Here is a 50,864-nt window from a genome sequence, read left to right on the forward strand (position 1 = left end):
CCGTTTTTATTTCAGGGGGGGATGCCATCCCCCCTCATCCCCCCTCAACTCGAGTACTGTCTGTGTGTATGTGTATGCATGCATGCATGCATGCATGCATGCATACATACACATATACGTATACACACACAGAGCTGGGTAGAGTAGCCAAAAAATTGTACTCAAGTAAAGTACTAAAAGTACTGTTACTTCAGAATAATATGACTCAAGTAGAAGTAAAAAGTTAGTCATCCAAATAATTACTTGAGTAAAAGTAAAAAACTACTCAAGTACTGAGTAACTGTTGAGTAACGTCTGATTTATTTTTTTAACACAACCATTCAAACAGACAAAAGTACAAAATAATCATCTTCAGGCAAATTAAATCAATAAAATGATAAAATAAATTAAAATGAATAAAAATTGCTTAAATTAAAATAATCTTAAAGTAAATTCAAGTACTTTAATAAATAAAATAATAACAGAATAAAAAAATAAATGAAGCACAAGTAGCACAAAATCAAGCCTTTGTACTTTTCTTTTTTAACCAGGCTCCGCAGGCAGAACTAGAACAAGCCCATGAACTCATAGAAACTCTGTGTGTGGGTTTGAGTCTGTGTAAATGTGACAAAACATGCAAAAACAAACATTTTTCCCAAAGAATCACCCAGTGATGTCATGAGATTGACGCGTACGCGGATAAAAGGGATAAAAGAAAAGTAACAGCTCAACGTAGCCTAATGTAGCGGAGTAAGAGGAACAGTTTCTTCTTCACAAATCTACTCAAGTAAAAGTAAAAAGTATCGTGATTCAAAACTACTCCTAAAAGTACAAAATTTCCCAAAATTCACTCAAGTAAATGTAACGGAGTAAATGTAACTCGTTACTACCCACCTCTGTATACACATATATATACACATACATACATATATATATTTATGCATTTCCCCTTAATTTTTTTAATTATTTGTCATAATACAACTGCTTTTACCCTCATACAATCTCCTGTTGGCATAAAATTATATATATATATATATATATATATATATATATATATATATATATATATATAAACACTTCACGAGAAGCTAAGAAAACAAAACAACAAAACAAAGAATTTAATCCTTTAACACTTGATATCTCAATTTACATGAGCAAAAAAGGAGTAGGTGTAAACTTATTTAATCCTATACCCCCATTCACTAATATTTAAACCTGTATTTATAAATACCCACACACTGTACTCACACTGCTAAATAACATTATTATTATTATTATTATACACTGTAATTATACTCACACACATACCTATACATACATGCACATAGTTGAATATTTCTATATATTTGTACACACGTGCCCATATAAATATTTATATATTTACACTATACTGTCTCTATTAACTGCATCTGCTCTATATCTATTTATCTACTTACACACATAATCACACACATACTGTGTATATATATATATATATATATATATATATATATATATACATATATATACCCATCCATACATATGCATGCACCCATACATACCTACATATATATATATATATATATATATATATATATATATATATATATACATATACACATACATACACATTCATACATACATATATAATTAGCTGCCCATTTCTGTACATAAATATAAACAAATTCACCCAATAGTGTTATTTCAGGCCCTAAAAGCCGCTAAACCACTTCCTCTTTGTACCTCGTGGAAATCATGTTTTTATATTTGTTTTTAAACTGGTTAATGTTTGGACATTGTTTTAATTCTGAATCCATTCTGTTCTATAGTTTAACTCGCCTGACTGATATAGAAAATCTTTTCATTGTTGTTCGTGTTCTGCAAGTCTTAAAATTTAGAGTACCCCTTAAATTACACCTCCCCTCTCTGTCATAAAACATTTCCTGTAAGTGAGATGTTAATAAGTTGTTGATGTTTGTATTCCTGGAATACAAATAAAGAAATTAGAGAGATATTAAATTGTGTCATTTCACGATCATTGGGGAAAAAATGGCTTCTCTCATTTTTTAATGTGTAACAAAGGGAAAGAAACGTCTCCTAAAATGATCCCCACCCAACCAAAAATTACTTAAAGAAATTCAACTTGGATATTGACACAAAGTGTTTACAAGTTTCCTCTATCTCCTGAAACCAAAGTATTATTATGGTTTTTGCTCCTGTTCTAACAGTAGAACAGTAGCAAACTCTGGGAACTTTTTTTTTCATTACATCTACTCCTAAGAAGAGATACATGGATTCAAAGGTTGTTGTTGTTTTTTTTTTAACATCCTTTTGGACACATTTACATAAATAAAAACACAGTTCCTCTGTGTTTATGATCAAACTTAAACACCATATAATTTCTGTACTGTGTTCTTCATATCAAAAAGCAAAAATACCTTGCTGACCTGTACTTGATTTAAAACTCCCTGATTCTTTGTGACAAATTTCAAAATTGAATACATATATCTATACATCTTTGGCTACTCCTTGTGGTAAAATTATTTTTTTTCTGTATTTGGCCATTAAAGTGTTTCATATTTTGTGAAAAGATATGCAGAATTGTATTATTTGTTCCAAAAAAAAAAAAAAAGAAAAAAAAAAAACAGTGTAAGGAGCGATTAAAATAATAAAACAAAATTATTTGAGCTAATTATGAATAAATCATCTACATACAATATAAATACAATTAAAGCTCAATCATTTGATTAAACGAATAGATGAGTCCTGTGATGGACAGGTAACCTGCAGCCCTGCCTCTCGCCTGGAGACTCCTGCTGACCCAAAATCAGAGCAATAGGGTATAGATAACGGAAGGATTGATAACCTGTGAAAACTAAACGTCATAAGTTAAAAAACCCAAAATAAAACAAAAACAAAGACACACATGGGAAAGAAGAGTAATTTGGGCGACTGATCACATTTCAGTAAACTAATGTTCTGTAATTAAATGACAAATATTTTCTCAAAACAGCTTAAGAATACTTTATGAATCTCCAAGAGAGAATTAAATCACACGATAAAGATAAAGAAAAAAATGAAGATCTAACACCTATTTGTGATTTAAATAATTTTTTCCGTAAAACAACATTTTAAAGATGTTTTACTCAACAGCAGCAGACAACAGTGAGAGCTTGTGACCAACACAAATACACTGAAAATGTAAAAAATGTAAGAAAATGTAAGAAAATGTATAAATAGTTTTAAAAGAAGCAAAAAAAAAAAAAAAGCCATCACCATAGGGTAAAACAAGTGGGTGAGGAATTACACTTCATTAAGAATTAATGTTTCAGGAGCTTATATTAATAACTTCCCACACGCTGCAGCTCCAGTCATAAACAGAGTTTAATCCTTAACATCCGTTATGCTGTCAGTCCCTTTTTGATCTCTTCACAAATAAGCTGCTACTGTTTGAGTGTGTTCAGTGCAGATGTGCAACTACAGGGATTTTTAAGCCAAAGTGAAGTTAACGAACCACATGGAAACTCTGGAGTGCTGCAGTGTAATTGGGATTAAAAACACAGCAGTCTGTTACAAGTTTAAAACCACTCACCTAATAATGGAGTAGGTCCTCTGCATGTCTGTGCCCGGTATCTGTGTTGACAGGGAACACCAAGTATATTTAAGGGTGTCTGTCACATGGGCCATGCATCCTTTGGGACATGTGGTTTGTGGGGTGTTTATGAGTTTGGGGGTTATTTCCCATCGATCACAGTCTTTGTTTTCATACTGCAACTGTGGCGTAGCAACATTTGCGGAGTAAATCAGTCTGTCTGATGTAAGTGATTTCAAAATTCATGTTAAGAAGGAAAAAAAAAAAAAACTTCAAAATGTTTCAGAACCATAATTCTCATCTTATGTAGATGAACTACATTTAACGTAGCTACAAATCAAGCCAGAAATCTTGGTGTAATTATTGACTCCGACCTGAACTTCAACAGCCATCTAAAGTTTATCACTAAATCTGCCTATTACCACCTGAAAAACATTGCTAGAATTAAGGGGTTTCTGTCTAAACAAGACATGGAAAAACTTATTCATGCATTCATTTTCAGTAGGTTGGATTATTGCAATGGCATCTTTACAGGCCTTAACAAGAAATCTATCAGGCAGCTGCAGCTGATCCAGAACGCGGCCGCCAGAGTCCTTACAAACACCAGGAAACTGGACCACATTACGCCGGTCATGAAATCACTACACTGGCTTCCAGTGAGTCAAAGGATAGAGTTTAAAATCTTACTGCTGGTCTACAAAGACCTGAATGGTCTTGGACCAAAATACATGCTTGATGTGTTAGTTCCTATGAAGCTCCCAGACCCCTGAGGTTCATCTGGATCTGGTTTGTTGTGGTTCCAAGAACCAGAACCAAGCAAGGTGAGGCAGCGTTCAGTTATTCTGCTCCTCACCGGTGGAACAAACTTCCTGTAGACCTGAGGTCTGCTCCAACTGTAGATCCTTTAAATCAGGACTAAAAACATTAGTTTACTGAAGCTTACTCTTAAATTAAATACTTACCTGCTGTACTCTACTGCCCTTACTTTTTAACAACTTGTGCTTTATATTATTTTACCTCTTTTTCTTATCATTTTATTTGTTATTTACTGTTTAATTGTATTTTGCCGCTTTTAATGTTGATGTAAAGCACTTTGAATTACTTTGTGTTGAATTGTGCTATACAAATAAACTTGCCTAACGTGAAGTAAAACTGCCAGTGAGGATCAATGTTCTGAGAAATGAGTTTGTTATAATAAAAAGAGCACTCATTAGTTTTGATTTGTAACTGAATTATGTGCACTGAGTGCTGACCTCATGGGGAACCGTTCTTCAGGTCTCAACATGATGTTAAATATTAAGGATGGTAAAAGTAGCCAGACTGGAAGCGTCCAGCAGAGGTCACTAAGACACAGGAAACCACTCATCTTGACATTCATATGAATGTTATTCTAACTCTCACCAGATTAATCCCCCCCCCAGTATGGTAATATCAAGTCCCCTACAGCAGCCACCCCCTCTTGTCTTTCTTTTTAAGTACTGTATACCACAACGAGGAGTCGGAGGTGTTCATTCGATCACCAAACTCCCCAGATACCAACCTGATCCCACCCGTGGGAATCAATCCCATTTCATAACCGTAGAACTTATTGCTAATATTCAACCCCTTGAAATGCATTTGAGAGGAAAGTTTACTGATAAATAGGCAGAGGTGTCAAAAGTATTCACATTCATTACTCAGGTAGAAGTATAGATACTAGAGTTTAAAAATACTCCTGTAGAAGTTGAAGTATCAACTCAAGTTTTTTACTCAAGTATAAAAGTACTGGTTTCAAAACTACTTAAAGTATAAAAGTAAAAGTAATGTAAGGGGGAAAAAGCCATTAAGGACAAAAGCCATTGAAAATGAATGCATCTTAGTATAATGCAAATATATTAAAGAAGCATATATGTGTACTATTGAGCATTAACATGTGTTTCAGAGAGCAGGAGATATGATGACTAGTTGCCTATAACTATTGTAATGGTGCAAAAAGTCAAACTTCAGAGGCATGTTATCATTTATCCTAACCTTTATTGGAATGTACATCCAAGTTTAGTTGCAGGAATTTGAGGGAACGGATGTAAGAACAAAACTGGACAAGAACATCTGAAACAACCACAACCAAATTCACTCTATCCGGATGGAGCAATTTAACTGGATAGTTTTTTTTAAAGGCTGAAATGAAATAGAGTAACAAGGCTGTTTTTAAAATGTAAGGAGTAAAAAGTACAGATAATTGCGTGAAAATGTAAGGAGTAAAAAGTACAGATAATTGCGTGAAAATGTAAGGAGTAAAAGTAAAAAGTCGTCTAAAAAATAATTACTCCAGTGAAGTATAGATAACCAAAATTTCTACTTAAGTAAGGTAACGAAGTATTTGTACTTCGTTACTTGACACCTCTGCAAATAGGCAGCTTATAATAATTTCCATTTTAGAATCAACTCCACAAAACGTTGTATGATGAGAAAAGTAAGTTCAGATGCACAACTGCACAGAGGAGCCAGGCTGATTTAACAGTGAATAAGAAATTGTTTATTTTACTTGAACATAATTACAAGGAAACCAAACAGTCTGCAACATTCTAGCTTCAGTGGGAATCGCTCTAAGTGAATCACACTCAACACAGTAGGTCATCTCAAACTGCTTTTTATTACATCTTAAATAACAGTACATTTTAATATAGTATCTATCTTGCATCCAGCTTTCGGTTGTACACTGACTGACTTTAAAATTAAATACAAAAGGTGAAAAGGGCTAGAGTGGGGGGAGGGTGCAGAGCTCTACAGTTATTTGATGGAGAAAGAGAAAAGGAAAGGGAATTTAATTAATTTTTAATATTTTTATTTCGTTTTATCTTTTGCCAACTCCAGGCCTAACGCACAATTACAGCACATTTCTTTTGTACAGAATGTCGCAGAGAAAAAAAAAAAAAAAAAAAAAAAAACAGAATGGAAAAAGAAAAATTTCACTACTGCTAAAGAAAGAGCGTATTTGTTTACAAGGAGAAGGGAACAACAGAAAAATCTGCCATTCAGACGCTGCAAGATTTTTTTTTCCTTTTTTTTCTATTAAAAGGACAGAAAAAAAACCTGTTATAAAATGTTTGCTTGTAAATGGAATTTTGTCTGCTACAGAAGGAATGAAAATTTATTTGATCCATTTGGACTGCGTATGTTTACGTGAATGGATGTACGTATGCATGTGTGTACAATTTAAGCATGTACGTAACTTGTTAATTAGTGGAATCCCTCCCAAGTATGGACCGAGTAACCGTTCATGTTGCAGGGTTTGCTTCTCCAGTGCATAGCTTTTAGTTGAATCGTGTATGCACAGAGTAGCAAAAAAAAGAAGGAAAAAAAAAAAGAGAAAAAGAAAAATATAAATACCATTGTATTGATATATTCAACAGGTTATTTTCTTAAAGAAAAACATCAAAAAGGACTTAATTCCATATGCACCTTTTTAAGCAATTCTACAGCATGCGATTCTAAGAGATAACCCACCCATGGCAGACAACCAAAATCTTTTTTTTTATGTTTTTAACTTAAAAAGTTTCAATATCATTATTTTCAAACATTGATTTATACAACATGTCATTCACAGAGTAGTAACTGCATTTCCAAGCACGGAATGGGCACCTCTGTTCAAAGAGAAACGTCCGGATTGCAACCAGGCTAAGATGGAGTTAGTCCCTACCTGACCACGTCACATCACCGGTCCCAACCACGGGCAACAGAAACCAGGGAAAACAAAACCCAAGAAGAAGAAGAAGAAAAAAAAACGAATACGGGTGGTGGGGAGTGGATATGATCCGATGGGTGAATCTTCATTTAATTATTCTACACTGTTGCCAGACAAAAAGGTGTAAGAATGGTTAAAATGGTTTGTAATTTTTTTGTTTGTTTTGCGTTTTAAAAACGAGCATTCATCATCATAAACAGCATGTGCTTGGTTAGTTAACTTTTTTTTTCTTTAGACATTATTCTATATATGCAAAGTTTAATTTTTTGTGCAAACAAAGATTGGTGGACTACACTGGAAAAAAGAAACGGTAAAAGTATGACAGGGCTAAATATACAGAAGGGCCAGAAGTGGCTTGAGGACTCCCTGTTGAAGCTTAATTCTCTCTTTGTTCTCCAGTGGGATAAAGCTGGACTTAAACATGACATGATCTGGAGTTCATTTCACTGTTCAGCCCCTCTAAAATGTGTAAAGACTAGGAAATAAAACAAAGCTTTGATCCTCATTTTTCAACAATAACTGACAGTTCACTGATCTACCTCTCTTCAAAATATAATAATGAAAACGGAGAAACAAAAACAAACATGGTCAAAAAACGATTAAGAGTTCGATCACTGTCATGTAATAGCCTTCACTGGTGCATAATGAGGATGCAGGACATGTTCACCTTGTGGTGTGGTAGCACTGGTGGGGGTTTCGTATATTCATCAAAAACTATTCCAGACCACAGAGGAATGCACAACTTTCCTCTCCGATCCACTTTGAAACCACTTCATTCCTCGAGAATCGTTTTTTTTGTAGCTGAATGAGTGACAGACAATTGTGCTCTTTTAATTGAGAAATAGAGAGAAGGAGAGACATTTTGCCCTTGATAGATTTTTAAGAGGTGTTTTGAGTCAGTATCATGGTGTGTGTGTGCGTGTGTGGTTGTGGGTGTCTGTGTGTGTGTGTGTGTGTGTGTGTGTGTGTGGTGGTTGTGAGTGGGTGTTTATTTTATTTTAATTTTTTTTGTCGTTTTTTGTTTTTTTGAAACGATTGGATATGCAACGAAATTAAACATTTTGATGGAATGGTCTTGCACTCAACTTTGGAGTCCGGATGCCATCTAGAAAAAACAAGAAAAAGAAATGTGATTAAAAAAATGCAGTGAATAACTCCAATAAGATTCACACTGGAGTGTAAGGTAATTAAAATACAAATCTGTGTGTGTTGATGATGTAAAGTGAGTAATGTTTGGTTTGTCTAAACAAGTTGCAGTTAAATTATCGGCCGCCAGGTGGCAGCAAACACACAGAATCTGGTCTCCCAGGAAGCTCGTGTGACCGTTTACCTTCAGACTCTAGTTCCAGATCTTGAGGAAACTGTCCCAGGACCCTGTCGCCACGGCCATGCCGTCGTCAGTCACGCCCAAGCAGCTCACCCGGTTATCATGGCCAGCAAGGACTCCTGAAAAACACCAAAGACAGGGACGTGAGATCTCTGTGGAAACCGGAGGATTCCTAAATGGTGAAATATCGAAAACTGGCACATATAAAAACACAAGTATGCATCAAGGCCAGCTTAGATTACACACACAAGCAACAGCGCGATGAACTCAATATCATGATCTCATTCTAAAATGTTGAAACCACCAATGGATCAAATAAGAGTCCATTTAGAAAATACTGCATTCAAGCGTGCCTCCTCTGATTTTTATCCCACTCAACAGTCAATAACTTTTAATTATTCATGCCTCCACGGGGGCTTCTCATTGCTGAAGCAGCTGACATTCACTCTTTAGTTTATACATACTAAGACGTGCAGAAAAAAGCACTTATAATTAACAGATAAACACTATACACCATATATTGATCCTGGAGGTACAGAACCCCTGAATGTCTCATGATAAAACCACAGAAGAAGTTTTATGCGTAAACCTTGATGACTCATGGGTAAAAACATACATCTTACACCTTTAACAGTTCACATTTAATTTAGCTGCAAATATTTTTTACTGTTAAAACGAGACTCTTAAGCTAGTTATGAATTAAAAACTACAAAACAACTTAAACAAAAATGACTGGGCCAGATATAAGTTTATAAGTGACATTTGTTCCGAGATGAATCACTGAAAAGCAGTTTGAGTTCATGTGGAGTTGATGTTTAGTTTAATATTTAAGTTCCCAAGTACAGAACTGCACGTGTGTGGGACATTTCACTCACATTCTTCAGAAATACTGCTTTCTAATGAGGCACTGAACTCAATCGCTGGCCTTTTGAGACAAAATATTTTTAGTTTGCATAAATCTACAGAGCAGAAATGACTATTCAGGTGTAGATTTGTCATTAAAATGGGAGAAACGTCCCACTTCCACATTACCAGCCACCTCACACTGTACGTTCATACTGCAGCTCAATTCAGATGTTTTGTCCGCATGCGACTCAAATCAGATTTTTAATAACAGTCTGAACGGCACAAATCCGATTTTCTTCAAATTCGAAGCGGCCACTTTCATACGTGGTCCTAAATCCGATTCATGTCCGATCCGCGTCGAAGCGACAGCAGTCACAATTTCATCCTACTTTGACATCAACACTCCCGTTTCAGACTCCACAGCTTCACAAAAGGCCGGCGTTAACATTTGTGCTCTCCTTTTTCTAGATTTCTCCCTTTCCTTCATCAGATGGACATAATTTTGTTGGTTCTGACTGTGCAAGTACTACACGTTGCGAGAAACACGTAAAGCTCCATATTTACTTCTGTAAACACTGCACACTACGTGACGCTGGGTTTTCCTTTGCGCATGCGTGTCACTTCGGGGCCACATAACGTTCACACTTCAGTGAAATGACGATCGCATTAAAATGAAACGATGACGCAAAAAAAAAAAGGTATTTTTTGCAGTTTGAACTAGGCATTTTTATCATCTTACCAAAAAAAAACAGCATAACATGTCACTCTATAAGGCAAGATGTGTACAGTACATTTACCCACACCCTTTTAAAAAATAAATTAAATAAAACATTTACTGTATTAAGTTGTAAAACTTTTCAAAGATTTTTCAGAGTTCTTGCTCACGGCTGCTGCTGTTTTATAACTTTATAGCTACATAAAATTCAAATCTGAATGGTACTGTTCCCTGCTACTTTGAATAAAATACAAATGTTTTCATTTTCAGTTGTTGAAAACAACTCTCAGAATTTCAGGTTCAAGTTGAAACTAAGTCAAGCAGAAATTTGATCTTATTGTGATTCATAAAAACTTTGTCCTGACAATTAAAATCTTTAGTTCAAAGTTCAACATGAAACCTGCCACATCCTGAAATAAACAAGACACTCAGCCTGTACTGCACGGTAACTGATATTAGGGATCGTGTGCATGTGCAGGCTATTTTCAATTATGTATTGGTCTTAATAAAAGTTATTTGTTTTATTTTGTGTTGTGTGAATGTTTTTTTTATATAGTATTTATCTGTTAGTTTTTCTAGCACTGACCTATGGCACTTTTAATTTCGTTGTTATATAACAATGACTAATCAGAATCAGAGTTAGCTTTAAAGACAAAGTTTGAACATATCAAACAGGGATAATAAAGATCTAATCTAATCTTTCTTTTCATTTTTGACAAAGTCAAACTGCTAATTTTAAATCCTGTTTGATTATTTAAACAAGTGCTAAAACACTGATTTAGCAGAAACAAAATACGGGTCCAAAATTACACTTTTGCCCAGAATTTGAATTCAAAATCAGTAGACAAAGCTTGAAATTAAATGTTTTTGGTTCAAAATACTTTGTGCTAACAAGGATTTTTGCCTGAAAATTCACCTCAGTGTGACTAGTGTTAAAGAAAGAAAGTCTGACTTTATGAGACTGCTCGTAGTTGGTGAAATTCTGCTTTTATTATAGTTTTTGTGCCGTCTGGTGGTTTACCTGCACGGTCTGCCTTCAAAGTGTCCCAGACATTGCAGTTGAAATCATCATAGCCGGCCAGCAATAGGCGGCCGCTCTTGGAGAATGCCACAGAGGTGATTCCGCAGATGATGTTGTCATGTGAGTAAACCATCAGCTCCTGGTCGGCGCGCAGGTCGAACAGCCGGCAGGTGGCGTCGTCTGAGCCCGTGGCAAAGGCGTTGCCGTTAGGGAAGAACTGCAAAGACGGCAGGAAATTAGGTTCAAACACTCAAGTCAACATTTCAATTTCCCTTTAGCTCAATGCTAACTTACTACATTTAGTCTGTGCCGTCATTGTTCACGAAGATTTCTAAGGCTTTTTACAAAACTTTTGTTATGAGCACAAAGCCCATGGAAAACGCAACAATTATCCGATACTTCACAGCTCTCGCATGTGTTTTCAAAGAAAGTTCCACTGAAATACACTCAAATGACTTTATATCCACTATGCAAATAACAGTTTTGAAAGTTGTGAGGCTGACAAAGAGCTTTTCAAGTAAAACATTCACATGGCGTGTCACTGAAACAGTCTCCATTTGCAAGCAATTTGCATCCAGACATTTATTTATGAACCTAATCTTTACTAGGACTTGCTCTAAATAAGCAGTGAGCTGACGAGACGACCTGACAGCTTTAAAACTTGACACCCTGAAAAATGTCATATGCAACATGTCTTTTGCATCCTTACGCAAATGGCATTGATGTCTGACTCGTGGCCAGTGAAGGTCTGTCGGCACATTCCTTCTCTGATGTCCCAGAGCTTGGCTGAGGCATCGCAGGCTCCAGACACAAACAGCCTGGCGTCAGGCGCCAGAGAGAGACTCATCACATCGCCGGTGTGACCAGCGAACGTAGTCGTCTGCTGCCCAGTCTCGATGTCCCACAGAGCACTGCAAGATAGCAGAGTCATGAAATCCATCCTCACAAAAACTGCTGCACAACACAGAGAAACGTGTTCGCTGACCAATGCTCTTATGATCCGTCTGATTTAGACACAGATGAGCAGTTCTCTTGCAGAAGGGCTCAAATGTGGAAATTTTAGATATTGAAAACTATGTCTGTTGCTTTTTCAAGGCATATTACTAAATGAGCAAAGAAATAACTTGTAGCTAATGTAACTAATAGAAGTACCTTATAGTGCAATGTAAACAAATATGGTGTTAATACCATATTCTAAGCAGAATTAACGGAGGAAAGCCTTTAAAAACTTAGTTTGATGCCCTTATTTTTGGAGATGCTGCAGTGGATCATAGTAGGTGCAATACGGAAACTAACCAGGAGGTGTCTCCAGAGCTGGTGACGATCTGGGTGTCATCCAGGAAGCGACAGCAGGACAAGTATCCTAAAAGGAATGAAAAACACTGATTACCTCCTTCTTAATTGACTTCTTTCCTCTGCACATTAATGAGAGTTAAATGTTTCATGTTTAATCAGAGGAAACACTTTTTCCATATGATCACAAGCAAAAACAATCCTCTGCAAGGTGGATGTGGGAGAGACATATTTACTGATTCACAATCAGAAACAATAATAAAAAAAAAGCTGCAGTGTATGTTCTGGTTGATGACTGGCTTAAATAATTCATGAACTACTTGTCGGCAAAGTGTATATACCCCTCCCTATAGTGAGGGAACTGGAACTAAAATGCTGACACACTTCCTGCATCATGTGACACTGATCAGATGAATGCTCCTTGCCTAAGCGCCCAACACATTTATTAGTTTGTGATGGTATAACGCTTGACCACTTACTGATTTTAATGGAAAAACACACCATGTGCCTGGAATCTTTGAGGTGAAAGTAATGGGCCTCAGCTCATGGCCACACTTACGCAGAGAAAACAATGTCAGAGAGCCTCAGTCTGGATTACGTTTCACTGGTTGTTTGCAGAACAAGGTTCGGAGGAGAAAAGAAAAGTCAAAGAGACTGAAAACTACATGATTTAAACTCAGATTTTGCCAATCTTTCATATCAATTATGTTGGATACGATCTGCTCTCTGTCAAATGGAAGAAAACCTGAAACTTGAGTTTCATATGCAGACATTTAGCTTTGGAATACAATTCTGGCCTGTACATTTCAATTTTGGCTGTTTTCTCTTTCCGTTTGTCTTTCTGAGAATTGCCACTAATAGCATGGAAAACTTTTTTTTCTTTCCTCCTTCTAATTTTGTCTGGACTGAAACTTCCAGAGTGTGTTCATTATAAAACAATTACTATAAATAGCTTTTGCATTTTCTCCAAAAGTGCATCATGTTACAGGATCTTTTAAATGCTCCAGGTTTCTGAACAGAGGTATTTCTAGGGATCAATTCCTTTTTCTCTTTTATAAACATCTAAGGATACATATATCTATATAAACAAACTCTGATGGCGACGCAAACATTCCTTTCCCAGAAATGTGTAACATGAAATCAAGTCAAGCGGCGTTCCACCCCCTAACATTTACCAGAGCTTTTTTTATCATTATTATCATCATCCTCTATTTTTAGCTATTGGAAGAGAAACACTGACATAAAATCCACATTTCTTTCCTGCCATTTCATTACATAAACTGGATATGTGACTTAATTATAAAAAAACAAACTGTATATAGAACGTCATCATTTATTTTTAAAATTCCAAAGACATCTGACACTAGTTTTCCTAATTGGTCAATAATCTGAGATATTTTAGGCACTAAACATGGCTTATTTTAGACATCCTGCAGTGCATGATGGGTCGGCTGGAGAAAATGTGAGGCCCTAAAGCATAAAGAACTGTTGAGATTGAGAACCATAACCAAAACTATAATAATATAATGTGAGCGGCCGTACAGCTGATGGATTACGTCCTGTGACGCAGAGCACATCCTGCACGCTTCACCTGCATCCAGGCTCCAAAATGGGCCCTACGACCCGATACTTCAGGTCTACGTTCAGCAGAGAAAGGAAAAGACCAAAACAGTGTGGCTTCATGAAATGATGCCAAGACCTGAGTAGTTAGGAAACTCTGTCACAAGTGCAGTCAACTTCTTAGGATAAATCTTATTCATATTTGTGCAAATATGGTGTGTAAATTAATGAGTTTGATCCCGAAAATAGTCAAAGACACCAGCAAGGAACCCATCGGCTCAAAAGACTCCTAGTCAGTGTGTCTGGGGTCAATCGTTTCTCTAAGATTCATTTTCACGCTAATATGATGTTAAATTAATGTTTAGAAAGTGGTATAACCTCGATTGATTTCAGAGACACCATTCCATCACCATATGCTGGCTTGGAAAAAAAGTAATCGGAACTAGCTAAAATTAATAAAGCATGAAATTTACCTTTAATGAATTGTTTTATGAAAGAAAAAATTTGGAAAGATTAAAAAACAAAAAACACAGTTTTTTCAGAGTCTTAATAATCATAAATTGTATTTATAGAGCGCATTTTCACCTGAAGAACAAGTCTCAAAGCGCTTACAATAAAGATTAGAAAAAAATAAATAAAATAAAAATAAAATAGAAATAAAAAAAATAAAATAAAAAAAGCTAAATTAGCAAAAAAGCACAAGGACATTCTAAAAGACCAGGACATCAGGGATAGGCTTTCTTAAAAAGTAACGTTTTTAAGTTTCTTTTAAGTCTTACGGCTCTTCAACATTCAACACCTTGGACAACAGACGGGTTTTAATTGGTTGGCTGTAATTTTTTACCCAAAAGGCTCTGGATGTGATCCTAACAGCTATTTACCTTCCACTGAAATTATTATTAACTATTTCTACAGCTATCTTGTTGTCGTTTTAACTCTTGGCGTGAAAAGGCCATGTTTTATTAATTAGTTCATTTATCGAGGTCTCACACACAAACAGATCCAGGGCGCGTGCTTGATGCTTTGATGCAGAGGTATGTGCTCTTACATGGACATAGCTTATATTATAATAAATGACTTCAAGGGCTTCAAAGTACACAGGTGGACGTGAAGGATTTCACTTAATTGGTTCGACATTTAAGAAAAATCCATGATCCGAATACGAGGTAATAGAAGAGCCGGGTCTACCTGTGTGTCCAGCCAGCTCACGGCTGACGCGCACGTTTCCTTCACGGGTCTTCAGGTTGTAGATGGAGCAGATGTTGTCCAGACCTCCACAGGCAACATAGTTCCCAGAAGGGGCATAAGCGCACGTCATCACCCAGGAGGAGCGCAGCGGGATGGCATGGACCTGGAAGAGGGGAGGAAGATTTAATATTAGATAGCATGCAGGAACAGATGGAAGATGGAAGAGGGAGAGAGAGAGAGGGAGTCGGGGGGCATGTGACAGACCTTTCAAGGTTACAATACACTCTATAAATAGCTATTACTTGGCATCCACAAACACATAATGAACTCAGCAGTTTGTCGGAGTGAAACCAGCTGGAGGTGCCGACGACTGCCACCAGGTAAAGACAATGGTTCAACTGGGAACCATTTACCACACCCTGGAAGTCTGGCAACGCTTAGCAAGTCTTTTTCTTTTCATTTTAATAAACATGTTACTGTGTTTAACAATTTAAGCTCATTATTATGACATAATTGAGGTCTAGCAGCTTAAAAAGCACCACATTGTTTTATATTCAGCCAGACTCGATTTAAGACTTTAGAAAAAGAGTATAAACATAGCACTCCCGGTGGGAGGTGGATGTTAACCTGCAACTATGACGCTGGCTTTAAGATTTACGTTTGTGTGTTTTATCTTCCGTCACTACTTTGAGCATTTTAATCTGCTGAAGCTTCATGAGCGAGTTTCATTGTTGTTGATGTGTGATGCAACACTGTACGTGATGAAAGCTCTTCCCTCTAAAAATTAAACTAACCACCATTCTGACTGTTACAGTTCTTTGAATGTTTTTCCGTTACCTTGTTTGTGGTGTAGCTGTCCCAGATAATGAGTTTGCCATCCTGGGAGGCGCTGACCAGGAGCCTGATGGGAAGAAAGAAGGTTGTTTGAGCTGAGAACACAGTCATGTGACCAGGCCTTTTAAACCAGGTTGATTCAGCACTCAAATGCAGTTGAGGCAATAATAATGTGCAAGTTATTTCCTCTTTGAAGATGTGCATTTGAAAGTAAACATATTATATTTTTCAATCAATTTCAGTTGTAGGTATATTGTCATAAGTTATGCAATATTTTAAACTGTTTTTTGTGTAAATTCTCATCACAAAAAACAAGCGGGTATCAGTTTCTTTCGCCTGAACATCATTGATAATTCAATCATTTTAGCTACCGGTAAATAAATGGATAGCCTTATGAGCAAATGAATTAAGTTCGACTGCAGAAATGTTTGACCAGTGATTAAATTCCTTTTATTTGCATGAGTTTTCATCCAAACCGGGGTTTACCCTGAAGACAAGCCAGACACGCTTGCTGCTGTAGCAATAAAGCAATAACCTTAAAGTCAGTTCATGATAAAAACCCATCAAGGTACCGTGAACAAACTATCCGACACGCCAAAACTCTGGCGAACATTTCTCCTTCTCAGTATTGTTCTCAGTATTGTTCTCAGTATTGTGTTGTCATGTACTTTACTTTCTTGAATATGGATTTGTAACTAGAATGGGAACCAAACAAGCGAGATCAGCAATCCAATTTGCTTGATTTAATTTGATGTCCTCATAAATAGGAGATATGGGGGGAGGGGGCTTATAGAAGAACTTTCAAGGAAGCAGTGCTGCAATGTTTAAAGACGTTTGTGGTGTGCATACATAAATCCAACCTTGACCTATACTGATAATAAAAACAAAGTCACAACGGTGACGTTAAAAGAAATGTATGATCAAATAATAACTGAACAAAAGAAAACAACAAACTGCGCAGTTAAACCATTTAAAGCTTTAATTCTCTTTATTACAGATAATAGCGTTACTGTATTATCTTAACACTGCAGCTATGTCAGCATTATGGTGCTTCCCGGAATAGACTCTGCAGATCCTAAATAAGGAACGATCCAGCAGGCCAATTATTTTATTCCACAAGGTACTCGGAACAATGCGGCGACTTAAAACATACAATGTGGATCCTTTTTCATTTTCTCTTCTCTTTTTTCTAAGTTCAGGGACAGCTCCCATGCACCTCTGCGTCTGTGCTCTTTATCTGGGTGAATCTGACAAGAGTAACCACAGTGATGTTCCCAATACACATGGGTACAAGAGGAGGAGTGAACAGGCCGAGGGCTGCAGGGACTGTGTCAGTCTTAACTACCATAATGTTGGAGACGTAATCACAGGCACACAATCCAGCAGATAAGGATGAGAGAAAATTACCGGTACTGGATATATTCTTGTATCAGAGTAACTGAATCAGTCATCTTAGAGACCTCACAGCAAACACAGTTCAAAGAAGACAAAAATAAATAAAAGATACTAAACATAATTGTAAAGTCACAGACTTGGGTGACGCCAACATCAGCAAAATGTGCTAATTTAAGATCAGGCTCCACATTAAGACTTGGTAAAAATGTTTGTCCGCTGGAATAAAATGCTTCAATGTTTTGAAATGCTCACTTTTGTCGAGTTTAGCAGGCTTATGAGGAAAAGCTCAAGCCAAATTCTTAAGAGTTAGGGCTTTTATCTCATCATTTTCAACTTATAATGAACAAAAACCTTATTTCGAGTCTACTATTACAGGGTTTATACAGCAATACTTATGTTAAATTTAATACCAATTTAATACCTTTTTCACTACCTTCAGATTTAAAAAAAAAAACTGTCACAAAATTAAGTGTTAATCACGGACCTTTTAACATTAACAGATTTTGACCTATAGAACACTATACAGAACAGATTTATAATCATTGATATTGACCAGATGTTTCACATTTATTTCACTCTGTGAATGACAATAAAATAGACTGCTTAAAATGTAAAAGGCAAAAAATAATACCAATTTAAAAAAAAATAATACCTCTGACAGTGAATTTAACACTTTTAATGGCCTTAAATTTGGCAATTTTGATTTATCACTTTTTAAAACCCTGCGGAAACCCTGTATTAATGGCCATGTCTGTTACAGAAACTATGAGGTTGTTAGTTATGGATGTACTGTGATGCTCTCAGGTAGCCAGGCCTCTCTGCCTTCAAGGGCCAAATGTGGGAAGTATCCGGCTGTAAAGAGCTCCGACTGAGGTTTTGGTGTAAATTGGATTTTATTTTTAGGCTTTGTAAAAAAGAAATAATGCTATTTTTTGCACGTTACAACAGTTATATTTATATCAACACCTAAGAACTCAATTCTTTAAAAGAATGTATTTTACTGAAAATAAAACTTGCCCTAATTATAACACTAATAAAAATGTAGGGCAACTAAAAAAGCATCAGCGGTAGATGTCGGGTCCGCTAGTGCTTATGAAGAAATATTTTCAAACAGGCCTTGAGCTACAACTCACTAATTTCATGAGCACAGATTATTATGTATATATTTAGGTCCTTGTTTACCTTCCCAGGCTTAATCCAATAAAGAGCATCACTGCACTAAAGGTCAACTAATAAGCATCTCAACTCCTATGGAATAAAGTATATCAGCAACATTTCAATTATTAACCTGCGTATTTTCAGAGGATTATATGAGAAGATGGATGATCAGGTCTCTTTTTAGACGAATGCACACCAGCAAAAGGAGTGATTAACTTATTGGTTGCTGAAGAGAGTTGTGTATAACTGAGGAAACAGCTTTATGGGAAGTGAAGTTTACAGTTTTCTGCCTCAGCTACAGCCTAAACACTTTTTCTTTAAACAAAGGCTGACTCCAGTTTTTCCTAACCCACATGACCCTCCCCCCAAAAGCACACAAACATAGTACACATTTACACAACAGTAGGCAGACTCAGTCAAAGACGGTGGCTGATGCATATCCTAATGAGCACAAATGCTTTGACCATTTTGAATGTGTAAAAATAACTGAACGATGGTTTAAAAACGTACTGCACGTCAATATGATGGATTATTTTACACATTCAAAGGAAAAGCCATTTTAGGATGCGGAGTGAAGTGAGCTATTGTGGAATATAATATGAGATATAATTAAGTACAAAACCAAGTAAAGGGCAAGATTTTACTACCATTTCCTGCATTTAGACAACTAGAACTGGGTTAATGGGGGAATATCTAGTTAATAGGTAGGACAGAGGTTAATGAGATTACCTTGAGTCAGTGCCCCAGTGCATGGCATAGATTTTAGCCAAATGCCCCCTCAGTGTCCGTCTAGTGCGCATTTGAATTCGGCCAACAGGGTCAATGTTAGCTGTGATCTAAAGAGGATCAAAAAAAAAAGAAAAAAAAGGAGGGAGAAAAGTCATTTAAGAGCACTTTAACACTTTTCTTATTTTGTGCAGTCAAACTTAATGTAGATTCATTTCTTTAAAAGAAAACAAAGCATGCTTCAAGTATTTGGTGAGAGCAACCAGTCGGGATCATAACAGAGATATTATTCTTACCTGAGACAGGGTAGCATCTGCACACGCTTTCCTGGCATCCTAAACGGAAAAAAACAGCAAAATCTTAATAATACAACTACATAAACACCAGGAAGGTTTGCAGTCTATTTACCAGAGTTTTTTCATGTGGTTCCAACACAAATAATGTGTTGTATGAATATTAACTATAAATGTGTGACATCATCTTGAATTAATTTCAGTAAAGACAAAAGCATTTTAATACTAAACATCAGTGAAAAGGATCCTCATCAGTTTAATGTAATTTTAATAATTCTGACATTATTCAGCAAATTGTTTTAATAAATCACATCTGTGATCTAGAAAGGGAAGTACAGTCCATGATAAAATATTTCATCATTTTACAACTGCCTTGGAAGGCCGATGAGCATTTCAGACGGTGGTTTTGGGAATTGACTAATTTAACTTATGAAATATGAAGTCAATGCTGGGAAATAGTTTAAACATTGTATTAGGTAAAGTCTAGCTCTAGCATAACTGAAGAAAGTCATATTTAAATATAGGACTCACCCTGATTTGGTTCTTGAGCTGCTCAGCCTCCTGGCGTAGCTGATCCAGTTCACTCATTTTCCTCTGCTAATGGTGTGCTTCGCTCCGCCGCCTGGACTCTTGCTGATCTGAAGGAGACAAGGAAGAGGTTAAACATACATACCACACGCTCACTTCAAAATTGGTATCAATACATAAAAGTCTCGTCAATCTTATATTTCTAACTTTTATGAAGAATTTTAGGTACCAATCTACATGTACAATTTTGACCATGGTGAACGTGTCATGCACATACTCTTCCGACATAAATTTACAGATGTGGTTAATTCCCAAAAATGCTGCTTGAGATAATTGTTTTCCATAAATTCAATCTGTGAGGCTCAGACAAAGTAGCAGTGAATCATTTTCAAGACAGCTTAAGACTTGTCCTTGCCAGCTTGAAAGTGTAACCTAGCAACAAGCAGTAGGCAGCTACTTAAAGCTTAAGATACATTTGAGGATGATGTTGAATTTCTTCACTCTTCCTCCCCAAATCAACAACAAACGCCACACAAACATCTGGACACAACGTTGCTAATAATTCCTCTAAATCAAAGACAAGAGACACTTTTTTTTTTTGTTTTTAAAAAGGTAAAAATCCAAAATCCACTCGGATATACAAGACCAAGACATACCCCCGAAAAACAGTCAAAATTAAGCAAGGTGAAACTGTCCAAATATCCAAAAAGTAGCGGGGCGATAGATCTGGGGGTTTGGCTGCACTACTCGAGCCCCAAGGTGCGCAGGTGAGGGGCAAAGGTTCGATGAAGCTGTCACCGCTGTGGCCTGCAGACTCTAAACTCTCCTCCAATGTCACTCCTGTAATCCTGGGACACAGTTGATTCAGCTCCTCCAGCCAAATCCGGTTAAGACAAAACCTGCTGATGATCCTAAAAGCAGTGGCTATCCCGCTGACCCCAATCCTCAGGTTGACGCTATTAACGACAATACTTTCACTATCCATAAAAACAAATGAAAGTTACTCTTGTCGGAAAATTAGACGCATGTTTTTTTTTTTTTTTCCTGCACCAACGAGAGACACGATGAAAATGCCACAAACGACTGTTTTAAATACTAAGTAAATACATTAAACTTTGTCATCTGTTTAATTCATGTCAAATTTCAATGACCATAACCAGTCAGGAAAATGAATCTAAAGAAAGAAAAGAAAAAAGACCTGCAGGCTTTGGTGTTTAAACATTTCCAAAGACAATTTAACTACTTACGGACGAAATAAATGATTATTCAAAAGAAAAAAAAACTGTTCATATTATGCTACCCTGTCAAACACATGCTAACCAATGTCCTGCTAACATTTGTCCAGCAAACACACCTTACCTCCCTGTTTTGAGCGTTTCGATTTAGGTCCTTTGTCCTGGAGAATGTGGAGACCTTCTGAATGAACACCTTATCCTACATGCACCTGACCCCTGAGCAGCTACCTGTCACCTGATTGGCCAGCGCCGCTAACTGGGTCTGCATCTAAGCAAGAAGCCTTAGCCTCCTAATCTCTGTGATAAAAACGTCTCATGGTAATATCTGACGATAATTCCTGTCTCCTTTGTAATAACCCTCTGTATCCAAGGTAAAGCAAACGACCGGTAGATTTTTCTACAAATCTGTAAGAGTGTCAGCAGATTTCAGAACCAGCACGCACTTCCAACCGACCGTCTGAATGCAGTTTATTAGGCCAAGGATACATCCTTCTGGAGAATGAAGTCTATATTAGGGTTAGCCTAGAAAAATCTCCACTTTTGCTGAAAAACTTAGCCTTTCATGTCAAAGCTTTACATTCTATACAAACTATACAAGCAACATTCTCTTAAAGCCTCCATTTAAAATCTTAAATTCATTACTGTTGATTTAAACTTTTTATTTTATTTTTATTAAATCTTCTGCATCTCATTTGCCCGTCCAAGAATCAACCAACCTCAAACCGCTGGTGGCTAGGCTAGAGCACCTTGACATTCATGCAGTGATTTCTTTCATTCCAACATATCCATTCCTCGACTGCCAGTTTAGTGTTGTTCTTTATAAACAGTTCATTTTCAGAAATGTTCACCTTGCTCTGCATTGGATCAGTGCAAAAAAAACAAAAAACAACCATAGATCCTGCCACTATGAACATCTTTAACAAGAGCCTTGCGATTACTACAATACTTGTCGTCTCTTAACACATTAAAGTGGGTGAAAGTTCAACTACATAAAACAAATGCTTAAGTGATAAAGTCTGTATATTGAAAGAGTTTTCAAAATTGGAGCTATTACTGTGATTTACTGAATTAATCTAAAAAGACGCAACAACCAATTTTAAATGCATGCCTTTAAAGCTGCAATTATTACATATTTGAAGTCAAATATTCAACATTTTTGCACTGAAAAACATTTGAAAAATCATAATCTGGCCATATTTCCTTGTAATGCTTTACTAGCCTGGGACCCATTTATCTTTGTGCAGGTACACAATATACTGCATCAGGTCTTAATCTCTTAAACTACAAAAATCATACAAGCTGTCTAAGATTAGGTGATTTATGACATTTTTCAAGCATATTTCACCGCTTGAGCCCCCCCATGTACACATCAAAAACAAATTGTAGAATAAATAAAAAAATAGGAAGAAGTGTGAAGCAGTTGCAGTTTTGTAAAACCCGACTGCAGATTTTCACATTAGTCACCAGACATTTTTTTTTTCGTTTTTAGACATCAGAGCCTCTAAACCACAACATTTTAAAGAATAGGGGATTTTCCAATGGTCAACTTTAAAAGACAACTTGTGCCAAATCTACAAAAAAAAGACAAGCTCTAAAAACTGAAGATCAGGGTTGAGATTCGGGACTTTCATTTTCCCTTTTTGCTAAAGGTGGGTGTGTTGAAACCACTGGCAGTCCAGCAGATAGAGCCTCGATTTTGCTGCCTTCTCTTTCTGCTGGCTATTTTTAGCGAGTTGATGGGGGAGGAGGAGGAGGAGGAAGAGGAGAAAGGAGGAGGAGGGAAACAGACTTCACATTTTCCAGCCACTCCTATCAGCTCCGACATCTCGAGCGCAACAGTGACAGGGAGAGAGGAAGTGTAATTTGACTCTATACAGATACACAATTCATTGTTATTTTCGTCTCCCAGAAAGACAACAAACATGCTTGCACCACCCATTTTAACACCATTATAGATTTATATGCTAGGTATCGATGCACATATATATTCTTTATTCTTTTGGATACTTTCCAATTAATTTATGCGTGTTAAGAAAGAGTCCTACAACTGTAAACAGACATTTACAATGACATCTCTCAAATCACACTTTTATCTTTTATTCTCCAACACTGATTATGTGTCTTATATATGAAAAGATCTGAATAAGTGAATTTATTTATTAACTTTAAAAAGGGAAGAGTAGGGTACCATGTGTAAATTGAATGTAAACAAAACGTATTGATGGACATCGCAGTAGATTTCTGGTTTTAAGAGTCGTCGCCCTGATGACATAAGGACAAGGAGCAGGCAAAGAGGCGCTCTGGTCCACAAGAGGATAGAGACAAGAGGCACGCTGGAGGACAGAGCCAGATTAAACTAATGAGAGTGAACAAGCAGAGGACAGTTGGGAGGGGAGCTGCTAATTAACCCCTTGGTAAAGGGGAGCAAGGCTTGTAAGCTTCCCTGTATTTAAGACAGAACAAAGTGCACCATCACCTTGCATTTTAGTATGAAAGCCAGACTAACTGTGCATTTGGTTTGAATTTAAATGCACAAACTACATGTTGGGATAAGCATTGCAAAATACTACAAGTTCAGCACAGTAAATAAAGTAACGTCAAAATGATCAGTCATTGGTTATTGTATTATTTTTACTCCCGACTTATTGTCATTAAACTTTAGAACATGATTTGTCAACCTAACTTTAACTTTTAAATTTGTCAACGTGTAATATTAGCACCGCCATGTCCAATAAAACCCAATGAACGTCACAATCTCAGACCTTTCTTACTTATTCTGTAAGTATCTACAGGAAGTGCTGGAAGTATAGATGTTACCATCTGTCACGATGACGGCACGTAACCCGCTAAAGAACAACGTATGACCGACAGCGAAATGGGGAGGTAAAGATAATCTGGGAAAATAAGTTAAATTAAAAATGCCTGACATTCTCAAGATGGGAACAATTTACAGAAAACAAGCCAGGATTACAAATTAAAATTAAAACACAGGGACAAAAAACAAAAACTATTACGTGTGATTATTATTCAGAAAATATGTAGACGTGGTATGTGAAATATTAAGCACACTCTTACTTATATAAGTTAAATTTAATACCTTCTGGTTTTTTTTTTAACACCACGACAAAGTTACAAGTGTTAATCAGCGACATTCCTACAGTTTACGCAGATTTTGACATATATATAACACTATACACAACAGAATTGATATAGACTCACTGATGTTGATCCCATATTGCACATTTATTTCACTTCGTGAATAAAAATAAAACAACCTACAAAAAATATGTAATGAAGAGAAAGGTCCAGTACACTGGCTGGCATTCACTGCATGAACTGTTTATGTACAAACTGGTATCTGCTTTAACTGTTGCTGATATCACTTCACAAACTGGAGTCCACTACCTCCTATTATTTGATTTTAACATAAACCTGTGCTATAGGCTTAATATGAACTCATGAGCAAAAGAATCTTATAGTGTCTTAATTGCATGGCCTTTACTTCAATTGTTTTGTCCATTTTAAGTCATTCCTATATTTCCTCTTTGTATCTCCTTCGGAACGTATTGGATTTAGTGATTAGTTAGTTATTAGTAGCCATTTTAAACGCAGCCTTCCCCTCTGCCTCCTCGGCCAACTTGTTGGCATCAGTTTGAAGCACGGCACAGACAGAAACTTTGCGATGTCAGAGATGGGAAACATTTCTTTAAATACCTCCACAATTCCTTCATTGGAGTTCAATGACTGGCGTTTAACTGCAGTGTTTAGACAAAGCCTCCGCCCACAGTGTTAGCGCCCATCGTCACCAGGAGATCAAACATAGTTCCCGGGGCCGTAACATTGGCCTGTACCGGCACTAGTTTGCAGGAGTGGTGGAAAAAGTTGAGTGGTAGAAGTAACTGCTCTCGCTGACCGCGATTGCCGGTTTTATGTTTGGTTGATGTGCGCCCGAAGTGCGTTACCTCCCATCTAGTTGATATTGATGATTGAGACGAAGATCTTTGATTACGTACCCAGATACGGTAAAGCTCGCCTTCAAACAAACTAACACGAACTTCAGCAGATAGAATTTCAATCAGAACAGGAAACCTCAGTCTGAAAAAAATAATACCTCTAAAACCACATTTAACATTTGTAATAGGCTTAAATTTGGCAATATTGATTAATCACCTTTTAATACTTTTTAAAACTCCTGCAGAAACCCTGTTTGTACTTCCATGGAATTAAGAGTTTAATCAAATGTAGTTAAATAATCGATCCCCAGTAAAAGTGCTGCCACCTCTATGAAAGTAGAGGTTATACTCGTTTGCTGGTCTGGAACATTCAGTTGTTCAATGACACTGAAACACAGATATCAGTGATAGATTTGGAGAATAAAGTTTTGCTGCCCATCAACCTGGAAAGGGTTAAAAGGACATTTCCAAACAAACTGGATGCCATCATTCAAGAAAGAATGATTTACAATTTAAAAATCATCAAAGAGATCACTCTTATCATGAGCTGACATTCAAGCAAGTTCATACAAAGGTCAGACTTTGTAAAGCTTAAGAGAAATTGCAAAAAGAACCAGGAGCTTCATCTTAGGTTCTAAAAGCTACAGTCGGTATAATTGTATATATACACACTATTAAAGTTCAAGAACATTTAATTAGACATGATAAACAGGGCTTGTTTGGAAGTGTCCAAAACAATAGTACCAAAAAAATTAGTAAAAAATGCAGTGGTGGACAGGTGACTCTTTAGGATAGTTTTATGGATCATTAACGTATACAGGTTTTTTTTCCTCTTTATATCTATATTTGTGTTTGCCCAAACAAGATATAACATTCATACAATTCTATTATTAAAGACACAGTTCCCCTGTAAAGGTGTGCCGAGTTCATTTCTCCTTAATCGGTGCAACTTATCAGAGAATATTGCTTTTGTAAAAATCCTGGATTGTTATATTGTGTTGTATTAGAGGGCAGTATTTTAATTCAGCATTTTAGGAGGTAATATCCAGACCAGTCCACATTTGGTCCACAGTGCTGTTAAAAAAAAAAAAAAGAACACAAAAAAACGAAACAAACAAATTAGACCACAGTTAATATGTATCACATGGCCATCCTTGCTCAACGAGCAGACAAAAATGAGTGAAAAACAGGCTGAAAAATCAACTACCCAAACAACTTGTGTCTGCATGGTTTTGCCTTCAACTTTTTTTTTTAAAGTAAAGACGTGCATTACGTTTTAGAACTGGAAAATCTGTAAAGGATCCATTATGAAGTGAATTTGTGCACCTACGTCATTGTCTCCAAATAGTTTCAGTTTCGTCTGTCCACATTACACAACATCAGCTGGACTGACAAACTGGAGCAGAGTCTGTGGTGGATTAAAATTTCCATTTTCTAGTGGTTCAAATTGTGCAACAAGTGTGAAGTCAAAGACAAAACCATAACAAAGGTCTGGAATGAAAACGTACTAGCGTGGAAATATCGTGACTCATGCCGTCGTATAACAACAAAAAGTAAAAGAAACTTATGAAGGCAGTTATATAAAAATGTCATACAGACACGTCAAAGCACGTTCAGGATGGAAATCTGTCCAGTTTTCATTTTTGGGGATTTTTCCTACATTCCACACTGGTGTATTTCCTTGCTGAAAATGATTAGATGTTATTGCTTCGTGTGTGTGGAAATTTCCTGCAATATATCAACCAGTTATTTTTAGAAGTCTATAAATTTATGACCGAACACCTGCATAGCCATTTTGCCCTGCTTTGAAATGGACCATATCCACAAATTGATGTTTTAAAAGGTGGTGCAAAGAGGACGATTTTAATAATTTACATCACCCCACTTGGATACTTGGCACTCTGGCTCTTGCCTTCTTGAGAGGTGCATCCAGTTTCTCTCGTCTGCTTCTTCCAGCTAACTTGTTTCCCCGGAGGATACAGTGCTTCACAGTGGCACTTAGCTCAATTTGCTGCTCCTAAAAGCAGACGCCACACGCTGCAGTATGGATGGGGTCGGTTTGTGCTGCAAATCAGTGAGCGGCTGGCTGAAGCAGCGCATGAGCAACTGATCATGTCAGCATTCTTCCTCCACCTTAATACAGGCACATAGTTTTCTAAGCAGGCGTTTCCTTTTTAAGGGTGTTTCCCTAGCTGTGCTCGTCTTTCTCTCTTCCCTTTATCAAAACATTCAGCGGATGTGGCAACAGCACGCACACACACACGCTTTACAAATACACTTGCTCTGTGGTTTTCTTCTACTATTATTGCACTTCCCAGTGTCCACTCTTGAATCAGACTAAGCAATCTGTTGGGTTACAGTAAACTAGTTACAAAAGGCTTACGTATTGACACATTCAGTGCAGAAAAAAAAAAAAAAAGATCAAAAGGAGCATCACTGCTGTTAATGGTAAATTCATGCATGTTTAAATATGGAGTTACCTGCAGTTACACACGTGTTTGCAGACCTTAAAGGAGACACTATGCCCTCTTTTAAAAAGGTTAGCACAATATCTTGAGATCATAATGAAATGTTTCTGGCTTGTTTTGGTTGAAATATCATAAGGGATGCAGTACAAAAGCACTCGCTTTAATCACCTCTTTTCAGCTTTGTTAATGGTAGCTGGTTTAATGGAGAGGAAACATAAACCTCCTGCCACTCAGCAAGAAATGAAACTAATGTTACAGCTCTGACATACCCATTTCGAGAGCTAATGGGCAGCATAGAAATATGGGAGGAAGTGAAGATGGAGGAATTGAATAATTGTACTCTGATTTGAACCTATGATACAACAGTACTGTGGAAATGTACGTTGCTTCCTGAATAACATTTTGAGTCTTACTGCAGTCAAAGTAAAAAAAATTTAAAAAATCAGTGTTTAAAGTAGGTAGTCACTTCAGACCAATTTACACACTTTCAGGCATTAAAATGTATATGTCATGTCCTCTTTTAAAGGCAATTTGACTGGATTTGCACAAAACAAGGCACCGACAAAACAGCTTTAAGTTCAAATACAAAGAATTATAAAACTCCAAGATTGTAATTCATCAGAGTGGAAATATCTCAAATTTGGAGCAGATAAAAACAAGAGGGTAAAGTTTCATATATATTTTAGCACAACTAAACTATTAACCCTGCAACAATTTTATATTAACTACTATCAATAAGACACCTCAGGTCAAATTCCATAACCATTTTTGTTGAAGTGCATTAACCTCGATAATGCTGATTAAATCCTAGTTCTGTGGACTCAAACTCTTAATTCGTGAATAAATTCATTGAAAAACATACTTTACCACTGTTTAATTAGAAAGCAGTTTCATCACTATGTAATAAAACCAATGATTATTTCTCACCAAAATCATCAAATGAAGGCTTAATGTCCTCTTTTTTGTGCTCGAAAATTGAATTTCTCCAATATGTATAAATATAAAACAGGTAAAAAGATGCTATACATAGATTTATGATTTTTTTCCTCCCCCCTCTTTGGTCTTGTTGGTGGTTGAGGGTCCATCTAAGTGATGTGGTGAAGTGATGCATAGTAAATGTGGCTGGAATACATCCAGGTCTGAAAGCAGGCAGAACAACAGGGCTGATAATGCAGTAAGAGAAGACATAAGGGGGTTGCTCCTGGACATTGGTTTTTAAAAGCCCCCTTCCGATTTCACTTTGCTATTTTCTCCAGCACACACACATCACTTCTGTGTGACTTGTTTTTTTTTCCTTCTACAAGAAAGAAGACGAAGGATGAGAGGGGGAATTTTGTTGACTCCAAATGGAAAAAAAAAAGTGCTCATCTTTCAACAGGAACAAGGAATCGCAGTCAAGGATGTACTAGTTTCTTCGCTGGTGACCAGAAACTGACAATTTTCAGCTTATCTGCTTGTGACAAAACAATCAGGCAATATGAATGAATGAATATTGTAAACTCCCCTTCACCTATCCCACGAGGTCACTTATAATTGCACAGTAATCACAAACGCTTTCACATTGTGACTGCAGAATATCCAAATCTAGCGATTTGTAACACCCACAAGCCATTGACGAAACGTCCCCCATATGTTTGGGACAATACAATCCATCCATCCATTATCTATAACAGCTTATTCCTACTCAAGGTCAGAGGGGGCTGATGAAGCCTATCCCTGCTTTCTTCTGGTCAAAGGAGTACAGCCTGGACAGGTCACCAGTCCATTAGTGTCACATATAGTCAAACAACCACACAGGCTCAAACTCACTCCTGCAGGGAAATTAGGATTGCTGATTAACCCGATATATATGTCTGAGAAACATCAAAAAAAGAAAAGATTAAAATGACCTTGTATGGGACTGATCATAGTTATTTGAAAGCCGGTTGGAATTAATCAAAACACTGGATTATGAGTTGGCTGACGAAAATCCAATAGGATAGTAGTTTACTTTTACAGAGACTGCTTAAACTATGGGATCTGCCAATAAGAACAGTTAAACAATTTATTTAAACTAAAACTTTCAGTGGAATTTCATTTGAGAAGTATTTAACACCATATCAATTATTGCATTTTCTATTTCTGGAAATTATTTGAATACTTTTGGTCTGTATACCTCGTATGTGTTTTACAAATTAAACTGGTTGTCACAAAACTCATGTCTCATTTTTAAAAGCTTCTCCCTTTTGGTCACACCTATGTTTATTTTGGTTCCCTCTGGGCAGATGTTTCACCTCTCTTAAGTCTCCTAAAATTATGAGAGGATATCTTTGCATAATCTTAGTGACGGATTAGGAGTTGTTACTTGGCAAAGGTTCTCACAATCTAAGGCCCCGTTTACACATAGCCGGGTATTTACAAAAACGGATATTTCCCCCTCTACGTTTTGAAAATTTCCATCGTTTACACGAGATTGTTTTCAAAATCTCTTCGTTTACACGAACCCACATAAATATGCTGTTAAGGGGTGCTATGAGCAGCCAAACCTGCGTAAAGTCATGCTAGCCAATCAGAGTCCTGGAAAAAAACGTCAACAAATGACACGTGTGAAGCCTGAATAATATGGTTCTGCGTTAAATCGACGGCGTAGCCTACGTACGGTGCGCGTCGCCGTGTACCCTACGCCGTAGGCTCTGCGTTGGTGTAACGCAGAACCATAAATCAGCCGGGACTGCCAGTTACTTCCAAGATGGAACAACAGTCTTTCGTTTGGAGTGACAGAGAAGTGGAGTTACTTTTAAGTGGGACTTTAGAATATAAAACAGGTAAAATACAAGAAAATATTGACGGTGGCCAAACAAATTGTAAACACAGGTCGCACACATGACGCTGTTGACGTTTCTGTTGCATAATGTGACGTTCTCCGTTTTCCTCTGTTTAGACGCAAACGTGAAAACTGAGTTTTTGAAAATCTCCACTTTGGCCGGAGTTTTCAGAAATTATCGTTTTTGGTGACTTTGAGCTCCGTTTTCGTGTAAACGAATGGCCAAAACGCATGAAAATGCCTCCGTTTTTGCTCCGTGTAAACGGGCCTAAATGAGAAACAGCACAAATACAAACACCAGGTTGTTCTTGGGACTATGGACATTCTCCGTCTTGCTTTCTACAGGCGTTCTAACTGTGAAGCTGCGGCCATTGTTGCTGGTCACAGGAATCTAAGTTTAGGATGGACTATTTTTTCACACAAACTACAGAATATCATACACTTTTGCAAGTAGGCATACACATCAGATAAAGTAACTTTGCATTATATATTAAAAAATATGGATAATCATCATATGTGTATTACCTCAACTTAGGACATTGGGAGTGGGTTGGGTGTCTGGGAGTATGGGGTTCCGGAGTCCCTTATACAAGCAGTCCGGTCCGTTTACATCCGGTGTCAGAGCCAAGTCTGCATTGTTGGCTCTAAGTTGGACACGTTTCCCATTGGGGTTGGACTCCACCAAGGCTGCGCTTTGTCACTGATTCTGTTCATCACGTTTATGGAAAGAAAGTCTAGGTGCAGCCGCGGAGTGGAAGGGGTCTGGCTTGGTGACCTCAGCATTGGTTTGCTGCTTTTTGCAGATGATGTGGTTCTGTTGGCTTCATCGGGCCAAGACCTTCAGCTCTCGCGGGGGCAGTTCACAGCCAACGTGAAGTGGCTGGGATAAGAATGACCAGTTCTAAATAAAGACCGTGGTCCTCTGTCAGAAAATGGTGGATGAACTTTCCGGATCGGGAATCAGATACTGGGGGCGGATCAGTGCAGCGTCCACCGGGATGCAGACTCTGCATCGGTCTATCATGATAAAGGAGCTGAGCTGAAAGGCAAAACTCTCGATTTCCCAGCTGGTCTATGTTTCTACCGTCACTTACAGTCACGAGCCGTGGGAAGTGACTGAGAAAATGAAAATTACAGATACAAAAGCGGCAAAAATGAGTTTCCTCTACAGGGTGTCCGGGCTCTCCCTTAGAGACAGAGTGAGGAGCTCGGTCATCCAGGAGGGGCTCAGAGTAGAGCCACTGCTCCTCCGCATTGAGGAGGAGCCAGATGATGTGGCTCGGGCATCTGAGGATGCTTCCTGGACGCCTGCTTGGTGAGACTTTTCAGACACGTCCCACTGGGAGGAGAACCCGGGCAAGACCCAGGACACGCTGGAGGGACTGTGTCTTTGGGCTGGAAACACCTAGGGATTCCCCCAGATGAGCTTGACAAAGTGGCATGTGAGAAATGTCTGGGCTACCCTGCTTAGGCTACTGCACCCTCAACCCGACCTTAGATAAGCAGAGGAAAATGATTGGATGGATGGAAGGATGGAATTACCATGCCACTTTTCAACACCATTTCCCAATATTAAACTCGTTATCTGTAACACCATGAAGAACTAACTTTCTCACACGATATAAAAGCTCCTCAAACAACTACACTTCGTTGTACTGTTGCATAGCAACCAGTCTAATGTTTCCCTTTTATGTAGCTACATTTTAAATCAACTTTCCATGTATTCTACTTTGCCTATACACTTCTTTTCATGTTATCATACAAAGACTGGATCATCAGCTTAAATTTGACTGAAAATTGTGTACATGACAACATTTTAATTTAATTAAAAAGTCAACGTCAACCATTTTAAAACAAAAAGAGTGAGCATGGTTATGAACAGCATTCCTGAAGCAGTTGACTAAACTAGAGTTGTCCCGATCCGATCACGTGATCGGAAATCGGGGCCGATCACGTGATTGCAGACTCGATCCGGACTCGGACGTTATGAGCCGATCAGGAATCGGATATATATATATATATATATATATATATATATATATATATATATATATATATATATATATATATATATCAGGGTTTCTGTTGTCCGGTAAAATATGCCGAAGTCCGGTATTTTATAATCTCTCCGGTCAAAATGTCCGGTGAAAATACTCACTGGCGCCGACATCCACGTGTGCGTTGATTTATGGTTCCGCGTCGCACCGACGCAGAGTGTACAGCGTAGGGTTCGCGGCGACGCGCACCCTACGCCAGACCCTACGGCGTAGGCTCTGCGTTGGTGTGACGCAGAACCATAATTCCGGCTTAAAAGTAAACAACATGCGCCCAAGTACCCGTGCATGACAGGCAGACACACACGGGGAGAAGAGACAATTTCTTTAATTTTTTTTTTTTTTTTTTAAACTTTATCCTTATGAACGCAATTGTTATATACGGTAGTCCAACTTTCCTTATTTTAATCAGAACACTTTCTTTTTTCCTCTTCGGCGTGGAGTAGTGGGCTTGGAGCGGCAGCCATCGGTTCGTTCTTTTTAGATCCGAGGCTTTGCGTAGATGGTGGCTTCCGCAATTTTCAGGCGCTTTTTCTGCGGAAGCAAGCTTTATAGATGAGGCCCCAGGACTGAAGCGGAGCTGCGGCGCCGACATTATGGTTCCGCGTCGCGGAAGGCTCTGCGTTGGTGTGACGCGGGACCATAAATCAACGCACACGTGGAGTAGTGGGCTCGGAGCGGCAGCCATACACCGCATGCGCGCAGAGCACGCCTGTTTGTTTTGAAGCTGAAGCAGCCCTATGCTAAAAAAAAAAAAAAAAGAAAAGAAATTTTTTTTATACAGACTTAAGAATGTTCAAGCTGCCTACCTCCTATGTGCTCAGTTTACAGTACACATGTTAAAATATAATAAAAAGGGTCATCCTGCATAATTTTCTTTTCTCTTCTTCATTTTTTATTGTTTTATAAAAGTATCGGATCAGGACTCGGTATCGGCAAGTCCTCAAAATCAAAGGACTCGGACTCGGGGGCAAAAAAACCTGATCGGGACATCCCTAGACTAAACATAACTGTTGTGCTGCCGAGCCATTTAAGTGCCTTAAAAAAAATGATTTTAATATTTTTGTACACCTACGTTGACCATATGAAATTTGGGCGGGGGAGGACTTCTTAAAGCCAACGAAAAACATCAAACTGTCAAATTTGCCAATCTACAAGCAAGTGATTTGTGCTTTGATTAATTGTTTTGAACAGAATTGTTGGTGTTTGTTTCACACACACAATATATATGCATACACATACACAGAAGCACATACTGTGTGTATGTAAGCATATAAATAAATAAATAAGACAGCATATGTACATAACATATTTTGGGAGGCGGGGTCTCTATATACAATACGCGTTTTAAAAAGAAAAATGGCTGAACTAAAAATGAATAGCCTTGGGCCTTATAACCCAGTTTGTTCCACTCAAAGTGGAGCATAATCCTGGGGCTACGAACAAGCATACAGAAGCTGACACACTTCTGATCATGATGTTGCATTCACTTTAGGTACACAATTCGTACAAACAATGGATAAACCAGAACAATTATATACTTTACTGATATGCTTTGGATTAATAGAACAATACGTAAAACCGAATTTCCAAAGATCAGAAGTGGTGATGTGTCTGTTTTTGATAATCATTTTACAGGCCATGCTGCATGCATGACACAAATACAACTTCCTTCATCAGCTGATCTCCATACACAGCAAACGAAAGCTTAAATTGGTTAAATGTTTTCTTGAACTAGGGGATGTGTGAATTATCTAAAAGTAGGGATCAGTATGGTAAAGACTGTGTTGATACAGGTAACAAAATATTTATATTACATTTTCTGAAGTGACTAGAAAAACTTCCAATACTGTAGGCTCTGAGATTCTTCAAAAAAGTAACAGGCCCTCTGCAGTGTAACCAGCTCCCACCGGGCAAAATGTCTGACAGTATAATTCACTTTAACATTAATTTGAATACATTCATGATGACCATCACAAGAAAAATCCTGTACACAAGGCTCAGATATTTTACTCGCTTTTGGTTATGTTGAGTGATTTTCTGCAAATGACATTGAAAAGGAGTTAAGAAATCTATGCTGAAAAAGAAAAAAAGGCCACATACTTTGACAAAGGTATGTTTTGTGTTTGAGAGAGCTGCTATCTTTTCATACCGGGAAACGAATGAGTTAGATTAAAAAAAGAAAAGAAAAAAGTAAGGAGAGGTCAGGCTAGCCCAAAGCTAAATGCATGACTTTATTTAAAACACAAAATAAACTCCTTTGATTGCATTAGTAAATCATCTCCCCCCAAGCCTCCCAGAGAGGAACATTAGTGTGTGAACAGTCACATGACAGCTACCCCTCTCTTTTGCACAAGTGATTGCGGCCTGTCCTGTTTTAAAGAGGAAGAAAACTCACTTTTACCCTCCATCTTTTACCGTCATCTCAGCATTCAGGTTTGGTCACATTTTCACTGTGGCATTCAAATGTAAATACACAATGAAACAGTAACTATTCAAAGCATAACCTCTCCCTGAAACGCACATGCAAACTACTGCCATGGCTTGTGATAAACTGTAGAGCTGCAAGCAGGTCCTGATGCCACCTACTTTGACTATTCAAAACAATACCATTAGGCAAGTGGTAACATGCAATGCATAACAACACTTCCTGTAAATAAACAAACAGTTTTTAACTAGTTTAATTTAGACCTTTTTTTTTTTTTTTTAAATACTAAAACCAGCATATCAAATATGCCAAACACATCCTTGATTGAATCCAATTCCGTTGCCTGCAGTGGTGCATTTAACCCTTCAGTGCTTGGAGGACTACGATGCAGTCACTGAACCACGTCCCAGAAAACCAAAATGTCCACTAAAACATGAAGGGATGACTAACATGGACCCTGGGTTATGTGTAGAACAGTTTCTGATCAGAATGACATTGAGATTAGTATAATTTTGACTGGAACACAGAAGATACCACTAAAGGCTGAGTTATGGTTCTGCGTCAAAACGACGCCGTGCCTACGCCGTAGGGTACGCGTCGACGCACACCACACGCTGTCCCTGACGCGTACCTCCCAAAAATTGTAACTACGTGTCGAGGCGACGCAGACCAAACGCAGACGAGAGGGCTGTGATTGGTTTGCTTGGTAGCAACGCATTTCCGCTTTCTGGTTTGAAGCAGTCGTGAACTTTCAGCGCTCTTTTCTTCGTGTATGTGTGATTTTTTTGGTTTGTTTTTTGTGCACAATAGTTGTGCTTATCTCTTTGATTCACTGTGACCGGAAAAAGTTGGATAAACCATTCAGGAAAAGATCGCGAATTAGCGGTCACGGGAGGTACTGCACCGTGGCGAAATGGAGTGACGGAGAAGTCCGAAGGGTTCACGACGGCGTCACGGCGACGGCGTGTGCACGGTGTCGATTTGACGCAGAACCATAATTCAGGCTTAAAGCCAATTCATACTTCTGCGCCAAAACTACGCTGCAGGTACAACGTAGATGTAAACCCAACGGTGTAGCCAATGACATGAACCTCCCTCTCCAAATCTAACTACGCATTGTCTTCCTCATTTTCAAATTTCCTCCCACTTTTTCTTCTTTGTTGTTTTCAAGTGGAGTATAACAATAGTTTGCTGCAATGTTTATAAAAATGACCGATGCCCAACATTTATCAGCTCTAACCCGTGTAATATATATTTAATTTGCTCGGTTGTTATGAGTGAACTACATACAGGAATGACACAAAGGGAACCTCAGCACTGTAGCCTCTTTTCCATTACACTTTTGAGCAAAAGAAAATCAAATCAAAAATCAAATTCGATAAAGGCTGGCTACGTCACATCCACAACTGCCAGAGATGGGGAAATGCGCAAAAGCATTCCCATTACACTTTTGCGATAAACTGGATTATCAGATTGCCTATAAAAAAATAAACTGCTCCTGAAAACACAAAAAGGTTTATTTGATTGATTAGTACCATTTCCAATACAGGGTTTCTTTTAGTATTTGGTTTTGCACAAATCTAGGGGTACTGGAAATGCACCTAGTGACACACCATGCTACAGAAAAACAACCTACACCGTCATCTTGCAGTTGGTGGTCTGAATACAGAGCAATGCCAACAATAACGTAGAAGTATAAAAGCCAGAGTCGACATGCACAGCCCACATACGTTTCTGGTACTCAGAAGTATAAATTAGGCTGAACAGTTGTACAATAAGGAAAAACAGCTGGACCAACTCTCTTTCACACAAGTTAAACGTTTGTTTTTTTTACGAAACTATTTAAAAACTATTTGGCCATTTGTTACATGGAGAAAGAGAAAATGTGGATGTTTAAACAAAGAGTTTAAATCCAATAAAATAACAGTCACCATTCAGACTCATTTGCACTAAATGTTATACTTGAGAACATCTTCATTCTCGGTCCAAACTGGTTGACTGCTCTCGTCAACTATCTTTTGCTTTTACAACTCCATATCAAACTGCTCAAAACAGGCTGCAGACTTCAAACTGAATATCACGGCAAATAGAATTGCACATATCAAAATATGTTCGGCTCAAAGATAATTGATGCTAAGCTGCATTTCAAATCCGACATTTATTTTTTTCAATGTAGCTAAAACAGGACTTCTTACTTACTCCGCATGTGTTAATCATTTATTTACGAAACCATTCTAGGCATCACTCATTCCTATTTGTCTCGTCCCTCAACAAGGAAATTTTGCCTTCACGATCTCTGATCTACAGATATTCCTCAATTTGTCATTCTTAAAATACAAACTGCACCAAACAAAAAAGGATTTCAATTTCCAGCACCTAATGCTTGAAATAAATTACAATCTGAACTTCAGCTACAGACTTGTTCAAAGGTTTGGTGGCATCATTGCAGTCTCCCTTGTCTCTGTGTAAGTTTTTTTTATGTGAGCAAGTCTTTATATTAATGTTTGTGTTTTATACATGTAAATCTGCTGCTGCCCTCTTGGCCAGGGCTTCCTTGTAAAAGAGATCTTTGATCTAATGGGACTAACCTGGTAAAATTTAAATCTTAATAAAAACACACTCAGGAAAGCCATAAACAGTTTTCACAAAATATATTTATGGGGGACCAAAACCGACATTAAAAATAAAAGCAGAAATATACATATTTAGTTTTTACTTTTCCTTATACGTGCATTCCTTGTTTTTACATTCCCTCATCTCTTCTTTTTACTTGCATTTCTGCCTCATTATGCAAAAGAGGGCGGCTGCCCTTCTGGGTCCAGCTCCTCTACTATTGGTCAAACAGGAAGAACCAGGATCCTTCCCGTATATGAATCGAGTATGGCGAATTCTAGAAAAAGACCGAAAGCATCAAAAGTTTGGGTAACTTCAGGGTAAAAGTACTATTTATCCCATCTACACCGTATTCATAAAATAAAGAAGACTTTTTTTTTTTAAACAGGAAAAACAGTTTCGTACCTGCTTTTTCCAACAATCAACTAAAAATGTAGTTGTCTGTAGTCCAGCTACATTCAGGGTTTTCCTTTGCAACACATTTGGATGTACTGAATTTCCACATTTCAGTTTCTTTTGCTGTCTAAATGATTTTTTACACCATGCGGACAAAATATTACAGTTATCAGTATTATGTCACTGGGGAAGCAAATTGGAAAATTGAGGCAAATTTCCACCAAGCAACTGGTATAAAATTGGCAAGTACATAATTAACAAGATTGTATACAAATAGTACAAGTGGGTAAAAGAAAAAAAAAAAGGAAGTATAACTTATGTTTCTATATAGCAACTATGCATGTAGCCTCTGTACGAGACCTACCCTGTACTTGGCATTTAAGCTTGTTCATCGTAGTTTTTGTTTGTTTGCTAGGTAGCTGTATGGGTTCTTTTCTGCAGCGCTATAGCTTACTGTGCTGAGATTTCTTTTGTTTAATTCTTTTCTGTACATCAGACATAGCAATGAAACAAATGAAGCATATCTTAAGTGTGTTGGGGTGATAAATGTTGAAATGAAGAACCAAAAAGACATAGCTCAAAGAAATACATAGAAGGAAAATACAATATTACCAAGCGGGCCAACCACTTTTGTTGTGGGCCACATTGACTTGAGAAGTGGTTACTTAATAATAAAAAAAAAAAAAAAAGGTAGTGCTCCCTAAAACACTGAATATTAATACATTTCTATTTTTAAATGTATTGGTGCAGTAATACAAAATTGTCCTGCAATTTCGATCAAAATAAGCAATTAAAAGCTAAGTAAATATTCAGCACAAAGGCATGTTTCCCTCAACTTTATTGTGAATCTTCTTCCCTGTTGGTGAAGTAAGAAAAATTTCTATGTTACACTTATTTCAAAAAGTAGTTTTTGCTTTTAATATAATAACTATGATTCCGTATCAAAAAGGTTGATATGGCAGATTCAAGTTAATGAAGTCATGACCAAATGGACTGTGTGAAAACAACACGTCAAAATTTCGATTTTGTGAATTACCTGAATGACAATTGTTTTATAAATGTTTTTTGTTCTGCTACAAGATTGTCAGCCTCTATACAAACCACTACTACTGGCAAAACAAGCAGTTAACATATAGCCCGGCATGACAACTCTGGCTGAGTCCATGCAGACCAAGATGGCTGAAAAAGAAATACTTGGAGGAGGCAAAGGAAAACCTTGAGCAATGCAGCATGTTTTGAGGGACGAGGCTTAGAATTGGTGTAAATGTTGGAACGTTGTCAAGAGACATTAAGTGTTTCATGACAATCAGACTATCCTCCTGTCATCACCAACGTTAAAATAATCCAATTCATGATAACATCTGAATCATAACATCAATCTTATGTTTAAGAACAAGGCTATGATTGCATTTCCTCTGATTCAGTGTCTCTCACATGTGGTCCTCTGCTACCACTGTCCCGCCTGTTTTAGACATCTCCCTGCTTCATCGAGCCTGATTTAAAGTGAGGAAAGTCTGCACCAGTTTGTTAATGACCCAGTCATTTGAGCCGGATGTGCTGACACCGGGAAACATGTAAAATGTACAGGTCAGTGGTAGCCAAAGACCTGAACTGACGAACACTCGTCTACCTCGGACAGCCTCGCTGGCATCTCTTTATTTTTGGGCCCACTTCATAGCCAGGTCTTGGTGCCAACAACGACCGGTTCAGGGCTCACTCGTCCGGATAAGCAGCCACCGAATGTATTCTTAGCGTCTCTATCGACATGTGTGCAATACTCCAGATAGGGTATGAATCAAATTGCTCCATTTCCTTCTGCAGTTGAACAGGTTTTTCTATTTTGGATTGTAAAAAACAAAATATGTGAAGGGGTTTTCAACTCATTTTGGCAGTTATTAACATATCTGGGAAGACCACCCGATTATGTTTGGGGAAATTGTCAGTGCCTGTTCTTATTTTCCCTGTGGTCAAGTTATATTGCCCAAGTATAAAACCATGCAGAATGATAATGGTAATTAATACATAGGAGGACTGCAAAGGGTCACATAACTCATGATTTGGATCACATCATCATTTTGACCTTCAGACAGGATTTTTGTAGTTTGAAAAAAGAAAAGGCAAGGGGAATATTATTTTGATTTCCCTTTTCCATTTATACATTCAAATATTTAAAACAAGAACCACTACTCAACAGGTTAAATGTCTCATTGATCTTACGAAAAATGTGAAATAAAGAGGCAAAACACTCGGCCTACTTAATAAAAACATGTACTAGGTAATTCTTTCTTCGATAAACTTAAGGTTTCTAAGGGTTCTCCCCCGAGTTGCACGGTGGGCCATGATTGTATGGATTCCCTGTGTGGCAATGCCAATATACTTTGACTGTCTGGTCCGCCACCCTTAAAGGGGACCTATTATGAAAAACACGTTTTTTCTTGCTTTAACATATATAAAGTGGTCTCCCCTCAGCCTGCGAACTCAGAGAAGGAGGAAAGCAACCAAATTCTGCAGTGTCTGTACAGTCGCCTGGATGAGCCATCCAGTGTGATGCGGCTTCTACAAGCTGTTCAGATTCTGCTCCCTTTCGTTACGTAACGACGGGCACGATTTACCACACCCACAACTAACTCCGCCGGCCGGAGCTTCCGCCATTTTTTCGTAGCGGTGTATCGCATCATTCAGGCAGCCAATCAGCACAGAGCCTCATTATCATAGCCTCCCCGCTCACTCAGAATCCTGCATAGATAATGAGGTTAGAGAATGGGATGATAAAGACATGGCTCAGAGGCTGAATTTCTAATTTATTTAGCAAAAACAATCAAAAGCTTGTTTTTAAGACATTCAGGGCCTGTTTAAAATAGGTATTAGATGCCATAATAGGTCCCCTTTAAATAAAGACTAAAACATATCCAAGGTGATTTAGGGGTCTCTTCGCCATTTAAGCCTGAATTATGGTTCTGCGTCAAACCAACGCAGAGCCTACGCCGTTGCCGTGACGCCGTCGTGAACCCTTGGGACTTCTCCGTAACTCCATTTCGCCGCGGTGCAGTACCCCCGAGCGCTAGTTGATACTTTGTTTAGCTTCCGGCTTTTCTGGTCACAGTGAATCAAAGAGATAAGGACAACTATTGTGCAAAAAAACAAACAAAAACACACACAAACCCACACACAAGAAGAAAAGAGCGCTGAAAGTTCACGACTGCTTCACGAACCGGAAGCGGAAATGCGTTGCTACCAAGCAAACCAATCACAGCCCTCTCGTCTGCGTCGCCGACGCTGCGACGCGTAGTTACATTTTTTGGGAGGTGCACGTCAGGCTACAGCGTAGGCTACGGAGAGCTTCCCGCGTACCCTACGGCGTAGGGATAACGCAGAACCACAATTCAGGCTTTATACAGGGAGGTTTGGATGGATTCATGTTAAACCAACGATGCATGTTCACTGCAGCTGGGAACTCCAGACCAAAGCTAGCTCGGCAAGAAATGGTTACCAACGGGAAAGGCGACGTTCTCCGGTACCGGCTATAAGATCCCAGAGGGTTTTCAAGTTCCTCCCACTAAGCATGTTCACAACTACTGCTCTACATCTGTCCATGAAAGCGTGTCTTCCTAGACGGGATATAAAAACAGACAAGGTACTCTTAAAGCATTATTAGCTCATCTCTTTCTTAGGTGAACTCTTCAACTTCTGATCATTTGTTTTTAAAAGCAAACAAAAGAGAGTAAAAGCCTTTCAACTTCCCGGTTATAAAAAGGTACAGCTAATGCAGTATGATTTGAGGTTGTGGGTGGAGATAAAAATGGGTTGGCCAGATAATTGTACTGTGAGCTGGTTCTCCGATGTAGAAGTTCCCCCTCTAATCTGATGGTGATTTTTCAGACATAGACAGCCTGAAACAAAGTGACAGGGTTGTGTTATAGCCATGTTCTGAATAAGAATGAATACCACCTCAAACATCCAAATACATACCCTTTAAAGAACACATGGTTTTTATCCACATTTAAAAAGTGATTTAAACAGATAACTGTCTGACGAAAAATAGTGCAATCTCAGTACAGCCTTTTATATCAGTCAGGTGCTGTAAAAACCAGATGCTGACATAACTGACATGCTGACATAACATCTATGCTCCTATGAAGTACTAAGTGGGGATTATAAGACAACTTAACTGGTTAGATACTACACAGTACAGAAAAATGTTTTTCCGATTTTACTAAACCTGTGGCTGTACAGGATGAATGTCATTACAAATTATGTTTTGTTATGCGTTAGTTTCTCATTTACTTTGTCTACTTTGAATCTCAACACTTAACGACTTATAACAGCAAATGTTCAGTTAAAAAAAAAAAAAGGATCATGTTAGAGGTGAGGAGAAAACAGCACTATCACTGATCAAAACCGCATAATCCTAGAGAGAAACCCAGTGAGTGAGTTTAATCCCATTCATATCCTGCATTTCCAGATTATAAATAGGCAATGGGATTGAAATCCTTACTCAAACACAAAAACTCACACCATGCGCATATGGCTATTTATTCTGGCTTTAAACACTTGGTCATTATCTCGTGGACACACCCATAATGCAAACTGCACTGCTGTGTAAAAACTCTGGGTCTGTTTTCTTTTTCTTAAATGGCACTCGGATGATGTCATTACTTACGTTTACTCAAATGGTCAGTGTGTGTCTGTATGTACACTATACACAATAATAAACATCATCTAGTTGTTTGTCTACATGTGGCCGTGCAACAGACTGTCCAAGGTGTACCCTGGCCTTTCACCCCAAGGAAACCGGAGATAGGCTCCAGCGTATCTCCACGACGCTGAATAGGAATAAGCAGGACATATATGATGGTTGGAGAAAAACCATCCACGGGAGGAGGGAGGACAAATTCTAGGTGACATCCCGGTCACACGAGTTAAATCATCAGTAAACAGAGTAATGTTTTATGTTAAGTTTAGTGACTGCATGTTTTTTAACGTGTGCTGCATGAAAATTGATCTCGAAGCAACATTTCATCATTAAAAAGAAAAAAAACTGAGTGGAGACTAAATATTCACCTCTAATTTGCAGTGGATTATGAAGTCATAACACTTATGTGTTGGGTCACTTGATACACAAATCAATGATCTAATAAATCAATTTAATTTTATATTGTGAAACTGAAACATAATTGAAACAATATGTGGTAGTAAAATGTTGCAATTGATAGCAGATGACCACAGAAAGGTGTTTGAACCTGCGTCAGACGACAAACTGTAAACAGATCCATGGTATTCACAGTTAGTGCAGATATACAAATTTAAACCCAACAGACGTGGGTGCAATGTATGTTTTGGAACTAGTAAATGAGCGAATGCTACATTTATTTACATGTTGTGCTTTGAGAAACCAATTGTTTACCCCTACCAATGAGAAACTATTCTGTATTTTGATTCAGGGAACCTTTAAATTCTGTGGATGCGTGTTTCATATATATATATATATATATATATATATATATATATATATACATACATACATATATATACATACACACACACAGGATATACATATACACACACACACACACACACACACACACACACACACACACACACACACACACACACACACACACACACACACACACACACACACACACACACACACACACACACACACACACACACACACACACGTATGTATGTATACACACACATACATACATACATACATACATATAAATAAATAAAACAAAAAAACATGCATACACACACCGACACACACACATTTCATTGAAGCCATAATCACCCTAACAACTTGTGAATTATCCTCGTTACTGTCTTTTTTAACTGTGCAATACTTCTCCCGGACTCTGTGCAATATTCCTACATATGTATATACTGTCATCTGTAAAAAAAACAAACAAAAAAAAAAAAAAAACACGATTCAAATGCACCTTAACCTTTTTTATATTACTTATATTTCTTATTGTTTGCACTACTGCTATTTGTCTTGCACTGGAGAGGTGATGCTGCTTCAAATCTCACAGTACCCAGGTACACTGACAATAAAGTATTCTGATTCTGAAGTTCTATGTCACATAAAAATGCTTAAGAGATTGCCTGATTTACTGTTATTTTTTTTTTAAACAAGTTATTTACCAGCATTTGAAGTTTCTTCCTGCATATAATCATACAAACATTTACTGTAGCTGTGCTCCCTTAAATTAAGGTTCATAGTCGAGCTGTCCAACACCCCTTCCCCACCATGTTGTCCTACATCTGAGGTGTAAGTACCGAATTAATCCCACAAGAAATCCAACCGACCCTAAGAGACGTATCTTTAACTACGTTTTCTTTTAATTGGAATAGTCAAAAAAGACGTAGCATGCCAAGCCTGAACTTATCCGATGCTCGGCAGCTGCCTCTCTCTGTCTGAGAAAAAGCGGGGAGGAAAAAGGCTTTGAACGCCATCTTGTTCATTGCAGCTGCTCGGGCCCTGAATACAGGAACCCATTCATTCGGGGAGGCGGAGGGAGGGGGCTCGCTGGCGGATTCAATTCATCTTTGTAACCCACTAAAAGCCTATAGCTCTTTTTAAGAAACACTAACAATCTGCAGAAACAACTTGGTGGTCAGTATATGCATTTAGATCGCTCTCAAAGCCGGTTAGTAACTTCGTGAAAGCTGCAGGCTTCACGTATGTGGCCTCGGCGCTTTGCTGTGGCTGTGCGCCGCTAAGACAGCTCTCAAAACACCCAACACAAAAGCATTCAAACTATTTCTTCATTTTAATGCATAAATTAATAGTCCTGGGTGCTTCGTGGCGGCCAGGACCCCCGGGTTTCATCGCGGATCACGCGTGCCTCGTCCCCCGGCGAGGCATGCTCGCTGTAGCCGCTAACAACCTGCCCTGCACCGGACCCGTGATCGAGATAAACAGATTGCCAGAATCCAATTAAGACAATCTCGTTTTTACATCATTAAAAGAAGAAGAGGTTCAAATTAGGGTCGATCACAGTTCGTAAACCGGGCGGCTGGGTTTAACACTCTTGAAACTAAGATGGCTATTCCCTCTTGCAGGTCAGCACAGCTTTTCATTTGTCATTTTTCATGGCAACCTCCAGGCTGCGTAAAACTGCAGTTGTGCATTATAAAACCTCCCTTTTTGTAACAAAATACCCTTTTTTTAAGCATTATTGGATAGCTGGCTGCAGACCAAACTAGCATTGTGAACATACATGCATGCATGAAACACAGGAGCCATGTTGAAGGATGGTTTTGCTGTCGTTTTGATTAAGTAAATACAATCTAGACGAAAACACCACCGTGTGCATAAGTTGTGCATAAAAAGGCTGGTGTGAAAGTGTGAAGCAAAACCCTCGTTTCATTTTCGATGAGTTACGAGCATGGCTGTGGCCTGTTCTGCTCAAAATGAGCACATCCAGGTCTCCTAAGCTTGCAGAAACCGTAGGGTTGATGTAAACGCACACATGCAGGAGTCCCAGGCTGTGGCCGGCGCTGGTGACTTGCACGGCCGGGCTATGGAGCAGTAAGGGGGGGGTGGGGGTGGCAATGTTGGCCAAGTAGCCATTTTTTAAAGCCTGAATTATGGTTCCGCGTTAAATCGACGCAGAGCATACGCCGTAGGGTTACGGCGTAGGTTACGCGGCGACGCGCATCCTACGCGGTAGGCTCTGCGTCGATTTAACGTGGAACCATAAATCAGGCTTTAGACTTCCTTCGTTGTCAAACCCTGATGCTAGTGAAATGAAAAGTTAACCCTGACAAAAACCACCAAATTCGTGTTTGTTTTAGTAATGTAGTCTTTAAAAAATAATAAAATAATGATAAAAACAAAAACTATGGCTCTGGCAGCCCTTTTCTCGATTGTTATGTGTGAAAAGCACAGATTAACTGTACAAATGAAAATGCTGATGATTAGATTGTAGCTTTTTTTCTTTTTTAAGCTGAAACACTATTTATGTAATGTGTTGTTGTTCTGATAACAGTTTGAGGGAGGCAGTAATGGAGGTGTCAAACAAACCTGCTAATTAAACTATCCAACTTACTAGGCAAGAGCCCATCTCCTGCTTTAAAATGCCCACTTGGATTAAAAGACAATAAGTTAACTTTGCCCACAGACTTGGCAAGCAAGCAACAGTAAATACCAAAGCAGAGGAGTCCAGTTTTTAACCCTTTTACTTCGAGCTCCAAAAGGCCAGTTCAGTTGTTCAGACACTTTAATGCATTTCCTGAAATGTTCAAACATCAACCACGCTTTCTTACCCGCTTTAATATGGAAGTACAGTGTGTAAACTGTCTTTTTTTCCTCGGATTTGTGTAGTTTTGGCCACTAAGGAGCGGCACTCCCCGACCCGCCGAGGGGATGAGGGGGGGGGGACGGACACACACACACCGGGCACGGAGGCGCAGAGACGGGGCTGCTGTTCACCCAGACACGGCGTGCGGAGGGTTCCTGCTGGCGAGCTCTCCCCGACGTTAATTCCAAGTTTAAAGTGGGGAAATTAAAAAAAAAAAAAAAAGTCCCCCCTTTTTCTCGTCTTTGCCACCGTCGTACGTCGTCGTCGTCGTCCCGCTGGTTGCTCCTTCGCGCCGGGATCTCAGTCGCTTCTTCCTCCGGCCATCAAACAGCAGAGATGGGCGCGGTAAACCCCTGCACTCGGCGCTGGGAAACCCCACGTATCGGCGGCGGCAACGTCACGGCGCAGCGGCGGAGGGTCAGCGACCACTTCAGCATTAACCAGGAAATGGACTGGTCTTCATTGAAACTACACTTATATTATTATTGTACATTTTTCTAATGCTTTTTTGGAAGAAATATTAGAGAAAAGTTGCCAATTTTCTCTTATCTAACAAAAGAAAGTGTTTTGTTTGGTTGTTTGAAAGATCCAACTCATGTTTTGGCAGTCTTGGGAAGTTTTTTATACATAAAAATTGATTCATGAAAGTAAAACCAAACTGTTATGTCTTTCACAAGGAGGTATATCACTATTTTTCATCTTTAAAGTGTATGGAGAATAATTTTTTTTAAATTTATTTTCTTTTAATTTCATCATTTAATTTCCATATTTCCTTTGACCCAACATATGATATGGCAATTAACACGATAATCATTCTTGGGAAGATTTTTATACATAAAAATAGATTCATGAAAGTAAAACCAAACTGTTATATCTTTCATAAGGAGCTATGTCACTATTTTTCATCTTTAAGGAGAAGAAGAATGCTGTCTTTTCTTTTAATTTATTTTCTTTTTGTATCATTTAATTTCCATATTTTCTTTCACTCTATCTTACTTTGTGTATTGTCTGTTGGCTACCTATGTGCTATCTACATTGTGCCATTACTGTTTTTAAACTTGTTCAATGTTGCAAATAAAAAAACATCAGGAAATTAACTGTTCTTTATTGAAACATTTATTTTTATGATTATGCATTTTCTAACCCTTTCTGGGAATATTTGTCCTTAAATTTGTCAAATTTCTCTAATCTAACAAAAGAAAATGTTTTATTTGGAATACTTGTGAAAGACCCAACACATGATTTTGCAATTAACACGATAATCATTCTTGGGAAGTTTAAAATAGATTAATGGAAGTAAAACCAAACTGTTATATCTTTCATAAGGAGCTATGTCACTATTTTTCATCTTTAAGGTGTATGGAGAAGAATAATACTGTCTTTTCTTTTAATTTATTTTCTTTTAATTTGTATTATTTAATTTCATCATTTAATTTCCATATTTCCTTTCACTCTATCTTACTTTGTGTACTGTCTGTTGCCTACCTACGTGCTTTCTACATTGTACCATTACTGTTTGTAAACTTGTTCAATGTTGCTAATAAAAAAATAAAAAAAACACACCAGGAAATGCTGCCATCTTTGGGAAGACGAACACATCTAGCCCCATTACCTGTGAAAATATGCTTTTAAACTTGTTCAAATGTGTCCTTATAAGAATTTCGAACTAAACACAACTGGATAATGAGCATTTTCCTGGACTTAACTAATTTTCAGACAGCTGACAGCACCTGGTTAAAAATCATGGCGAGTCCCTCCTGTTTCCTAAAGCTTTAGAGAGAAATTATAGTACAACGAAATTAACTTGATAAGATGAAACTTTTGTTTTTCTTTATTTGATTTAGTAAATTATATATTTATTCATAAAACTGACCTCCATATGAAACATATTGCATTGTAAGTACGAGTGAAGAAACTGTTTACAAGATATAGGTGCGTGGTTAAGATATTTATGACTACTAATACAACTTTTAACAATAATGTGTGACGTGAAATGGACAGCTGAAAAGCTTAACAGAAATACAGAACAACATATATATTAAAATAACCCCAAGTTATTAAAGTCTATCACAAAGACTGATAGTTAACAGGAATACTAAATAAAAAACAATTTTTAAGTCTACAATGTTAAAAATAAACAGTTAAGAGAATGGCTGGTGGATACTGTCATGTTTATTGGAAATTTCTCAGTGTCAGTGGGTTTGTTTTTTGAGTTTATGTTATGAAAATATTGGTGCAATAACGGCCACCTCTGAAGCAGTAACACGGTTTCATTTGCAATTCAAACCAGATGAATATGAGCTGGCAGACAGAGTTTGACTAAACCAGTTCTGCCTCAGGAACACTTACAGTAAGTTACATAGCCTCTTTATTTATCACATAATTTACTGCAAAACAAAATGACGTATAACTGATCAATCCATAATACAGTGATAATATGAATCACTCAGATTCTCAGTCAAGGTTGCCATTGGAAATTCTTATTAAATTACTGAATTTTATCTCTGCGATACTTTTATGTGTCAGGGACTAATGTCTTTGTGCTGTAGTTCATGCAAAGAAATCAGCAGGGATTTATATCCTGTGTGGTTTATTTGAGGGTGCAGCATCACAGCAGCAGAGATGACTTGATCATTATCATCAGTCGTCTAGGTAGAGTGCTCGGAGGACGACCTAATGCTCAGAGGGTTAAGGCGTTACTTGGAGACGTGGAACACTTTGTTGTCCTCTGAGACAGCAAAGTGTGCCTGGGCTCAGCACGTTGGGGAAAGACAAAAGCAGCTTTGGCTTGTAAGAGGAATGCTCCCGAGAGTCTTGTTGTGTTTGCTGTTTGTCTTTTCACATCCACACCTTGCACTGCCAGTCATGTTTACGGTAGATTAGTTTGAGACGTATATGACGTTAGTAACAGTTGGCATGTGTTAGATTCTCACTCAAGCGCTAAAGTATAATTATGCACAAAGTCTCACTCTTCCACAGAAATAAAGTGATGTTGGAAAACACTAATATAAATTGGCAAGGCCTGTTAAAACTATTTATCAAAATACTCTCTGATTATTTCTATATTTGTGCCCTTCCTGATTCTGTAAACCAAAATCTTGTAGGAGAAAACCGGGCTGCTTCTAATCTCTGCACTGGGATAGTTGCTCCGTTAACGCCAAACCAGTCTATCTATAAAATAATCAGTTTATTAGCACACTCAAAGATTTAAAACTCAGAGAAACCCATTTAGTCATATTTAAGGACCTGGGTAGTTGGTATTGAGTGTTGTTGGATACATTGGCACAGGCTGCAGGTAATGTCCTGGGTGTGGATTTTTACCAGGACTCATCTGCTCAAGTCCAGGTTAATGCTGCTGAGATTTAGTTGCCCCTGGATACACCTCTGCCTGCCTGCATACATGTGTTGTGAAGCTTCTTGAGCAGAGCTTCAGAGCACCCAGGGGAGATATCTTATTGTCTGCATTGAGCCTTATGACAAAGACAAAGGAGGGAGATGAGTCCATACCTTGACGTCAGGTATTAGAATAAACCCTAATTTAGGTATTAGGGTAAAGGTTCTTTATGTGTCATTGAGCCAGCGTCCCGACACAACGATATACAATTCCAGTACAGCTCATCCAAAACATGGGTAGACAGGCGCCTGAGGCAGCAGCGTGCTCGGTGCTGCCTTATTATACATATGCCTGGAAAACAGTGCTGTTACACTGATAATCTTTATCAGGTAACAGATATTTTCATTAATTAAAATTCAGTTTGAATAGAACTGACTATATGATCACAAAAAATTCATCAGGCAATAAAAACTGCATGTTAGGGTGGCAGGAATCCTTTCTTTTATCTAGTTACGTCTAGAAATGTTTTTTTTTTTTATAAATAGAGCAAGTGCATGGTGTGTATAGGTACAAAAACTGTGATGCGTGTAAGTGTATTAAATGCTGACTTCATGCGCACAAACCTAAAGAAAACTAACTTTGTATGTTTTCTGGCCTTTCTGCTCACATAGAGATTAACACAGACACATGAACATCATAGTCAGGATGAGCGCGGACAATAAGTAGCAATATCTCACAGTATTAGCGAGAGATCAGAGGAGAAATCAGATTAAGAAAAGAGGCAAAACAGTAATACAAATATTGCCTAATATGATCTCATACATTTCGTAAAACAAGTGACATTACACGAGGCTAAGCTCTTAATGACCTTGCTTTTTATAGGCAGGTTGGGGTGCAGTAATCTGATTTAGCATAAGCTCCTGCAATCTCTGATAAATGCTTACTGCATGTATCTCTGAGAGAGGTCCGATCCTATTGGTCCGCTGCACGGCATTACTGACATCTGCTGTTAAGACATGCAGGCCGAGCTCACGCAGAATAACACCCGTCGTGGTTTGGATGTTATGTAAATGAAGCAAACAATGCTGAAAAAATAAATGAGGGAGATTATAA

At 38.0% G+C, this 50,864-nt stretch overlaps 1 protein-coding gene across 3 annotated transcripts; it reads right to left on the reverse strand.

Moving 5' to 3' along the window:
* Positions 1-6,604: 6,604 nt before the first annotated feature.
* On the reverse strand, positions 6,605-46,750 carry LOC133457418 (guanine nucleotide-binding protein G(I)/G(S)/G(T) subunit beta-1-like). Of its 3 annotated transcripts, none has more exons than XM_061736678.1 (11): positions 46,383-46,750; positions 20,162-20,268; positions 19,634-19,672; positions 19,341-19,447; positions 16,062-16,125; positions 15,225-15,387; positions 12,480-12,546; positions 11,893-12,094; positions 11,184-11,400; positions 8,605-8,720; positions 6,605-8,379 (listed from the first exon to the last, which is right to left on the reverse strand). In XM_061736678.1, exons 2-10 carry the CDS (start codon positions 20,216-20,218, stop codon positions 8,614-8,616), a joined length of 1,023 nt encoding a protein of 340 aa, XP_061592662.1. In that variant the 5' UTR covers positions 20,219-20,268; positions 46,383-46,750; the 3' UTR covers positions 6,605-8,379; positions 8,605-8,613. The 3 variants fall into 3 exon arrangements, with proteins under 3 accessions (XP_061592662.1, XP_061592663.1, XP_061592664.1); XM_061736679.1 differs by lacking the exon at positions 46,383-46,750 and adding an exon at positions 21,518-21,646; XM_061736680.1 differs by lacking the exon at positions 46,383-46,750 and adding an exon at positions 20,815-20,975.
* Between the last annotated feature and the right edge of the window lie 4,114 nt (positions 46,751-50,864).

This window comes from Cololabis saira, chromosome 12, assembly GCF_033807715.1.
Source record: "Cololabis saira isolate AMF1-May2022 chromosome 12, fColSai1.1, whole genome shotgun sequence".
NCBI classification, from domain to species: Eukaryota; Metazoa; Chordata; class Actinopteri; order Beloniformes; family Belonidae; genus Cololabis; species Cololabis saira.

Coding starts and splice junctions, on each gene's coding strand:
- LOC133457418 (XM_061736678.1), bottom strand. CDS start 20,218: ATGAGTGAACTGGATCAGCTACGCCAGGAGGCTGAGCAGCTCAAGAAC. Junction 19,448..19,633: donor CAGATGCTACCCTGTCTCAG/GTAAGAATAATA, acceptor GATCCTCTTTAG/ATCACAGCTAACATTGACCC. Junction 12,547..15,224: donor TGAGCTGGCTGGACACACAG/GTAGACCCGGCT, acceptor CATTCCTTTTAG/GATACTTGTCCTGCTGTCGC.